Raw genomic sequence first — 68,827 nt, forward strand, 5'->3', positions numbered from 1 at the left:
TCAGGGAGAAACTCTCGTGGAGAGAAGTCGTGTCACATTGAAGTCAGATGTCCAGAATGGAGTTTCAAGAATTTCAATTGACTGAGGGTCACGGGATTGCTGGGAATCTGTTTTCAAACCTTTTTTTCCAGCCCCTTTTTTGAGACAAGGGCTCATCCTATAGCCCAAGATGGTCTTGAGCTGAAGGCAGTCATGTTGCCTCAGCTTCCCAAAGTGCTAGGGATTACAGGCAGAGCCACCATACTTGGCTATCATCATTGCCTCTTGAGATAAACTCCAGGAGGTCCCGTGACCTGGGACTCAGGCTCCTAAGATCCCTGGGTCCCTTGATGCTTCCTCTATGTCTTTACACAACACTTAACTTAGTAGATAACATCCAGAAAGATGGAATGATAACCCTCGTTTGGGAAAATGTGCTACTTGGTGAACGGGTCCATACACACTTAGTGTGTACACTGAAGAAAGCGGGCCATGGTACCAAACTATCCTTTTCTTGTTTCCTATCAATCCATTTTGCTTCCAAAATGGAGCATTAGGAACTTCCCAGATGATCAGCCCTATCACAGTGTGGCATGTGTGTAAGGGTGGGCTGGGATGTTCAATCTATTAGCACTTTCAGATCCTGATTGGAGGACTCCAGAGTGTTTCTGTGCTAGCGGAGCCTCCCTCCGGCTTGTCAAAGGCTCCCTTCTAGCAGCTCCGCTGAGGGTGGGTAAGTGCCTGCTCCAGCCAAGGGTACAGAAGGGAAAGAATCCCAGAAGTCAGAGTCAAATCAACACCCCACCCCCAGTCTGAATGACCCTGAATGTTCCTGGCTGCACAGGGCCCCCAGTGCAGTCTCCCCACGGAAGCCCTAGGCTTGGTTCGCCCACCCCAGGGGGCTGCTACTTCTCTGAAGGCGTAGAGTGGACAGGGCTACTCTTTTCCAGTACCTTCATTAGAACTGCTTTGTGCTCAGGGTTCCGTGGTCCTAATCCAGGGGACAGCACAACACAGATTCAGCCAGTGGGATCTGTTTTTTGTTTGCTTGTTTGTTTTTCTCAAGGCTGTCTGCACTCTCTTGCTCCCTGCCTGGCCAGGCCTCCCTGGCCCAACACCAAGGCCTTTTCCTGGGAACTTTAATCTTCTAAGACCCTTATTCTTCCTTCTGGGACCTCTAGGTCCCTGTATGTCCAGACAGCTCCTGTCACGTGGAAGTGGAAGAGCTCTGAGGACTGGGGACACTCTACTCAGGGCTACAGAACCCTCCACTAGGCCAGCTGGCAGGTGGCTATTATAAGTAAAAGTTTTTACATGTCCAAGACAAAGCAAGGAAAGCAGAGAGAACAGTAAACAAACCATCTTCCACAGTGGCAAATGTTATGGTTATGGAGGCCCATCCCGGGTTAGGTTAGGCAGAGTCCTCATGGAAGCTATTAGCTATTAGCACAACAGCATGCGAGGGAGCAAGTTTAGAAACTTCCTTTAACCATGTGAAGATTCTGTACCAAGGCACCCTCTGTGCAAGAGAGTGCGCCCCTCACTGGGTTATGAAAGTCAGGGCCACAGACTTGCACTTCCCAGCCTCTGGAACCGTGAGAGAGTCATTTCTGTTGTTTATCTGATGTGGTGCTGGAACATTTCACATGCTGGACGTAGTGTCCCACTCGGCGACTTCTCCAGTCCAATCCCTGTTATTTCATTGTGTTTTGTGTGTATATGTGTGTGCGTGTCCACGTGCACGTATGCATGCATGCCACAGTGCGTATGTGTTTGTCAGAGGACACCTTGGAGTGGGTTTTCTCCTTGCACCATGTGGGTTCCAGGGATTGAACTCAGGTTGTCGGACCTGGCAGCAGGCACCTTTACCCTGTGAACCATCTCACCGGCTCTCTTGAGCTTTCTTTGGCTTTGTTTTATAGCTTCCTGTTACCTTTTTTTTTTCCCTTAAGTAATCACAGCTCCTCACCCCAAAAATAAACTCTTCTTGCTAACTTTATTATCCACACACCAGCTGTATACAGCACTACATGCTTGGTACGGGACAGCTACAGGCTCAGAACAACTGTGCACAGCAGGCATTGATAATGTACCCACTCTATACCTGGGGATAAGTGATTAAATGCAGCCAAGTTATATCCCTGGGAAGTAAGTGGGAGAGGCCAGATTTGCACTCCAGAAGTTCAGTCTGTGTATCCCTCCCTCTGTCCTTCTCCTACTTCCTTAAGAGACAAAAGTGTTTGTGACCACTGAAGAGGAAGGACATCCTGAACCCAGCTAACCACGCCCCCCCCCTTTTTTTTGTTTTTCAAGACAGGGTTTCTCTGTGTTATCTCTGCTGTCCTGGAACTCCAGGCTGGCCTCAACCTCACAGAGATCTGCTAGCCTTGGGGATTAAAGGTGTGGCCACCAACTCCTGACAGTTTGAACCTTTAACCTGAAAAGTCATTGTCCAACTATGTTCCCTTTCTTCCTTTTCCTCCCTCGCTTTCCTCCCTCTCTCCTACAAGTCTGTCTTATGCTTACGTTTGAACAAAGTTACCAGTTTTTCCCATGTTGCTCTTCACTCCTCATTCGGTCTCTCGGGCTCATTTTCTTCTGCTGCTGTCCCCTTTATTTGCTTCAGAGTGGTTCTGGCGGCGAGAAGCATCTGAAGTCTTTTATTTTCACAGTTAATAAGATGTTTCTCTAAACATTGCACGTTTTTTTTTTTTCCATTTCTTCTTGCACTTTCTGTTTTTCAGAGAAATTTGATGCTATGATTCTTCTTCTCACACCTTTGTGATTTCATTTAGGACTTTTCTTTCCTCATTTGATTTTTTTTGGGGGGGGGGATCATCCTCACAACAGTGTCTAGTACCGCATCATAATACAGCTAAGTGTTAATTTTACAAACATCCTGGTTGGTCTTTGCGGGGCCCTTTCTATACAGTAGATTTTTTGGGCGGGGGGCACCAACCAGCTCCCAAATCATGACACAGAGATTTATTATTAGCTATGAATGCTCGGCCTTATCTTTTGCTTGTCCCACAAGCTCTTATAACTTAATTTAACCGGTTTTTCTTCATCTACATTTTGCCTCAGGGCCTTTTGCCTTTCTTCCCTTCCATGTGTCCTGCTTTTCCTATTTGCTCAACTGGCTGACCCCAGGTATCTCCCTCTCTCTTTGGTTCTCTCTTCTCCTGAGCCCGGATTACTCCTCCTCCTAATTCACTTTGCCTGCCAGCCCCGCCAATCCCTCTACTGCCTAGCTATTGGCTGTTCAGCTCTTTATTAGATCAATCAGGTGTTTTAAAAAGATGCGAAAACCTGATGGGCCAGCCTGCCTCCATTTTAGGCTTGAAAGCCATTTTACAGTAAAAACAAGCTACATTCATTCATGTTTATGATTAAATCTCTATTTCTCAAGGATTGGACTATGAGCCAGCCTATTCCAGGAAACGGCAGCCATGCCTTTGTCTCAAAAAGTTATTATGACCACCTCGTTATGACCACACCGTTATGACCACCTTGCAGTCATGTCTTTGCTGTTATGACCACCTCGTTATGACCACACCGTTATGACCACCTTGCAGTCATGTCTTTGCTGTTATGACCACCTTGTTATGCTTCTGTTCTGCTTCTGTAAGTCTACTTGCCTGCCAAATTCCCCATTTGGAAACCCCCTACTCCTGAACTAAAAAGATAAACAAACAAAAATCTCTTATTTTTCCCATGTCCAATGCTGATCTCTTTTACCCCACCTTAGGGGGAGAAAGCTCTTGTACATGAATAAGAAAGCTTGCTTTAATTTGGCCATTATGATGTTTGGGTCGGTGGGATTAACGTTCCACCTTCCAGGTCACACCCATTCTCAGTGTGTTCTTCAGGTCACCCTAGTGAGTGCCTATTGTTCATTACTCACACGTGTGCTTCTCAGTGAGTAACATCCTTCCTGATTATAGGACATTCTAAAGTTCTAATCTTTTGTTTTGTTTTGTTTGTTTTTTTTTGAGACAGGGTTTCTCTGTTTAGTTCTGGCTGCCCTGGAAGTAGCTCTTGTAGACTAGGCTGGCCTCAAACTCAGAGATCTACCAGCCTCGTCCTCCCGAGTGCTGGGATTAAAGACATGGGCCACCACTATTGCTTAAAGTCCTGTTTTTGTCCTATAAGCAATTTTACAAAAGTTCTTTGGTGTGTTAGCATTTTTAATCTTGTCTTTATAAACACTGTCTTTCAGGAAGTAGAGGCAGGCCAATCTCTGTTGAGTTTGAAGTTGGCTTGGACTAGCTAATGAGTTCCAGTCCAGCCAGTGCTACATAATAAGACCCATTTCAAAATCAAAACAAAAACAAAAGGTTTTACTTTCTTTTCATAGTACTTGCTGGTTGGCAGCTTCTTTGATCCGAGGTTCTCTGCATCTTTGTCTTCTCTGTATGTGCCTTGGAGCATAGCTATGAGGCACTCTTGGATGTCTGCCACAGTTCGACAAAATTGTCTTGCAAGTGTGGGCTACATATGGAGCTGGATTCTTTGGATTTCTGAAAGAGAATGTCCTCTTCTCCTCCAGGGCATCCCTAGCCACCAGGAGCACTGTGCTTCTTTCTATCCTTGATTTCGTAGCCATAGCTCTTATCTGTAGGCCAACAACACTTCAGGAGAAGGAGAGTGTGGTGTGTTTGGCATTTGGCGTGCCTGCTGTCACATCTTGAAAGCTCATTGTTCCTTCGGTGTCTGCAAGATGCCCTTTTTCCTAGTACTTCCATCCCTCGGGGTAAGGCTGTGTTTCACTCTTTTACTTCTTATCTTTTTGTGTCTGTGTGTTGAGGCTTGAACTCAGGGCCTTGTGTGTGTTGGGCAATCACTTTACTGAAGTGCTACTCCCCTAGTCCGTTTTCATTCCTTAGGGCCGTCTATTGCTAGGCAGACTTGAGACGTGTGTTTTCTTCTCTGAGCATTGTTTTTTTTTATATCTGCCATCCTGAAGAACTTTTTTTTTTTTGTAGTTTTTAATGTTCCAAGGGCTCTTTGTCCTGTCCAGCATGATTATGAACTTTTATTTTTAGATCTCTTTCTGTTAGTTTGGGATGGGTGGTGGCGGCAGCATATATCAGCGTACAGCCTTGGACTAGAACCACGTCTCATGTTTGTGGTAGACAGTGATGTCTGCATCCTGACCCTTCAGTTGCTGTAAACATGTTCCATCACATGGCAAGAAAAATCAAGATTGCAGATGTAATTCAGTTTTCTTATCAGCTGACCTTAAAATAAGGAGATTATTATACCCTGGATCAGCCAGGCAGGACCAATGTAATCACAAGGAATGTTAAAAAGGGAGGCAGGAGAATCAAGGTCAGCCCACTGTGTTGTGAAGAAGTCTCAGGCAACTGTTGCTGGCTGTGAAGAGGGAAGGGCCACAGGCCAGAGGAGCAGACGGCCACTTGAATCTGGAATCCTCCCTTGGAGTCATCACAGAGGACCTGAGCCTTGCTGACACCTAAGAATTGTCTGGGACTTTTGACCTTGTTTTAAACTCGGTAACTAAAGTTCATGTCATTTGACACAGCAGCAAGGGGAGGGTAAGAATGCTGTAAAGTGTTCGCTGAGTCTCCTCTACCAGAAAGCCTGTTCTTGGGGAAAGAGCCACACCTTTGCGTACTCTACCCAGAAACTAGCCTAGGACCTGGCCCGTAGTCAAAGGCTGAGAAAATATTAAAAGAACAAAAGAATCCTCTTGGATCTTCTGCAGGGGTGCTAGATCACCCCAAAAGCCCCTACTTGCTTCCATCTGCCAGCCCGAGTCACCAAGCCCTATGTGCTTGCTTTGTTCCAGAGTTTCCATTCCCCGTGGCCCAGGCCTCACCGTTATTCCATCTGCTGCCCCCTCCTCTGCTGTGGACCATCTCTGTCCATGGGACCCTCTATTTTATGCAGAATTACACAGGCTTGTCAGGCTGGGCGACCAGTGCTGGTCCTGGGCCACTATCATGGGAAAATCCCTATCTTGTTGCTTTCTTTTCTAACTACTCTCAGGATCCGGTTTCTGTGAGGTCCCTCTCCCCGTCCCACCTGGGATCAAACCCACGGCCTTTGACATGCCAGGCAAGTGTTGTATCATGAATTGCTTCCCCAGTCCTCAGTTCCCCGATTCACATACAGCTTGAGAGAGCCTCTACCTCTCTGGCTTTCCTCTACGTTCATCCCAGTCTCTCCAGGAACGAAGTTCAAGCTTTAATACAAGTTCTCAGCCCAGCCCTCCTCCAGGGCTCCAGCCCCCCTCCAGGGCTCCAGTCCCCCTCCAGGGCTCCAGCCCCCTTCAGGGCTCCAGCCCCCCTCCAGGGCTCCAGCCCCCCTCCAGGGCTCCAGCCCCCTCCAGGGCTCCAGCCTCCCTCCAGGGCTCCAGGCCCCCTCCAGGGCTCCAGCCCTTCTCCAGGGCTCCTGTATATTTGATTTTGACTAAAGCTGGCAGCACACTTCCTAACCCTCTTGTGACCAGGTCTGGTAGCAGAGCCAAGAGACACAATGAGGTAACTCATGGAGAAAGGGCTTCTTCTCACCACATAATCCTGTGGCTGAGTGTACTACACACGAATGTTTCTCCTTAGCATAAACTTGTTTACCAAAACTATTTGTGGAAGCCATGTTAATATTAGTACTTCTTCATTTTCTTCCATTGGTCTCCTCCCCATCCCAATCACAGGCCGGGGTGAGGGGGAACCAGTAGCTCACCCGATTTCACTTTTTCCACCACTAACCCCTCCGCGAAAATTTTATTTTTGCAAGAAGTCTTAAGTTTTGGCCTCTGATCTTCTATAGTATCAGAAGTAGGAAAATCGGGGCAATAGCATAAGTTCTAAAGATGAACCATGATTTCGTCCCTCTGTGGCAGCCTCCTGACTTTGCCATCTCCATGGTATCAGATAGAAGCAGGCCTTCGACCAGGTTCTCAGGTCTGAGTTTTCCTGGACCTGGCTCATCATTCTTGTCTGAAGGTGTACCCTGTGCCTGCAGGCTGAGCTAGTGACTGTCACACCTTCCCTTACCCCTCTTCATTAGAGGTGTTTGCAGAGGCCATTCCAGGGCACTTAGGGGAGGGAAGAAGTTACCAAAAGCGGCTCTCTCCGCCTGTAACTGGGGGAGGAACGTGAGCGACGATGTGACTTTTGAGTACCAGATCCATTGCTGTGCTGTGAAGTCTCGGTCATGTTCTCTGCAGGGCCAGCTACACCTTTCTGGTTTTAGTCAACCTGTTACTCCTGGGGACTGCGACTCAGATGTGTATGACATCACAGCATCCTTTGAGAAGCAGTTTCACTCATGGTAACAAAATCCTGGAACACTACTATTGTCCCATGCTGTTTCTGCATCTTTCAAAAGAGCCTTCTTTTGAAAAGAAAATGCAATTAGTTTATATAGTAATATCGGGGCTTTGTCTCATCTTCTTGGTGCAGCTTTCCTGCTGCAGCCTTTTGTAACAATTTCTACTTCTGTCCTGCTTTCCCCCACTCTCCTCCCTTAAGGCCCCTTTTCCTCCCATATACACAGACCTTTTTCTAGCTTCTTGGCTTTACCCATATCTAACGTCTCCTGGATACACACATTTAACTGTTAGAGGCCAAGATCTGCATATGAGAACATACAATATTTCTTTTTCTGAGCCTGGGTCTGTATCTTCCTAATAAAGCTCTGTTTTTTGTTCATTTTTCTTTTTTTTAAAGTAGTTAAGAATTTAATTCAGTGCCTCCTTCATGCTAGGCATGTGCTTTACCATCTCCAGCCCCCCACACCCGCTTTTTAATTTTTGTTTTACTCATTTTTTTTTTTTAGTTAGCATTTAAGGCTGGTCATGGTGGTGCATGCCTTTAGTCCCAGCACTCAGAAGATAGAGGCAGGAGGATCTCTTGTGAGTTGGAGGCCAGCCTGGTCTACAGCACAAGTTCCAGGACCACCAGGGCTGTTATACTGAGAAACTGTCTCGAATGCCCCCCATCAAAAGTTATATATACATACATATATGTATGTATGTATGTTTTGCTGGCAGTGTGGTGGTCAGAGGTCAACTTGCTTTTTTCTTTCCACCTTTCCACCGCGTGGGACCTGGGGTTCAAACTGGGCTTCGTGGGAAAGGCCTTTACTACTAATCCATCTTTCCAACCATGCTTTCTATTTTTAACACTTCACTTTTATTTCATGTGTGTGGTACTGTGCCTGCCTGTTTGCCTGTGCACCATTTCTGTGCTTGATACCTGGAGGGGTCAGATGTGGGCATTAGGTTCCCTAGAACTGGAGGCAGTTGTGAGCCATGCCACTCTGAATCCCCAGGAAGAGTAGCAGCTGTCCCTAACCACTGATCCATTTCTCCAGGTCCCCTATTTTTTATCTTGGAGGTAGGCCCTCTTGCTAAATTTCCTAGGTTGGCCTCAAACTGTAATCTTCCTCCTTTATCCTTTCTAGTAGCTGGGATTAAAGATGGGTACTACCGAGGTCAGCTTATTCTTTGAGAAGTAAATTTAAGTTTCAAACTTGAAGTGATCAGTTTCTGTCTTTCTCTTTTCTCCTCTCCTCTCTTCCTTTCCTTCTGCCTTCTCCCTCTCTCCTTTCTTTAAGTCTTTACTTCACTACTGTAGTCCAGGCTGGCCTGGAATTCTCAATCCTTCTGCCTCAGTCTCCTAAATGCTGGGATTACAAGGATGTGCTATCACACTTGGACTTGTTTAGTTATTTACTTTAGAAAATGTTTAGATGTTTTTTATTTCTGGAATCTCATATGCAGGATGCCAGGAAAACAACTAAGCCTTTTCCAGACAGAGAGATCGTTCTCCTGAGACTGTTGAATTACTTACTATTCTCCTCTGTGTTTTGCTGATCTGTTAATGTTTATCTCTTTGTCATTACCACATGGCCATGGTCACTGTGACTTTAGAGGACACTTTGCCGGTAGGGCAAGGCCTCTTTTTGTTTTCATTTTTTTCCTTCAAAGATTCTTGGCCCTGCACATGTGTTTAGTCTCCTGGATGAATTTTAGAATCAACTGTCAATTTCTAAAATCTCCCTGGGATTCAAATTGTACTGAGTTGATGTCATTATAACCCTGATTTTTCTCATCAGGAACGGGGTTTGTTTTCATTGGCCAGGTCACTTCCAGGGCCTTCCAGTTCTTCGTTTTCTTATGGATCTGACAACCTCTCAAAGTATGTGTGCTTCTTTTTAGTAGCTTTAGTTACATACGATTTTCTTTTCCTTTTGATTAATTTTTTTTCTAAAGTAACGATTTGCGGAAGTACATTCAAAGTAACTTAGGAGAGAGAGAGAGAGAGAGAGAGAGAGAGAGAGAGAGAGAGAATTCTTTGGAGAGCAGCCAAGGCCTTGCTTGCAAGCCAAGGACAGAAAGGGGAGTGGGCCTCACAAGGAGGATGGAGACCGGACTGTTTACTCTCCTGCTGCTGCTTCTCCTAGCATTGCTTCTCTCTCCCTAATACAGTTCCATTTTCTTTGATTTTCTCTGTCTTTTACTGTTCTGGAAGCACTGCAGTGTGGAACAAACTTGGCTATCAGGACTACCCAGACAAATGGAGGATTCTCTGACGCTAACTGTGATCTGGCGAGGCCAGGCTGAAAACAAAGGTTTTGAGGCACCACAGCAGAACATCAAAAGAATGTTCTTTTGTTTTTTGTTTGTCTAGAAGTTGAATTGATAGAGTTCCTCCTCTCCTGTAGCTAGTTTCAGGTGATCAATAAACAGGGACTGATTATTCTCATGTTCTGGACCCATAAGATTGTATCTAGGAAGTTTCTGAATGCTAGAGAAGCCTTCTACCACTGAGTTATGCCTCTTGCCCCAAATGTGACCACTTGAGATAACGATGACAAATGTTTCATGAATGAATGTTTAGCCTGAATGTATGTCTGCACACCATGTATGTGCAGAGCTCATGGAGGGTAGAAGAGGGCACTGGATCCCCTGGAACTGGAATTACAGATGGTTGCCAGCTGCCACGGAGGTGCCAGGAACCCTGGTCCTCTGGAAGAACAACCACTTAACCACTGAGCCACCTCTTCAGTCTTACAATTCATTTTAACTTTTTTTTTTGTTGTTGTTGTTGCGGAAAAAGGTGCCTCGTAAAAGACATTCCCCTTCTAAGTCCTAGCTATTCTGTCTAGAATGTTTTCCTAATGTAGTTCAGTAGCTGATGTCAACTGCCAGACCAGGAGCCAGGGTAAAAGTTACAATGGCAATTTGGAAGCTAGAAAACTTGACAGACTTGCTTTTGTTACTCATTGAATGACCTTCACAGGTAAATAATCTAACCTCTGTGAATATATTTTATTTTCAAATCCAGAAAAACTACTTTTGTTTTGGGTGTGCTGAGTTGCAAGCACAGTTAAAAAAAGGGGGGGAGGGGGAGAGAGAGAGAGAGAGAGAGAGAGAGATAGAACGAACCCGGCTCACGCGATTTATTACCCGTGTCTGGTTTTTGTTTTAGGGACAGGGTCTCACTATCTAGCCTCATTCAGATCTGCCTGCTTCTGCCTCCAGAGTGCCGAGTCAAAGACCAGGGGCCAATCTGAGACTGTGTTAAACCTTAAGGAAAAATAATAATTCTAGAGATTGAGGACTACGACAGCAAAGGGGAATCGAGAGAGGGCATCCCTGAGGGTCTCAGTCCTCCTTGGCTGATACTGAAAAACTTCCTAAGGAGGACAGGGCTGCTTAACTGGAAAACTAGTATTTGTTTTGGATGAGGTTTTTTTCCCTACTAATAAAAAAAAAAAGTCCCAAAGTTCCTCCAAACTTTGCTTCCCCGCCCAGTCTGCAAACATGGAGTCAGGTTTCGCCCTCCACTGAAGGGGCCGCCCGGAGACAAGCTGGAGCCAGGGGCCCAGCTCGGGGGCTCAACCACCATCCTCAGAATCCCGCGAACACATCAGCCAGTCCAGGGCGCGGCTTCCGGTAGAAGAGGCGGGCTTTCCGGTAGTTACTCTGCTTTCCGGGGCGGGACTTCCTGTCATTAAGGCATCTGGCAGCAAAAGTGGTTGGAGTGCCGACCACGCGAATCCATGGGCTGCCGAGGCCGTGTGTTCGTGGAAAGGGGGTCCGAGAGGACGTTCTTTATAGCGGCTCCTTGCTTTTTCCATTACGCGACAGCTCCATTTGCACGAAAACTCTGGGTTTTTGTCGCCACCGCCCACCTGAGGCTCTTCCGCTTCCCCTTTTTCCAAGGCTCCGCCCCCAGCGTCCTGTGGCTATGACGACGGCTCGGCGGGATTCAGTAGTGTGGAAGCTCGCCGGGCTGTTGCGGGATTCGGGTGAGTGAACTTCCGGCTTATCTGGGTTGGACGCTGTGCGTGTGTTCCATACCTTCCAGAAACGCCGGACTCACTGAGTCACTGCCGGCGGGGTCACGAGGTGTGAGAGACTTCTCATTTCTCTGTTCTCCTGGGTGTGTTCTTGGTGACGCTTTGGTTACAGCCCTGTCTTTGACAGTCTGAATTGTTACTAGCCATTACTAGCACCACTTACCTCCGCAGAGGGAAGGGATCATTACTAGATGAAACACTTCGAGACAAGAACGTAATCGCTTGTAGAGAAAGCCACCAAGTATAGCACCTTAAACACCTGAAATTGGGAGTGAGACCCACATAGGTGAGTCCCAACCGTCTTTCAGACGTAGCTAAGTTTTTAGAGCCTCACTCAGTATTCTTCGCAGGTAGGTTATCATAGTGGTTGTACTCAAAGATATCAACAGTTCAGTTATCTTATTTAGTGGAGTGCATGCATGCATAATAAATGTTCCAAAGAGATAGTGTTACTGCAGTTGCTTCCCCCAGTTCCTGGGCACGGTGAAGCTCACACAGTATTGGCATCAGTGATAGAAACAGGCTTTGACTTGCTATCAAAGTTGTATTAATTATCAGCTGGATGATCACATCCATGATGATTCTTGGAGGGTTGGGATATAGCTCAGCAGGGGAGCATGCGCTTAGCATGGATAAAACTTTGACTTCAGTCCTTAGCATCACAAGAAAAGGAGAGATCCTTCTTTGAGCCTCAGTATTCCTATCTGTAAGGTGGGGTTAATGGTTCTTTGGGGGAAATAATGATGAGATTTAGATATGGCAGCAGAGTCATTTGGCATGTGTTACCTCATTAACATCAGTGTCCTCTATTTCTACACTCCCATGGTGGGACTGTGGACTCTCTGATAGCACTTTCCTTTTCTAACTTGTATCAATAATAACTCCCATGCCATGCCTTTTCTAGACTTCAGAGAGACTCCTTGAATCATGTCTCTGTCTATACTCAGTTCATTGTCTAGTACATAGAAAATCTTTATGCAAGGTTGTAAGATTTATTATTCTGCAAAAATCTGACATGGCTCCCGGACTGGGAATCATAGAGTGCATGGATATGATTATGGGGCTGGAATAGTTTTGTGTCTTGGTTATGGTGTTAGTTCTCAACATCTACACAAACGGCACAGAACTGAATACTGTAACCGTGATACCAACACTGATTTTCTGGTTTTGCTCATTGTACTAGCATTATAGAAGTATAAAGGCGGGGGAAGCTGAGTAAAGCGTTTAAAAGTTCTCTCTGCTATCTCTCTGTATCCCAGGCTGGCCTTGAAATTATGACCATTCTGATTTAGTGTCTTATTTGCTGGAATTATAGACTACACCTGCAATATTCTTTGACTTCTTGATCTGTCTCTCTCTCTCTCTCTCTCTCTCTCTCTCTCTCTCTCTCTCTCACTGTGAGTCTGGGATTCACAGAGATCCACCTGCCTCTGCCTCTCAAGTTCTGGGATTAAAGATATGCACCAGCTCACCTGGTTTTAGAATATATTTTAAAACATTTCTTTACATCTAGCGTGTCACTGTCCTCTCCAGATGAAGTGATGAGTGGGCACATCTCTAGATAGTTTTATTTTGTTGGGGGCAGCCAGAGGTGTCATTCTTCGGGAGCTGTCTTCCTTGTTCTTTGTGACAGCAGCTCTCACTGAGACCTGGGCTTTCTGATTAAGCAGGCTGACTAGCATTTGGCCCCAGGGATCTTTCTACGGCTGTCTCTTCACTTTGCGCCATCAGGTGGGTGATGGGGGCCAAATTCAGGTTCTCATGCTTTCTTAGCAAGTACATGAATGACTGAGTCATCTCCCCAGCCCCCCAAGAGGTCTTACTTTGAGAAGGTTCTCTGGGTGACGTTGATCTTCAGCTTGGCAATAAAAGGGAACGTGTCAAAATGAGAGAGCTGTGGATCAAGTGGGCTGTATTTCCAATACTGTAAGTAGCCTTGGCTCTTTTGAGTGGAAAGCAAAAGAATTTGGAAAAGTCCCTTAGAGTGAAGCAGTTTCTGTATCAGGTTGAAAACTAGGATTTTGTTTGTTTTTAATATGGGGAACTATAGAAGACTTCTGAGCTGGAAGCGGGTAGAAAGTTTGATCTCGCAGTGGAATATCTTCAATACGGATGAGGGTGGGTATATTTTGGGGTCCCACAAAGAAAGACGTTTTATTTTCTCCTTCTTCATGTCTGCCCTTCTTCCTGCAGGGGACACAGTTCTCTCTGGCTGCAGCACACTGAGCCTGCTAACAGGAACACTGCAACAACTGAACAGAGTGTTTGAACTGTACCTGGGGCCATGGGGCCCTGGCCAGATGGGCTTTGTGGCTCTTCCCTCCCATCCTGCCGATTCACCCACCATCCTCCAGCTCCAGTTCCTCTTCGATGTGCTGCAGAAAACGCTTTCACTCAAGGTCCTAGGAGGAACAAGGGGACAGGATATGCAGAGAGCTGCAGGGGATGATGGTGGTAGGGGATGAATGAAGTGTGAGAAGGCTGGGAGGCTGGGATCCAGATGATGTCAGTGATGTGGGTGGTTGTGCCGAGAAAATGGTGCTGATTGGAGACTACCTTGCCTCAGTATCCTGAATGTTCCTTTTGCAGCTGGTCCACATCCCTGGTGTTGGCCTTCCAGGGCCCATCAAGATTTTCCCCTTCAAGTCTCTTCGGCAGCTGGAGGTGAGGGAGTATTGGAGCATGTGGGTGGGCAGAACTTAGTAAAAGGCAGCCTCGTGGGTGTGAGGCTGGAGACAGCCTCTTGGTGGGAGGTCAGGTCTGAATGTGCCATTGCCCTTCAGTGAGGTCTTTTCCTTTAGCATTTCCCTGATCCCTAGCTGGGCTTGGCCATCCTTTCCCTCCTTCCCATCAGAAAAGTTGGGGACGAGGCCTTTGTCTTCTTTGAAGCTTTGCTTACCTCCTCCCTTTCTTCTCTTGCACCAGCTTCGAGGAGTCCCCATCCACAGCCTGCGTGGCCTCCGTAGCATCTACTCACAGCTGGAGTCTCTGGTTTGTAGCAGGAGCATCCAGGCGCTAGAGGTAAGAGTGTGAGGGGTGGTTCCTTGTCCTGAGAAATGCAGAAGGCCAAGCATTGTGGTTTCCCCCAGTTTTCTCCCCCTGTCCTTTGTGACCCCACATGCTCTGCACCTGTCTGTGTACTTACAGTCACACCAAGCTATATAGTCTATAGAGTCTGTCTCCTTGGGGACAGTGACTTGGTCTCCAGGGAGACCTGGATGCTAGCGCATGTGTGGGGAAGAGGTTGAGAATGAAGTAGTAGGTGTGCCTGTCCCCTACCCAGGAGCTCCTGTCAGCCTGCGGTGGTGACCTGTGCTCTGCCCTTCCCTGGCTAGCTTTGCTTTCCGCGGACTTCAGCTACAACGCTCTCACCAGCTTAGACAGCTCCTTGGTGAGTGCTCCCTCTCTCCCCTCTCCCCCGCCCAGGGAAGGAGTCTTTGGGGAGGGAAAGGATGGGTCCTTCGGGAGGAATGCCAGCTGTTTGACAGGTATTCTTGTGAAGAACCTTTCTGTGCATCTTTTCCCTGTCCCCTCCAGCGTCTCCTGTCAGCTCTTCGCTTCCTCAACCTGAGCCACAATCATATCCAGGACTGCAAAGGCTTCCTGATGGTAAGTGTGAGCTGCCAGTTACTGGTGGACTTGGGCCTTGGATGGTTCTGCTCTCACTCACTCTTTACATTGCTCTCGGTCCTAGGTGGAACCACATCCTGAGAGTCAGTACTGTGTGTGGGTTTCTCCTCTAGCATACAAGGCAGTTGTGATCTCAGCTTGGAACACCTGGATGACTTGGGGCAAATCACTTAGCTTCTTGGTTTGCTCACCTGTAAAGTGGAACTCACAGGAGTTCTTGTGAAGAGTACCCTATGTCACAGCCTAGTGTGTGGCTCAGAAGTGTAGATTCTATGATGATGACAAACCTTTTCCCTGTGTCTTTTCTGACCTCCATTAAAAGTAAATAAGGCTGCCAGGTGGTGGTGGCACGCACCTTTAATCCCAGCACTTGGGAAGCAGAAGCAGATGGATCTTTGTGAGTTCAAGGTTAGCCTGGTCTACAGAGTGAGTTACAGGCAGCCAAGTATACACAGAGAAACCCTGTCTCAAAAAACCATCATCATCATCATCATCATCATAATAATAGTAATTAAGAGTAATAATAATAATAAGGCTGAGTACTTGTTAAAATGGTAAGGATGCACTTCCAATTCCTAAAATACAAAAGAGGGTTCAAAATGAACTGCTGACTGGGGAAGGAAGGAGTAGAGAAAAGCCTGGGGGTCATCTTTGCACCCAGAGACCTGGGGATTTACAAGTCAGGAAGTAGCTGTGGGTCCCCATGAACTGTACCTGGGCTTTCTTACTGACTACACTGACTGGCTAGGTCCCTCTTGTCCCCAGAGACTGACCCTTTCTTGAGGTGGTGGCTGAAACAGATCGAATCTCTTTGGTTGCCTTGAGTGCTCCTCAGAGCCTTGTCTTCTTCCAGGTGGGAACTTGGTTGGAGTTACCATCAGGGAGTAGCCTGGAACTGTTAGGAACGTGCTAGTGTCTGTCCAGCTCTTTCAGTGCAGAGCAGAGGAAATGGCTTGTGTTGAGCCTGCAGTTTCTACAGGTCAAGGTAGATTTGAGAAGATGGCACAGAAGACCCTGCCTAGAGCTTTGTTAAATCGAGATGTCTCCTCACCCACTGCCAGGATTTATCCGAGCTGTACCATTTGGACATCTCTTATAACCACCTGCACTTGGTGCCAAGAGTAGGACCTTCAGGGGCGGCCCTAGGGATTTTGATACTGCGAGCCAATGAGCTTCAGAGCCTTCAGGGTAAGCAGACAATGTGTGTAGGGTGGGGTCAGTCTGGAAAGGAATTGGACGGGTGTGGCTCAGGTTGGCCCATAGACAACCGTCATCTAGATCAGTGCTTCTCAACCTTCCCAATACTTTAATACAGTTCCTCATGCTGTGGTGACCCCCAACCATAAAATTATTTCATTGCTGCTTCATAACTGTAATTTTGCTACGGTTATGAATTGTAATAGAAATATCTGATATACAGGATATCTGATATGCAACCCCCAGGTTGAGAACTGCTGATCTAGAGCCCCGTGAAGACTTAGAGGTAGGACTGTGGTGCAGAGAATTGTCCTTCCACCTCTGTCTCCAGCGTGCCATCAAAGGCCTCTTCCTTCTCTCCTCCGCACTAGGCCTGGAACAGCTGAGGAACCTGCGGCACCTCGATGTGGCTTATAATCTTCTAGAAAGACACACAGAGCTGTCACCACTGTGGCTGCTGACTGAGCTCCGTAAGGTGAGAATGAGTTCCTTATGGGCCTGGGAGCCACCTTCAGGTCTGGGTCTCCTTGTGCGTTCAAATGGGGAGAATCTCCAGCCTATCCAGTCTCCTCTCTGCCCTGCAGCTCTATCTGGAAGGTAACCCTTTGTCGTTCCACCCAGCACACCGTGCAACCACTGCTCAGTACTTGTCACTTCGGGCCAGAGATGCTGCTCATGGCGTGAGTGATTATCTAGTGTCTGTCCTTCTGTGACTTCAGCCCTTTGCTGTCCCCGAGTGAGAGGTCAAAGACCTAGTCATCCTCTGGAGGAGTCATTGCCCATGGGCCCTGCCTCAAGCCCTGCTCTCTCCTTTCTCTTGCTCAGTTCTTGCTTGATGGCGAGGTTTTGTCACTGAAGGATCTTCAGGTTAGCCTGGTGGGGGTGGGATGAGGGAGGACTCTTGGGATGACATGAGGGAAAGGCAGTAGCTGGGGAGATGGGGTAGGAAAGGTTTTCCTGGTCAGTGGAAAGTAGGGTTCTTCTCTGGTTAGCTCAAGCAGGCAGAGGTGGCCCCTTTGTTCTGACCTCCTTTCTGTTGTCACATACCAGACTTCAGAATCTTCGGGGCTTGGTCCCGTGGCCCAACCTCCGTCCTGGCCAGTGGGGAGCACCACTGAAACCTCAGGTGGCCCTGAGTTGAGTGATAGCCTCTCCTCAGGGGGCATTGTGGCCCAGGCCCCACTTCGTAAGGTGAAGGTAAGTGGTATCTTCCACTGGTTTGTGCTTGGGCTTGGGTGGTCTCTTCACTGGCGCTGTAGGTACCTGGTAGGCTAGCAGCAGTAAGACTTGGTTCTGTTAGAACTTGGCACTTTCTGATAGGTTATGTAGGTGGCCATGGATGGTCAGGCTAAAAAGCTCCGGCTTTTATAGAACCTCATCTGTTTGTCCAAACTAGAGCCGAGTCCGTGTGAGGCGGCCTAGCATCTCTGAGCCCAGTGACACAGACCCAGAGCTCCGAACTCTGGATCCCTCCCCAGCTGGTAAGTTGACCCTTCCTGCTCACTCCCTTCCCACCTCCCTTCAGATCTCTGTAATCTTGAAATTGCCTTTTAGGTGTTAGGAGAAACTTGATTTTGGGGTGGTATGGATTATTGTGGAGAACCCCTCAGTCTGTTGTCTTTTTAGTGTAGGTCGAAGAGAAGGGCTTGCTTCCAGGCAGCGTTCACCTAAGAAATGCAGATCTCATAGGGTGCGACAGATTGTATAATAAAGAGATTTTTATGGCCAGAACCATTTGGGAAGTGTAAGGTGAAACAGGTTTTTTTCCTACACGTTATCTCAGGGTCTTACATATGCGACCGTGTTTTGTGAATCTCCACAATTGTTTGGTGTGTGGGTTTGGGTTGCTTTTGATCACAGCATCCCTTAGGACACAGCTGAGGACATACTGCGGAGGGGAGGCCTATTGAGAGTAGCCGTGGAAGAGGCTGGGGTCACCTAGGGTCGGGATAGGGCCTCAACTCTGTGTCCTCCTTCCTCCCAGGGTGGTTTGTGCAACAACACCGGGAACTTGAGCTGCTGAACAGCTTCCGGGAGCGATTTGGCTGTGACTGGCTGCAATACAGGAGCCATGTGGAGACCTTGGGGAGCCCCCCTCTTGCCATCACCAAGACTCCTGCCCTTAGCACGCCTAAGGATACCCAGAGCCTAGAGACTGCGTGCAGCCCTCCAGCCGCAGTGGAAGCTGGAGACACTAAGGAATCACCACAGATGTCAGAGGAGGACAGGGTGGAGCCAGAGCTCCATGAAGAAGAGAGGGAAGAACAAGATAAAGAAGAGGGATCAAGAGAGGACCTGGAGGAGGAAGAGGAGCAGGAACAGAAGGAAGTGGAAGGTGGGAGGCATGCACCATCAGCGATATGGGGACAAGTGCTATTGAGATGTCTGAAGGGCTGAAGGGCTGCGTGGAGGCCAGGCTGGGTAGAGCCTCTCTCAGGCGAGAGGGACCTGGACCCTTTCTTCACTCCAGTTCTCTCTTGGCCTCTCTGCAGCGGAGCTCTGCCGCCCCATGTTGGTGTGTCCCCTGCAGGGGCTTGGGGGCATGCAGGAGAAGGAATGCTTTCTCCGAGTCACTTCTGCCCACTTGTTTGAGGTGGAGCTCCGAGCAGCCCGGACTCTGGAGCGGCTGGAGCTGCAGAGCCTGGTGGCAGCTGAGCTAGAGTCGGAGACTGAGAGTCCAGGAGAACAGGTACCCGAGGTGAGTTGTGGGGTGGGGGCTTGGCAAGAGGCGCATGGTTGTGCAGACTCATCTTTGATAGCCTGTTGGTGCCTGTGTGCCAGGCGCTGGGCTGGGTACTTTTCCCTTCCCTGAGTACTTGGAGCCGAGGAGTGCTCTGGGTGTGTTGCGTGTGGCGGGGAGTGGGCTAAAGGATGGGTTCTGTCTAAGGGCTTGGTGTCAGCACCAGCATTGTAGGGCCAGAGTTACTGTTTTCCTTCATGCTCCGTTTCATCTTCTGCCCACTGCTGTGGTCTTTCCTCCTGCACAGGGCTCAGGTCCACCCCCTGGGGCTCCGGTTCTTGTCCTGCGCTTTTCCTACTTTTGTCCTGACCGGAAGTTGCGCCGCTATGCTGTGCTGGAGCCAGAGGCCCATGAGGCCATCCAGGTGCTGGATCCAGAGGCCGGTGGGAAGAGTGGAGGGAGCAGGTCCCAGGCTAGAGGGTTGGGGTCGCCATGCAGTCCCACCTGTAGCCTGCCTGCTCACAGCTAACTGCCTCTGACCCATCTCCTGTCAGGAGCTGCTTGCTGTGCTGACCCCGTTCACCAGTGTGAAAGAGCGGCAGCCTGGGGAGGCCAGGGACCCACGGAGGGGCAGATTCCAGTGTCTGCGTTGTAGCTTTGAGTTCAAGCCGGATGAACCCAGTTTGGGTCTGGAGAGTGAGGAAGGCTGGAGGCCTCTGTTTCAAGACCCAGGTACCAGCTGTGCCCTTGATCTCCCTGCCCACACAGCTCCCCACCGCAGGGAAGGTGTCTCTGAGAGGAGTATGCAGAGGGAGCCCCAGGAAAGAGGGCCTTACGGGAGTGGGCAACTGTTGGCATCCGGGAGAAACACAACTGCCTGCCTGCTGTGTTAAACAGCAGAAACGTCCCTGTCAGGGTTGGAAGTGCTGTTTTGTGAGTGTGCTTAAATGTACTCATTATTTTTTCATAGCTTGACGGCTTTTGGCTCTTTGGGGTAACATTTCAGGAATGGCACACAGCCTAACGTGCCCTCTGTGCAGTGACTGTTGAGTGAGCCGCTTTGGGGATTGGCACAAGTTGTCCTTCCCTGACCGACCTTGTGAGCTACTTGATAGGATGCAGCACCTTGTGGCATCTCTTTATATTCTGATCTCGGGATTGCTCCACCGTGGGCCAAACAATAAGGGCTTTGAAGGCCCTGCAGAAGGAAGGAAAACTCTGGCTAACAGCTGTGAACAGTGCGCAGTTCTTATCAGCCACACTTCTTGGCAGCAGACATAACAGGGCTAAGTTATTTTTTTCCAGAAAAAATGCCCCTGTGTCCTTGCCTGTTGTGAGCCTGCCCTAGCAGGCTCAGCAGTCCGAGCCATAGAAGTGCAGGAGAATATCATAGCCCTTCCTGGATCCTGGCTGTCCTCCATCAGTGCTGTGGCTTCTGCAGTTCTCCTGTGGTAGAGTTTCTCTTTGAAAGTTTTTGATGTTTTGAGACCAAGCCTCATATAGCTAGGGATAATCTCTCACTGGACCTGGCCTCAGACTCCTGTGTAGCTTAAGCTGGCCTTGAATTTGTGCTAGTCCTCCTGCCTCTGTCTCTTGAATACTGGCATTACAGGTGTGTGCTACCTTGCCCAGCTTTCTTGTCAGATTTAAATCTGACAATAAAACACCAAGTATAGCTGCCGGCATAAAGCAAAGGTCCTTCATATATGGTAGCTTCTCTTACTACCTACAGCTATGTAAGTGTGGATAGGGTGTGGAAGTTGTTTAATTTTTTTCCTTTCTTTTTTTTTTTTTTTTTAAAAAAAACCTGGTTTCCCAAGTTTCTCATTCTTCTGAGTGCCTCCTATGTAAGGCACACAGGTTCTTATTTATTTATTTATTTATTTATTTATTATACAGCATTCTGTCTGCATGGATGTCTGTGCGCCAGAAGAGGGCACCAGATCTCATTACAGATGGTTGTGAGCCACCATGTGGTTGCTGGGAATTGAACTCAGGACCTTTGGAAGAGCAGCCAGTGCTCTTAACCTCTGAGCCATCTCTCCAGCCCTAATTTTTTTCCTTTCTTATTTGCAAAATGGGTAGAAAAGTTTTGACGGGGCTGCCCATGTCTGCAGTGTTGCAGCCACTCAGCGTCTCTCGCCTCATTGTTCATCCACATCCTTCACTCTGTCTGTGTCTACTCACCCATCCTGCCAGCTCCTTAAGGCAGGCAGAGTGCCGCTGACTGGTCCACGATTACCCATCTAGTTGTGATCTAGACCTAACTGGCACGAGGGACCTCCTTGTCTTCCCCAATCTGTTGATTTTTGTCTTTGTTGTTATCATTATGATGATTGTATGTGTGCACATGTTTTATGTATGTGTTCATGTAGCTGTGTGCACGTGAAGGCCAGAGATTGACATCGGGTGTCTTCCTCAGTCACTATTTACCGGCACCACACTGCCTTTACCTGGGGCCTGGGGATCTGCGCTCAGGTCCTCCTGCGCGTGTGGGAGGTACCACTGCATCTCCCTGGATCCGGATTTTGATTTTTAAGCATTGCTGGTAAAACAGTGCTATGCTTGATGAACTCAAGGCTGCGGGAGGGACCAGAACAGGTCCTTGAAACCGAAGTGGGATGTATTGCAGGAGGCTGTTGGCCCTCACTGGGATGGGGAGGGATAGGTTAGAGACTATGCTTGGAGATGGGCCAGGGAATGGGATGTTGGGATTGGTGGCTGTGACTGGGGTTGAGGTAGACTGGAGGGTGGTGGGGAGCATTGCGAGCTCACAGGGTCTCTGTCTGTCACTCCAGAATCTCCTGTTGTATGTCCAAACTGTGGGAGTGACCATGTGGTTCTCTTGGCCGTGTCTGGGGAAATCCCTAATAGAGAGCAGAACCCGGAAGACAAGCCACCAGATCCTCCCGGGTTCCCTGGCCCTGCCTGTGACCTTGATAACCACAGTGACCATCCCAGTGGGTCTGATGACACCCCACCTCAGGCATCCGTATCTCATGGCCATAGCAGCTGGAGCCTCAGTCCGAGTGAGTATAGGTGAAACAAGGTGGAGGTGTACTGGGGGGATGGGCATGGGGGAAGGTAAGATGGAGCTGTGGCCTCCCAGAGCCAGGCTTATGGCCTGCTGATTGCTCATAGCTCCTGGACACTCTGGTCTTCGCTCAGTGGACCACCGCCTCCGGCTCTTCCTGGATGTTGAGGTGTTCAGTGACTCTGAGGAGGAGTTCCAGTGCTGTATCAAGGTCTGTGCCACCCACTGACCCCCGGCCATGGGTATCAAGTCGTGGAAAAGATGGGACAACCAGTGTTCAGGGATAGAGGCAGGTGTCCTCAGGGGAGTCTAGGAGGCAGCGTGCTGTTTCTGCTAGGGAGTCTGGATGGATCCCAGGGAGGGACTACCCAGAAGATTTGAAGGAAGGGAGTTTGTTAGTCTTGACTGAGCATGGAGGACAGGTTGGAAACACTGAGAGGACACTGGGGAGGCCTGCTAAGAGATCCTGGGGCTGGTGGGAGGGCAGACTGCATGGTCAGAAACAGTGGTGAGGGGGGACTGGTGACCATAGTAGCGACAGTGGCTGGGCTGCAGCTTTTGGTCTGGCACCTGCCTCCTTGGTTTTATTTTCTGGTTTCTCATCCCCTTTCCCTTCTCTTAGGTGCCGGTGGTGTTAGCAGGCCACACGGGGGAGTTTCTGTGCCTTGTGGTTGTGTCTGACCACAGGCTTTACCTGTTGAAGGTGACAGGGGCTATTTGGTGAGTGTGCCAGGTGTGTAGCCGGGGCAACATCAGCTCCTGCCAATGTCATCCTGTCTGCTTCTTAATCTTGGTCTCCCTGTTCTCTCCACAGTGGGCCTCCCGCTAGCTGGCTCCAGTCCACCCTGGCCATTCCTCTGCAGGATCTAAGTGGCATGGAGCTTGGCCTTGCAGGCCAGAGCCTTCGGTTGGAGTGGTCAGCTGGGACAGGCAGTTGTGTATTGCTGCCCCGAGATGCCAGGCATTGCCGTGCCTTCCTTGAGGAGCTCACTGGTGAGAGAATCTGGGAGGGATGGACTCAGAGGTCAAGCTTTCAGGGCCTGCTCCTCAGTTTGATGCTTACCGGTAGACGGAGGTCCTGGAACTCCCTGCTCCCTCAATCCCCGCAGTAGCAGTTTCTGAGGTCCCATTACGGAGAATAGCCAGGGTCAGAGCTTGGGCTAGAAGACTGCAAAGGCCTCTGAGCATTCCTGTCTCTGGCCGGCCCTCTCCAGGTGTTTTGCAGGCTTTGCCTCGTACCCAGAGGAACTGCATCAGTGCCACGGAGGAGGAGGTGACACCGCAGCATCGGCTCTGGTGAGTCAGCCGGAGGTTAGGGTTCAGTGGTGACAGACTCCAGGCATAACCCTATCCTCATGCCCACACCTCCCCACCTACTCCCACTCCCTGAAGCCCACCCTACCCTGGCTGATCCTCTTCCTGTGTCTACTGTGGTCTCCACAGGCCTTTGCTGGGAAATGAAACTTCTGCAGAGGTTCCTCAGTTCTTCTACCTTCGGGCCTTCCTGACCGAAGGTAAGTCAGTGCTGCGGATGCTTCCCTGCTTTGTGTACCCCATATTGCCCCTGGCTTGTCCCCTATTGCCTCTATAGTACCCATGTCGTAATTTTCAGCTTCTGGAATTTGGACTCCTCAACTTTGCAGGCATACCTATGTTAGGGTGGTATCTCCCACTTCTCCAGGTGGGGTCAGGGGTCCTCAGGGCTTCAGCTGCCCGGAGGCCTTAGCTGTGGCATCCAGCCTTCCTAAAGTGGGTATATTGGCTACATATGTCCCCTCATCCTGTCAAGAGGCTCTGGGCCTTTGGGTTGGCTGGTGCGGTGGCTCCCTCAGTATAGGCCTCAGTATAGGCCTTCGGGGCTTTTGGTGGTTAGGGTCCTTAGAGTTTGTGGAAGCATGGTGCTGATTTGTGGCCCACTCTTTAGTGTGGTCCATTCCTCTTCTCCAGGGCAGTGTTGGGATGCTAGACCTGGGCATCTAGGGTCTGTCATAGCCTTTCACTGTAGGCATCATCTTGCCTCTCTCTCTGCAGGCTCGTCTACCTGCCCTGTGTCCCTGTTGCTGACGCTGTCCACACTATACCTATTAGATGAAGACCCTACAGGGTCCCAGGCAGAGTCCCCCCTCCCAGCAGTGTCTGGAGAAGCCTCTGAGCAGGCCCCTCCTCGGGGACAAGGTCCTTCCATGCAGGTCAGGGAGCAGCAGCCACTCAGTAGTCTGAGCTCTGTGCAGCTGTATCGCACAAGCCCTTTGGACTTGAGGCTTATCTTCTATGACGAGGTAGGTGTGTGTGTGTGTGTGTGTGTGTGTGTGTGTACAGTGTGGAAGAACATCTCGGAAGGATGGGTATTAGTTTGGGATGGTGCTGAGGGAGGGGCAGAGTCTGGATGTGAGGGCCTGGGTTGGGTGAGCAGCATGTGTAGAAAGCAGCAGTCAGCAGTGGGAATGTCCTGGACTGCAGCCTAGCTGGTGCAAGCTGGTGTGATCAGCGCATCCACTGTATGCCACCTGTTTGACCTTCACAACTCCAGCACGAGGAGGAGGTGCCTTTCTTGGTCCTGTAGTTCAGATGGTGTAACTAAGGCTCGGATACCTGAGCAGACTTGCACAGGTCACAAGGGTAGAGTCAGGAATTGAACCTGCTCAGTTCTCGACTCTAGAGCTCACATTCCCTCCAGCAGGGAAGATTAGAGATGGGGCTATGAACGCCAGCCCTCTGGAGCCTGCGGTCAATGCTGACTGGACTGTCGTCAAGGCTCAGAATCAGCCTTTTAGTGCAGAGTCACATAGACCTAGGGAGGGGAAGAAAGGAAGAGCCTTTAAAAGCCAAGGAGGGTGGTGAGCCCTCGCCTAAGACTCCCTTGGCCTCTTGGCATGTCTTCTTCTGTGTCTCCCCCTGCCATCTGCTCGAACGACTAGGTGTCTCGACTGGAGAGTTTCTGGGCACTCCGTGTTGTGTGTGGGGAGCAGCTGACAGCCCTCTTGGCCTGGATCCGGGAGCCCTGGGAAGAGCTGTTCTCCATTGGACTACGGACTGTAACCCAGGAGGCTCTGGACCTTGACCGATGAGGCGTCTCCACTGAGCTCGCCTGACTCAGGAGTTTTACTGCAGAAGTCCCTTCTTCTGACCTCTGGGCCTGTCTTCTTGCCTGGCTGCAGACCTCCCCAGTGGCTGGCCACTGGCTTAAGATGACCCACAGCTTAAGAGAAGGACAGAGAAATGATCTGGTCCTTGGGTGATCTCCCAAGTAGAGCAGGCTCAGGGGTCAGTGAAAGCATCTCTCCAGCGCTTCTCTCAGGTATCAGTCAAGTAGTTTCCATGCCAGGTGTCCTGGGTGGTGGTACATAGTAATGTTGCCCATGAAGCCTGCCATACCCGAATCCCTTCCTGGAAGCAACCTTGTTTGCACTATGAGACCGTCTCCAGTCCTTCTCCAGCAAAGTAGGACCCATCAGGTGGCCTTGCATGGGATCACTGCCTGTCAAAAAGTTGGGTCTCTTAAGATTTTGTGTTGTTCTTTTTGAGACAGGGTCTCACTGTGTAACCTTGGGTAGCCTGGAACTTGCTATATAGACCAGGCTGGCCTTGAACTCATAAAGATCTGCCTGCCTCTGCCTTCTAAGTGCTGGGATTAATGGTGTGAGCCATCAGAGTTTACGTTTTAAATAAAGACCTGCAATAAAAAGTGAGATTCTGTCATTGCTGACTCTGTAAATTACTTATAGAACCAAGCATTGTACCATTGCGGAAATTTCAGTGCATGTATACACCTATGTATGTACATCTCCCCGAAAAAGGAGTAGTTAGTTCAGCTACTCAACCAAGACACTCACTTTTAGGGGTGGTTTCTCCCAGGCAGTGCCCTGTCTGTGGGAGGGTGAGGGGAAATGCTGAGTCTTGGGACTGGCCAGTGAGAGGTGCTCTTGGAAAACTTGTGTCCTCTGGTAACGCCTGCAGAGGACCCACACAGGCCTGTTCGGAGGCTCACAAAGTAATCTCACCTACTTTTATTTGCCTCAGAGCTGCCCTGAATTCTTAATTGAAATAAATTAAAACTTCCCAAAAATATTAGTCCACTTTCTCAGCAGTATACACGGCACCTTTCCATTCATAACTTTGTGCTGTCTGGAAGCAGGGACCGGAGGAAGGCCTCTCCAGCCTCCGGCCCAGAGTCATCGTTTCCAGAAACGGGTCCTGGTCAGATGGGACAGAAGAATCTGCCATGAGGCATTTAGGCTGATGTGCAAGGAAGTGTGAGCCTGGGGAGTCAGGGAAAGGTCTTCCAGTTTCTAGGGCGGTCTTGTTTAACAATGACAGCCTTGGCAGCCTTGTGAAAGGTGCTCTTGCTTTCTGACCCAGAAGATGCTTCTCAGGCCTGAGGCCGGCACCACTTAAGGAGGTATTTCACCCTTTAGCTTTGTGCCTCACCGGAAGGCAGGACCCCAGGTAGCTGTGCTCTGGGTAAGGGCGATGGCTTTGCTAGCTGTAGGCCTAGTTCAGGAGTCACTTGCCTCACATGCTCTGGCTGTCCCTAGAGATCAATTGGTCCATTCTGTCTGCCCTCCCCACCCCCGCCTGCCCAGCAGCAGGCCCTTATCGATTGGCTGGCCTCTGTCTGGCCTTAGGCTGCTGTGAAGAACACTCAACAGGGGCCTGGTGGCCCCTGAAAAGTGGTGCAGAGAAGATGCTGAAAGAACCACACCACTGTACTGCGTCTTCCATTGAAGGCATAAAAGGAGCAGGGAAGGGGAAAGTGGGTTTTCTTTCTTTCTTTCTTTCTTGCCTCCCTCCCTCCCTCTCCTCCCTCCCTTTCTCTCTCCCCCCCTTTCTCCCCCCCTCCTTCCTTCCTTCCTTCCTTCCTTTTTGTTTATTTTTTCATTTTTGAGGCAAGGTTCCTCTGTATAGGCTTGACTGTCCTGGAATTTGCTTTGTAGACCAAGCTGTCCTTGAACTCAGAGATCCACCTGCACCTGCCTTCCAAATGCTGGGATTAAAGGTGTGTGGCACCTCTTCTGGCTTGAGGGTTTACTTTTTTGTTCTGTTTTGTTTGAGACAGGGTTTCTCTGTGTAGCTCTGATTGTCCTGGAACTCTTTGTAGACCGGGCTGCTTCAGTGTGGTGTAGAAAGGACACGGTTGAGAACTATGCCTTAGTTTTATGATTCACTGTTTAGCTGTGGGCAAATAACTTCCCCGTGCTTGCTATCTGCAGTGTGGAACTGAGACTAACCAATAACCTACCTACTTCACAGAGGTGTAGTAGACTATACTTGGAAGTATCGTGAAAACATTAGTGTGTTCAGTGAATGCTGGATATGAAGCCCACCTGCTAAGTGTCACCCAGGTGGAGCAGCCTTTCTCTTTTTGGGCCATCAGTCAGCTCCCAAATCATGACATGGAGACTTCTTATTAGTTATGAATGCTCGGCCTAGCTTAGGCTCATTCCTTGCTAACTCTTTGAACTTAACCTGTTTTTCTTCATCTATGTTTTCTCTCAGGGCTTTTTTTCTGTGTGTCCAGCTCTGTGTCTGCTGGCTGATTGCTGCCAGGCTGGCCCCAGGCATCTCCTCTTTTTCTCTCCTCTTGTCTTTCATTCTAGCCTAGATTTTTTTCCTCCTACTTATTTTCTCTGCCCACCAACCCCACCTTTCCCTTTTCTGCCTAGCTATTAGCCGTTCAGCTTTTTATTAGACCAGTCAAGTGTCTTAGGTAGACAAATTGAAGCAGCAACACGTCTTTACATAATTGAACAAATGCAGCCTAACCAAAATAACCAAAGGCAGCATAGCCTCACATAGTTAGTATTCTGCAGCATGAACAAGTGTAACATAAAATAGTATTCCACAGCACCCAGGAGCCTAGGAATGTTCTCTGTAATTGGAAGAGTGGATGCTTGCGTCTTATTGCCCATGTGTTTATGAGTGGACATTTCCCCAGCATGCCTCGGAGAAAACTCAGACACTTCTGGAGATAGGATGAGTCAGGGCATGTCTTTTTTTTTTCTCGGCCTATCCTTTTGTCATTTGATCATTGTGGACTTGCTCTGGCTGCCACAGCAAACATTCTTTAGTTTATTAGTTACTATAATTATGTGTGCACTTGCTTTCAGCTCCACGGATATTTACTGACCTCTTCAGAGGTGCTGGCTTTGGGTGTGGGAGGGATGCAGGAAGAAACCAGATACCCTTCTCTTTCAGGGTTTGGTTATGTAACTCTGGCAGATCATGAACTTGAGATCCTCCTGTCTCAGCCTTCTGAGTACTGGGATTACAGGTCTGAACTGACATGAATTGCATAGTGACTGTGTTTAAGGACATACTTGGTGCTGGTCTGTGCACTCAGCATTCCTTTGATATTATTATGGCTGCGCTGGGGAAGATCTACATTTTGCAGGTGAGAAAGATGGGGTAGGTTACTAAAGTGATCTCATTTGGACCCTCTGTCTACAGATAGGACCTCTGCTGTCTCTCTTAACCCTGTCACCTCTTAGGCCTTATGAAATGCTTATCCTGTTCAGGCTCCAATCTTTTCATACATTGTTGGTGGCATATCCTTCAGGTTGTTGCCTAATTGTCACCTTAAAGAGGGTGGATTTAGTCCTGCCTCTTGAATCTCCTGTGTTACTGGGCCTTTCCTTCATGGTACTTGATGTAGATGCTTCATAATAAAAGGTAGTGCTTGCTTGTTGACCGCAATCAAAAGTATACACAACCCATGGCATGGAAGATAGGGAGAATGGGTGGGTTTGAACTTGGCTTCTGTCCTGTGGATTTGGCAGGATTCCCTGACCCGACTCTTCCCTTTATGCCTTAGGGGAACCTCCTTCTGTTTTGCGGACTGGAGAGGGCAAAGATCTCTTCCCCTCCCTTTTTTTCTGGCCAAGATCTCATTCTTTTGCCAGCCCACCTCTTTTTTCTTCCTATGGGAACTTCCTGTGGTGCTGCTGGTAGGTTGTTTCTGCCTTCTTTCCCACCTGTTTCCTCAAAACAAAACTCAAGCAGGCCGCTCATTCAGGGGTGACCCAAGAGCACGACAGCGCAAGGCTTCATCTCTCAGGATGTTGTCCTGACACAAACACGTCAGGAAGGCTGGTCTGGAAGGTCATCTGCTGGGAAAGATGACCCTCAGGGACAGTGGTAGTGTGCAAAGTCAAGGCCAGGTGCCTGGGATGAGATAAACCACTGCACAGTAACAACACTAGTAAATACGAATACTGAGCCCCCTGCTCCATGCCAAGGGTTGAAGTGGTATTAAATTACAACATCTCTAACTCCAGAGCCTGACGCCTTCCTCAGTGCCACCGTACCTGTAAAAGCCTGTTCACTAACCCACTCAGCAGCTGCTGGCCCTGAACACAACCCTCTGGGAAGCAATGGGATAATTCTGGTAAGAGTCTAAGTGACAATCTGGGCTCAATGAAACCATACTCACTGTCAAAATTTAGGATTAGCAATGCAAGAATTGCTTTATTGGGTTGGGGTACAGTTCAGTGGTGGGGTGCTTTCCTAGCACGTGTAAAGCTCTGGTTCACACCCCCAGGAAATTCACAGCAACAACAAAAATGTTGCTTTCAATAAAGAGTGTCAGAAACTACCTGATGGAGGTCAAAGCCATTCTGGCTCTCCCTGCCTTTGGGGGGTTTGCATGATTGGCAAATTTATTATGGCCCTAAACATAGAGCTCTTGCGTGTTAACATAAGCTAACGTGCGTTTATTTCCTGTGTGTAAACACCGTCCTTTCACATGCTTGGCCGAGGACTCTGAAGGCTCAGCAGCTTTGGACCGGCTAATGTTTCCTGAGCTCCACCATGTGTCAAAGTCACTGTTCTTTGTGCTATTCACAGACAAACCCACTTTTCCTCTCAACGACCTCGTTGTCACTGCTGGAGAAACCGGGAGCCAGGAACAGTGATAAATAACTTGCTCAAGCAGTTATCAAGTGGCCAAGGCTGGCATATGATCTCAGGTCACGTGGCCCCGGGGATCTCATTGTTAACTTCTCACCTCTGTCGTCTCTAATAGCAAAGATAGTCTTGAAAAATACACCTGGGGAGGAAGTGATGCAGTTCAGTTTTGCACCTGGCTTGGAAGGTTTAGCAGTTTCATAAGGGCATTGAGACATGTGTGTGTGGGGGTAGCATACTGTGATTTTTTAGGGCTAAATGTTAGACACTATGCCAGAGCTCTGGGGCTCCTTTGGCTGTGTTGCCTCTGGGTCTTGAATCTTGAGCAAGCTGTTTATACTTCATGAGCTTTTTTGTTTTGTTTTGCTTTGTTTTGTTTTTCAAGACAGGGTTTCTCTGTGTAGCTTTGGAGCCTGTCCTGGAACTCACTTTGTAGACCAAGCTGGCCTCGAACTCACAAAGACTCACTTGCCTTTACCTCCTAAGTGCTGGAATTAAAAGTGTGTGTGGCCCCCCCCATCTGAGCCTTCTTTCTTTCTTTCTTTCTTTCTTCTCTCTTTCTTTCTTTCTTTCTTTCTTTCTTTTTTTATACCTGTCAAGTAGAGGGTTGCTGTGCGGGACCACGAGACTATCACAGTGCTTTGTAAGTCAGAAGGTACCCCTTAAATTTTAGGGCAAAAAGTTATCTTGACTGTTTGCTTTAAGAGTAAAGGATGTGCCTTTTGTCCTGCATCATAGCGCGGTTGCAGAGGGTGCTGATACTCTTTGAGCTCCACTGTGATACCCAAGGACAGGTGACAAGAAGAAAGATGCTGGAAAGTTGGCCAAGAAAGAAAAAGGCCCAGTAAACAGGTCTGAGAGAAAAGCCAAAAGGAAGAGACCCAAAAACCAAGTTCATGGCAAGCTCAACATTCCAGCCCCATTGACAAAGCCACGGATGACAAACTGTAAGGAAGTTCCCATCTGTAAGTTTATCACTCCTGTGGTGGGCTCTGAGAGGCGGAATGTTTCTGGTTCCTTTGCCAGGACAACTCCCCTGGAGCTACTTAGTAAAGGATGTGCCAAACTCAGAGTCCAAGTAATTTACATCAGAAATACCAAAGGTGGAGCTACCCCAACTGCTGGTGAAGATGCTTGAGCAGATTCAACCAACTGCACATTTAGAAAAGTAAAACTTTATTTAAAAAAGCGTGACGTGTGTGTGTATGGCAGGGCAGGTGTGTGTGTGTAGAGATGGTCCAGTAGATAGCAGCACTTGTTGCTTTTTTTTTAATTTTCAGATTTATTGAAAATGACAGAACAGACTCAAAAGGCTCCACGTGGTGTTTTGAAATTCATCCCCACTGTAGGCTGAGTGACCTGCAGGTTGGAGAGACGGCCGAAGTCTAGAAGCTTCAGCATCTCCTTGGTGTCAGGATCTACCTCAATGATCTCCTGATCCAGGGCTGAGACCTCAGGGATGTAATTATCCCTCCTTTCTCGCTCTCCTTCCTGCAGTTTGATAGAGATACCCCTGACAGGGTCTCTCTGAATCCTCTTCATCAGATGCGTGACATAGCCGGCTATCTTGTTGCGTAGTTTCTTGCTGGGGATGATAGTGATCTCCTTGTACACGCGCTTGTTGGTGTGGAAGTCATTGCCCAGGCGCGTGTAGTACTTCTCGATGATGACCCGGGCCGCCTTCTTCATGGTCTTGGTGCAGATGCGGCCCATGTTGACGGGTCCCGGTAAAAGAGCCATTTGTTGCTTTTGCAGGTGACCTGAGTTCAGTTTCCAGCATCCACAGACTCATAACCATTCATAACACCAGTTCCAGGTGATCCAGTGCCCTCTTCTGACCTCCAAAGGCATGCACATGCTATTCATACGTACATATAAGGAATATACTTATACACACACATACAAAATCTAAATCTAAATCTTTTTTTTTTTTTTTTTTTACAGAGTAAGGGCTAGGAGCTGGTGAGATGGTAAAGGTGCTTCCCTGAACCTGACAATCTGAGTTTAATTTCTAGGACCCATACAGTGGAGGAAGAGAACCAACTTTCATAGGTTGCCTTCTGACCACTGCTCAAACACCATGTCTTGTCCCCCCACCCTCCAAATAAATGAATACAGTATAGTATAATAAAAAATTCCAAAGAGAAAGGATGGGGATGATAAGACATAGCAATAGCAATCATCACAAGAGTAGAGGGAACGCTGAGGGCCACAGCCTCACATTCTCTGCCTGTTCCCTAATGTCAGTACCATTGCTGTCTGATGATCTGCCTTTGACCTGGATTCCGAGCCTTTGTCCTGATTGTACCAGCCAGTTTGCCTAGTTGCAACCAACTGTGAATTTAAACCGGAGAGGCATTTATGAAAGAATAGTGTATATTTTATAGTATTTGGGGAGGAATAGAGAGCTAAGAACCATGACCAGCCACCATGACAGTTTCTTTTTTTTTTTTTTTTTTTTTTTTTTTTTGGTTTTTCGCGACAGGGTTTCTCTGTGGTTTTGGAGCCTGTCCTGGAACTAGCTCTTGTAGACCAGGCTGGTCTCGAACTCACAGAGATCCGCCTGCCTCTGCCTCCCGAGTGCTGGGATTAAAGGCGTGCGCCACCACCGCCCGGCCCATGACAGTTTCTGTAGCAGAAATAATGACATCATTGGTCATCAAAACCCTGATAATAATCACTCAATTCCACTCCATTCTTACTTTGAGGTGGTGTCCTCAATGCATATCACTCCCTTCTGAACTCAGAACTTGTACTCGTGAGTCTGACTGTTGGAACTCAGGTCAGTGTCTTAACCTAGCTACAAGGGAGTTGATACATGGTTTTCTAACTTCTACCTTGGCAAGAGAGGACTTAAATGACCAAAACATGGCAACAGGTTTTAAAGATTTAGGGTGTCATAGATGACAAATACATTTTTTACTGGTTTACATTCTAACATGTTGGATCCCAAGACCAAGCCATTCTAGGGAACGGTTATAAGAGAAATATAGTATAGCCTATTGAGCTACTGGGTCATGGCACTTGTACTACCTGGAACCAGGGTTGGGCAAGGGTCTGGGGATTAAAGAACACATGAGACATGGGTCACTCTTGAAGCAAGAATGCCAATTTTATTATGTTCCCAGACAGCTTATATAGTGCTCTCTTTGACTAAATGGCCAAGCCCTAGCTCTGGGGATTTTCTACTGCAAGCCCACCAGAAACCACTTCCCTGTTATCAGGAACTCATGAGGGTTCTGTGCTCAGAGCAGCTGCAAGCATAGAAACACAAGTTGTTTACTTCAGCAGGCAAAAAAGAGGTCATAGAAAGTTCAGGGTCTGGGGCTGGAGAGATAGTTCAGTGGTTAAGAGCTTTGCCTACTCTTCCTAAAGGTCCGGAGTTCAATTCCCAGCAACCACATGTGCTCACAACCATCTGTAATGAGATTTGGTGCCCTCTTCTGGCCTGTAGGGATACATGCAGGCAGAACCCTGAATACATAATAAATATTTTAAAAAATATTCATGGCCTGAAGGTCTACAGCTCCCCACTCCCCACACTGGGCCAATTGTAGGGAACTCTGAAAACAGTGTTGCTCTAGGATAATGCTCTTGTGCACTGTAAAGATTTGTCACTTGGTAAAGTGACAAAAAAAAAAGTGTAAAGATTTAGTTTAATAAAATGCTGATTGGGCTGGAGAGATGGCTCAGAGGTTAAGAGCATCACCTGCTCTTCCAAAGGTCCTGAGTTCAATTCCCAGCAACCACATGGTGGCTCACAACCATCTGTAATGAGATCTGGTGCCCTCTTCTGGCTTTCAGGCATACATGCAGACAGAATATTGTATACATAATAAATAAATATTAAAAAAAAAAATGCTGATAGACCAGTAGCCAGGCAGGAAATATAGGTGGGGCAACCAGACTTGGAGAATTCTGGGAAAAGGAAAGGCAGGGACTCAGTTGCAAGTCAGAAATGAAGCAAGATGAGAATGCCTTACTGAGAAAAGGTGCCAAGCCACATGGCTAAACATAGATAAGAATTATGGGTTAAGTGTAAGAGCTAGTTAATAATAAGCCTGAGCAATAGGCCAAACAGTTTATAATTAATATAAGTCTCTGTGTGTTTTTGGGACTGAATGGCCGCAGGACCGGGGGGGGGGGACAGAAACTTCTGTCTACACAGTGTACTTGTATCTCCAAGTCTGGATGACAAAATGGATCAAAGGACATGGTTTGTGGCTGTGTTTCATGTACCAGGAAATAATTCTGGGGCACCAGCATGCAAGTCAAAAGTTCAAATCAGACTGGATTGTGAGGGAGGGTGCGTGGGGTAGCTATTGTTTTGAACCTGTCTGTCACTGGCTTCTTCTGCCTTTGCTATCACCCAACATTTAAGCATCTACAGGCTCTGAGCTGGTAGCTGACACACACCGAAGTGGCCATCCTTGGTGCATGCATGGACCACTCTTGTCACAGTAATGAAGACCCCATCAGAACTGACAGTGTGGGACTGACGAGGACAGGAATGCTGGAGGCAGAATACCAGCTCTGCAAGCGTAATGAAAGAATCGTTATGTCAGATAGATGGAGCTGCTAGGAAAGAAGGGGTGGGTGTCAGCGTCTCCTTCTTACCCTGACTCAGAATGACAAACGAACATGGGCTCATAAAGACCCTTTTTTTTTGTGGGGCAGGGTTTACTTCATCATCCCAGAGATATAGATGATACAGGGAGATGCTTGTAGAGTTGATATTGAAGTTCTCATCTCTGGGTAGGGTGAGGGTCTCCAAAGGACCAGTTGGGTGTTTCCTCCTAGCAAGAGGAGAACCTATGTTCAGCATCAACTCAGGAGTGGGATCTGTAAGGGACATTGTGTGTTACAGAATCCAGCACCCTAGGGCTAATGGGTTGGCTGTGAGGGAGGATAGAAGGAAGATGAAAGGGGCCATCCTAGACTGTTTCCAATAAGAGATGGCTCCCTTAAGACTTTTGTTTGTTTGCTTGTTTTTTTTTTCTTTTTTCTTTTTTTGGAGACAGGGTTTCTCTGTAGCTTAGGAGCCTGTCCTGGAACTCGCTCTGTAGACCAGGCTGAAGACTGGCCTGGAACTCACAGGGATCCGCCTGCCTTTGCCTCCTGAGTGCTGGGATTAAAGACATGCACTGCTGCCACTGCGACCGCCACCACCTGGTCCCCTTGATACTTAATACCAAGTTAGCTGACTCAGAGTGATGAAGGATGCGGACAACGGATTACTTTACTGGGGCTGCTGTAATAAAGTATGACAAGGAGAGCTGCTTCATGACGTATTGTGGAGGACAGAAGTCTGAAATGGAGTCTCCAGAGCCAAGTTCTCTCCGAAGATGCTCAGGAAGGACCTGTTCCAGGCCTCTCAGTTTCTGGGATTTCCTTGGTTTGCGGCAGCATACTGCCATTCTTTACACGGTGTTCTTTCTCAGTGTGTCTGTGTCCAAAGTTCCCCTTTTTATAGACATGCTATACCGGATAAGAAAGGAGCACATGTCACTCAGGTATGGCCTTAACACCTGCGATGACTTTATTTCTAAATAAGTGCTCATTCTGAGGTCGTGGAAGTTGAGATTTTGCATATGAGTTTTGGGGAGACACAATTCAACAGCAACACGTGGGCCTCATATGCTGGCTTTGGGAAGGCAATTTGCATGTTCTGTTTGTGCACAGCTGACCAGCATTGGCTCCGTCACCTTAAATCTGCCAAGGATATGCAAATTTGTGGGTAACCTTCTTCGTAGGTGTACCCTCAGTGGGGGTAGCATGCCTTCCTGCATCTCTACATTCTCAGCTGAAATGGGAATAATAATAGTTCTCTGTGGTGTTGTTACCTTGACGGCATCTGAAATCATTTCACAGGTGGGCCTCTGGGCATGTCTGTGGGGGGAGTCTCTTTATTATCTTAATTGATATGGAAAAATGGGCTTTTTTCTTTTTGGTTTGTTTGTTTTTGATACAGGGTTTCATTACGGAGTCTTGTCTGGTCTGGAACTCAGTGTGTAGAACAGGCTGACCTTGAAGGCCTTGAACCCATACTGATAGACTAGCCTCAGCCTCCCCAGTGCTGGGATTAAAGCTGCACACCAGCACACACCACCTAGCCGTGCTCTTAATTGTGGCCTGTCCATTCTCTTACCAGGGGATTCCAAAATGTGTAAACTGGAAAAGGGGGAACTATTCATCTCTGTTGCCTGATTGCAGATGTGATGTGACCAGCTGCTTCGAGCTCTGTCTGGCAGCCTTGACTTCTCCAGCTCAAAGTTACTCTTAACAGTAAACTAGAATAAACCCTTTCTCTTTTAAATTGCTTTTGTTAGATGGAGTATTTTATCAAAACAATAGGAAAGAAATGGGGGCAATCCTTGATTTGAGCGGGGTGGGGTGCTACCGAGCACAGGGCTCTGAGCACAAAGCCAGAAGCCAGTTTTTCCTCGGTACCCCACAAGGCTATTATGTATAAGAGCTTTCCTTGGGTGGGGCTGAGATCCTGCAGGGCAGGAGGCGCAGGGATAAAGCACTTGCTCCTCTCCCCTCTCTCTTCCTTTCCACTTCTCTTGCTGAGCCAGGAGCCATTTGTTTCTCTTGCTGGAGCCTACCCGTCTCACCCTCTGCTGACCCTCTGGTCCAGCCCCTGTTCCTCCCTATTTGTTTGTTCTAAGATATAGTGGCATGGCTTAAGCCAATGTTATCCAGGGCTTTTATGGGCATGGGTTGTGCTAGGGTGCCCAGTTTCAGAGAGACCCAGAGAAGAACACACAGGGGTCCAGGTGCTCTTCCTAAGATCTTTCTGACCTTGGAAAGTGAGATAGTTCCTCAGTGGTTGGGGAAATGGGGACGGGGGCGTGGAAGCTTAGCCACAGGATTTTAGAGTGGTTGGCACAGTTGGGATGTCCCTGTTTCAGCTGCCTCTGGCTACAGATGGGTAGATAATGTGCCAAGGTCAAATGTTGGGTGGTGCCCAGATCCAGACTCCAGGCCTTTGAAGGGCATCTCAGCTGAACCGAAACTTGAGCTGTTGGTGGCAATTGCTTCCAGAGGTCTGTGATCTCGTGGTCCAGACTGGAGAGGCTTGTATGTGCAGATGGAGAGGCTTGTATGTGCAGATGGGGGTCTCTTCCAGTGCTCCTGAGGGGAAGGGAGGGGTGGCTAAAAGCAAGGTGGAGGAGCGTGTTTGAGGGATTGTGGGAATTTAGGGCCGTGCACCCGCCCCTCCTCCCCCCGCAATGCGTGGGGCGCCTGGAGAGGGGTCTTGCGGGCAGGTGGGATCCTGCGGAGACCCGAGCGCGGAGTGCGCACTGGCCCGGGTGGGGTAAGTCAGGGCTCCTCTGCTCCCATTGTGCGGCCGGGCGGACGCTGGCCGGTCGAGCCAAGCGCTAGGAGGTGGAGCTGTGGGTTGCGGGCTCCGGCGCCTGCGTCCAACCCGGCCGGGCTCTGCGAGGCGAGAGGCCGGACGGGAGCCCAGCAGCCGCGCCCCGGAGCTAGCGGGGAGGGACATGGGGCGCGGCGGCTCTCCCAGGCCCCGCAGGTTCCGGAGCCCCGAGGTACTTAAGGGCGAGGCGTGGGCCCCAGGCCGGGTAGGAACATAGGGCTGACCGGTACCGGGTTGGGCCTTGGAAGGGAGCGCGGGCTGGACACGGGGATGTAGCTCCCCGGAGGGGGCCCACCAGCCTGATTCCTGACCCCGCCTTCCTCCCCCAGGGCTCCCAAAGAGGTCTCCGCAGCGCCCCCTTCTTCTCACCCGGGGTTTGAGTCCCACAGTGATTGAGAGACTCCCAAGTCTTCAACCCTACCATGGCTAATGGGGTGATCCCGCCGCCCGGGGGCGCCTCCCCCCTACCCCAGGTGACTGATGCGTGGAGGGTGGGGTGAGGGAGGAGGGGCAGGATGGGTGGGGTGTCCTCTGGCTGACCCTGGGACCACCAGATTCAGGCATTGAGCTATACTGGTGGTGTGGAGGAATAGGGGGTCTATTAGTGTTTTACAAATCCGGGACTGGTGCACTCAAGGCCCGGAGAAGCACTCAGAGGGTGTTTTGGGGGATGTTGATTCAGGCAAAGGTGAGAGTGTTGGGAATGTTGAAGTATGAAGTTGGGGATGGTGGGGGGGGGGGCTGTTCATGAATCAGGGGTCCTTAGGAGAGGCTATTTGGCCTGCAGGTCCGGGTGCCCTTGGAGGAGCCCCCTCTGGGTCCAGACATAGAAGAGGAGGATGATGACTTGGGCAAGACCTTGGCTGTGAGCAGGTTTGGGGACCTCATCAGCAAGACCCCGGCCTGGGACCCTGAGAAGCCTAGCCGCAGCTACAGCGAGCGGGACTTTGAGTGTGGGTAGCCCGGGGACCCCTAGTTCGGCAGCCTTCACCACCATCACCTTCATCGCCACCATTACTGCGCTCACCTCCGGCTTGATCACTCAGTGCCATCCTGTGCTGGACGCTGTGCTGGGCCACCATGCTGTGTCAAGTCATCCCGCCTCCCTCGCCATCACCTGTCCACCTGTCAGGGGGACTGGGCTCCAGACCAGGGGACATGTAGAGGAGATGGGCTTGAGGCCACCCTCAGTGACCTTCATCATCCACTCTGGCCCCACGCACTCTCTGTTCTGCCATGGTCCCTGTTGTGTCTTCCCTCAGCTTCTCTTCTGTGTCACACGCCCTGTTCCCTCTCCGTCACTCTCGTCCCCACTCTGCCAGGCCTCGCCAATGACAGGCGCCTGGACACAGTAGTTGGGAGGGGTGTCCTGGCTCTAGAGGATTAGTGTGCCCTTGTTTGAGACCTTGAGCTAGAGTCAGGTGTGTACTCCTTGGTGGGGGAGCCCTACTCTGCTTCAGGGGTCTCAACCAACTCTCCTGCACCCCCAGTTCACCGGCACACATCCCACCACACCCATCACCCGCTCTCAGCCCGCCTGCCTCCACCCCACAAGCTGCGGCGACTGCCCCCCACCTCTGCTCGGCACACCAGGAGGAAGAGGAAGAAGGAGAAGACCTCTGCTCCCCCCTCAGAAGGGACGCCTCCTATCCAAGAGGAGGGGGGAGCTGGAGCAGAGGAGGAGGAGGAGGAGGAAGAGGAAGAGGAAGGAGAGTCTGAGGCAGAGCCTGCGGAGCCTCCACTCTTGGGGCCCCCACAGAAAGCAAAGGTGGGGACAACTCATTGAAGGAGGGTTGGCTGGCCAAGGGGTTGGCACGGAGAGGATGCAAGATGCCATGAAGGTGGCTGCTGGGAGTTTAGTCTGTCCATGTGTGTCCACAGTTCTCTATTGGAAGCGATGAGGACGACAGCCCGGGCCTATCGAACAAGGTCACCTGTACCAAGGCCCTGCCTTCTGTGGGCCTGCACGCTGACCAAAGCCCCCAGCGCTCCAGCAGGTACTGGTCCCAGCTCCCTGCACCCAGCCCTCATTGAGTAGAACCCACTGCAGCCCAGAGCAGTTGGCTCAAGTCTCCGACACTTACCTGATTCCTGACCCTGACTAGTGTATCCCTAGGTGTGACCGGGAAAGCAGAGAAAATGAGAGAGCTTTTTCTCCAGGTTTACAAAGTCAGAGGGAGCAAGAGGGGAGAAAAGGAAGAGTTGAGCCAGAGGTCAAGGGTCCTCTAGACCGGAAGTGCTGGTGAAGAGGCAGGGGTACAGGTAGAAGAGACGAGCCAGCGGTGGGAAGGGATGGGCATGCTGGGGAAGGGAGCCTGTGTATACACTCTGGCTCCTGAGATCAGGGAAGTTACAGGAACCCACTAGCTTAAGCCAGCTCCTTGCCTTTCTCCATCAAACCTAAAGCTCATGTTGCTTCTTCAGCTCTCCCAGCCCCCGAGCCCGGGCTTCCCGAATCTCTACAGAGAAGAGCCGGCCTTGGAGTCCGTCAGCCAGCTATGACCTGCGAGAGCGATTGTGCCCAGGCAGTGCCCTGGGCAACCCTGGGCCGGAGCAGCGGGTGCCCACCGATGAAGCTGAGGCCCAGATGCTGGGCTCTGCAGATCTGGATGACATGAAGAGTGAGTGGACCTTGAAGAGGGTCCCCCCACTTCAGGCTTGGCACTTTCTGCAGTGTCTGAGTGTCAGAAAGAGCTTAATCTCACTAAGCCACCTCTGCCAAAGCTACTTCCCTTTGTGGCACTCATGAGTGCGCTCTGAGTCACCCCTTGCATAAAGCGGCCATCTTCCTCGTGTACTCTTCGAGGGGTGTTCTCCTGAGACCTCCCTGCTCTGTAAACTCTGCTATAACTGACCTGTCTGGAGGCTGAGGGCTAAACTGCACTGCCAGGCCTGCCTGCAGCTGCCCTCACTCCTTCCTGCCACCCTTGGCCTGTTCTGGCTGTGATCTCGGCACATTCCTTCCATCTTATCAGTGCCTGGCTTTGGTGCCACCTGTCATCACCCATGGGGCTCTTTGCCCAGGCTAGGGGCATCGCTGGTCTTCCTCCTCCTCCTCCTGAGATTCACAGGGTGTGGGCGGGGGCAGAGGTGGGGGGAGTTGGGCTTTGAGCTCAATACGTCATGGAAAGTTGCCAGGGCCTGAGGACAGGGACAAGAACAATCCGATGGCAGCAGCAGCAGTGGCAGCGGGGTTTGGGAGGGCAGTCATAGGGAGGGTGTATTTACAGATCCAGGGTGGGAGTCGATAGGAGGAGCAGACTTGGGGGACCAGGAGAACTGTGAACAGGAAACCTTACCATCTCCAGCTGTGTGGACAAAGGCAGCTCCTGCTGGGGGCTCCCACCCCTTGGGACATCCGGGGCTCTGGGAAGGAACAGGGCTGAGTCCTCGGCCACCAGGGGAATGACGAGCCCATTGGACAAGGTCATGGAGCCCAATGGGGCTCTGAGTCCCTGGCCCAGGGACACTGAGGACCGGAGCCCTGGGAGGAATCCAGTTCCTGGCACTGGTGACTTGCTGGCCTCAGAGGATTTGGAAATGTTTGTATTGGACTTTGAAGACTATGGCCTGTGGGAGCCCATGAGGGGCCACCCGAGCCCCCAGGCAGGGGTAGCTGCTTGTGAGTAAACTGGGCAGCCAGCCTGTCCCCAGCTGTTGGCCTGAGCAGGGCAGGTGGGAGGATGGCTAGCCTTGCATAAGCCTGTTGGATGGGATTGGGGTGTCGTACATATGTGGAAGCTAGGTGTCTAGGGACAGGCATTGGGCCTATGGCCTCACAGGGAGGATCAGTAGTTGTGCTAGGGGCTCCAGGGTCTGGATGGGGCTGAAGACTTCAGCTGGAATCTGCTTATTGTTATGACTTGGCCAGAGGTGTAAGGTGGCTCTGTACTGTGCCTTCCTACTTCCTGAGAACCAGTCTCTGGATCTGTGAAATGGCCCCCTGGATTATGTGGTCTGTCATAACAACCCTGTGGATTTGGTGGATATAGCAGGGGCCCGGAGCATGTGGGCTGTGGCCTCAGACCCCGAGATGGATCCCTGGGTTCTTGTTCACAGGCCACCGGCTAGAAGACAACCCTGGTGTGAGGCGACACTTGGTGAAGAAATCATCCCGGATACAGGGTGGGAGAGGAAGCCCCAGTGGCCTGGCTCCCATCCTGCGCAGGAAGAAGAAGAAGAAGAAGTTGGATAGGAGACCCCATGAGGTCGCGTTGCGGGTGTTGCCCTTTGGGATCCACTTTCCCTCTAGTGACAGCCCTAACCCTGGCAGCCTCTGTTCCCTCACCTTGATATCTGCTGCAGGTGTTCGTGGAGTTGAACGAGCTGATGTTGGACCGTAGCCAGGAGCCACACTGGCGGGAGACAGCACGGTGGATCAAGTTTGAGGAGGACGTAGAGGAGGAGACTGAGCGCTGGGGAAAGCCCCACGTTGCTTCCCTCTCCTTCCGTAGCCTGCTGGAGCTCAGGAGGACCATTGCCCAGGGTAGGGCTCCTCAGTCTGGCCTGAGCCACTGAGCCGCAGTCGGGCTGCTCAGTTCCCTGGGACGACTCTGGGAGTTCTGAGGGGGCAGAGCTATGGGTCGCACCTGGGGCCTGATGGACCTTCTAGCCATCTGCACTTTGAGCCGAGCCTCCCTTCGCTTGGGCTCTTCTTGCAGTATTTTCCAGGGCTCCCCCGGCTGCCTGTGACGTGTGTACGTGCTGGAGCACGCACAGGCCTTGAGCTCACCTTGCATGTTTGCCAGCCCTTGGGGAGCGAGGCTGTGGGGTAGGGGAGTCTCCTGTCTGGCAGGATGGTGCTTCCTCTTACTGTGTCCTAGGAGCGGCTCTCCTGGACTTGGAGCAGACCACCCTGCCAGGCATCGCTCACCTTGTGGTGGAGACTATGATTGTATCTGACCAGATCCGGCCAGAGGACAGGGCTAGTGTCCTGCGGACTTTGCTCCTGAAACACAGGTGTGAGGGGCTGGGGACGAGGGCTCTGTCTTCTTCAGCTGTCCTAGAAATATTGCCTCCTCTGAGGGGGACTCAGCCTGAGCATGCAGGGAGCTTAACCCGTTTCCACTTCTGTCTTTCTGCCCCCTTAACCAATAGGAAACTCTCACATTAAGTAAAAGGTCCTCCTACTTCTCACCTCCTTGTGTTAACATAAACCTCTCCAACTTACCTCCTCCTTTAGCCATCCCAATGATGACAAGGACAGTGGCTTTTTCCCTCGAAATCCGTCAAGCTCCAGTGTGAACTCAGTCCTGGGGAATCACCACCCAACTCCTAGTCATGGCCCTGATGGTGCGGTACCCACCATTGCTGATGACCTAGGGGAGCCAGCCCCATTGTGGCCCCATGATCCTGATGCCAAGGAGGTCAGTCACCTTGTCTGACCTGGGCTTGTGAACTTAGAAGACGCCCGGTTTAGTTGAGATTGGGAAGGTCGGATGCCCGGCACTGTGCCGAGCATGCTTTGGGGTCTGTGGGTGGCATGCACGTGGATTCCCTGTGTTGCGATACAGAGTTTTGCTGTGGTGATGTGGGAGCTATTCAGCTGACAAAACCGAGGTGGGGCAGGGCATAGAGGAGGGTGCTGGACCCTTCTAAGAAGTTGGGGAGAGAGGACCCAGGGCTGGGGCAAGGTTGGGGAGGGCCTGCCATGGCCTCCAGGCTGGGTCCCAGCCCTATTCCAGTTCTGCGTCCTCAGAAGCCCCTCCACATGCCTGGAGGAGATGGTCACCGGGGGAAAAGCCTGAAACTTCTGGAGAAGATCCCTGAAGATGCTGAGGCCACCGTCGTGCTTGTGGGTAAGGAGGGCTGGGTGCTGGGGACAGGGTCTCCTGAGTGGCCTCTGCTGTTGTCTGTTCCCCTGGACCTCCAGAGGAGGCTACTCTGAGTTCTTTCTTCCTCATTCCTGGCCTGCCTGCATTCCAGTTTCCTGCCATCTTGAACTGCTGCTAGTTTTATATAGCGGAGTAAGGAAGAAAGTTATCCCTGTGTGGTAGCCTTTATTTCCACCTATTGGTAACTGTTATGTGACTGTAAACATGTAAGTGACCAGGGTACTTTTAGATCTGAGGCTTCTTTTGCAGTACCCAACTGCTCCAGTGCACAGAAGAACCTGACTCGCCCTTCCGGGGCCTGCCTCGACTGCTCCTCCTTGTCCATCCCTGCTTTTGTCTTTCTCTAGGCTGTGTGCCTTTCTTGGAGCAGCCAGCAGCAGCCTTTGTGCGGCTAAGTGAGGCTGTGCTCTTGGAGTCTGTGCTTGAGGTCCCCGTACCTGTCCGCTTCCTCTTTGTGATGCTGGGGCCCCGCCACACCAGCACCGACTATCATGAGCTAGGACGCTCCATCGCTACCCTCATGTCTGACAAGGTTAGTCCTTCCACCTGGGACCTGCTTGTTCCTTAGAAGCCTGTCTCTGGAGTGGAGCTGGCGAGCTGTTAGCCCAGGGTAGGAAACTGAACCCTGGATTGTGCTCAGAAAGGGGTGGTAACATAGAAGTAGAGCTCACACGCAATGCCTTGGATGTAAAGATGCGGGCTGGAGGGTTGATGGTGCTGACCGTGACTGGCCTCACATGGGAGAGCCTCCTAGCCGAGTTGATGTCTGGGATGCTCATTAGCCTGGAGAAGATGGGCACTGCCCAGTCAGAGATGTTCTAGACTCCCTTCCTAGACTGTCCTGGTGCATACGGTTGTCTGTCTTCCCCGCCCTACTTTTGTGACCCAATGCCACCTCTCTGAAATCTTTCTGGGCTCTCATGGCCCATCCTTGAGAGCCATACTCCCTTTCCAGCTGTTTCACGAAGCTGCCTACCAGGCAGACGACCGGCAGGACCTTTTGGGTGCCATCAGTGAGTTCTTAGATGGCAGCATTGTGATACCCCCATCGGAAGTGGAGGGCCGTGACCTACTACGCTCCGTGGCTGCCTTCCAGCGCGAGCTGCTGAGGAAGCGGCGGGAGCGGGAACAGACCAAAGTGGAGATGACCACCCGGGGCGGATATGTGGCCCCTGGCAAAGGTCAGACCCCAGCCCAGTCCTTTGTGTTCTTACCATCCCTGCCCACAATGCTGGGGGATGCAGACAGGGCTTCCAGGTGGGAGAAGGTGGCCTGTGTTCCATTGGTATCTTGCTCCCTTGCCCAGATCTGTCTTTGGAGATGGGGGGCTCCGAGGCAACCTCTGAAGATGATCCCCTGCAGCGGACGGGCTCAGTGTTTGGGGGTCTGGTGCGGGATGTGAAGCGCCGGTACCCGCACTACCCCAGTGACCTGCGGGACGCACTTCACTCCCAGTGTGTGGCTGCTGTGCTCTTCATCTACTTTGCAGCCCTCAGCCCTGCCATCACCTTTGGGGGGCTACTAGGTGAAACTTCCGGGGTCCCTGTGGGCGCCCGATGTTACCTGCAGGGTTATGTCGTTCACATCACTTAGGGGGGCAATGGAGAGCTGTGACTCCCTGCTGGGTCAGAGAACTGCAGCTATCCCTTATTGGGTGGCTATAAAATGGGGGTGCAAGGGCAGGATCCCTGTGGTCTCCTTGGGAATGTGGGCAAGGCCTTGCTGGGGAACCGGATGAGGAAGGGGTCAGGACAGAAAGAGCCAGACTTACAGCCATCCTGTTGACCCCTCTCCACTCCAGGAGAGAAGACGGAGGGGCTGATGGGCGTGTCGGAGCTGATTGTGTCCACAGCTGTGCTTGGGGTCCTCTTCTCTCTGCTGGGGGCCCAGCCACTGCTCGTGGTGGGCTTCTCCGGGCCCCTGCTGGTCTTTGAGGAAGCCTTCTTCAAGGTGAAGCCTGCTCCTTACCCCGGGTGTCCAGGAGCTGGGTCTCTATGCTCCGTCCCTTCTTCCCCTCGGCGTGTACCCTTTTTTCAATCTGCAGGCACCAACTTACGGGGTAGATGACCCCCCTGTAGCTAACCAACCCCCTTACTACCTCTAGTTCTGCCGAGCTCAGGACCTGGAGTACCTCACCGGTCGAGTATGGGTGGGCCTCTGGCTGGTGGTCTTCGTCCTGGCCCTGGTGGCTGCAGAGGGCAGTTTCCTGGTCCGCTACATCTCGCCGTTTACCCAGGAGATCTTTGCGTTCCTCATCTCGCTAATTTTCATCTATGAGACTTTTCACAAGCTCTACAAGGTGTGGCAGTTCCCCGAGGGTGGCTAAGGATAGGGGAGGTGGTGTCCTAGGGAGGCCTGGAGCTTGCTGAGAGCAAGGTATGGGAAGAGGGCTTTGTGTGTGTATGTGCGCGCGCGTGTGTGTGTGTGTGTGTGTATGCGCGCGCGTGCACGTAAAGTGGAGTTTGGGAATCAAGACTGGGTTTGCCGTCTGCCTGTGGAGGGTGAGGCATCCTCTCCTCCACACATAGGTGTTCACAGAGCATCCTCTGCTGCCATTCTACCCACCGGATGGGGCCCTGGAGGGGACCCTAGAGACGGGCTTGGAACTGAATAGTAGTGCCCTGCCCCCCACAGAGGGACCACCAGGCCCAAGGAACCAGCCCAATACAGCTCTGCTGTCTCTCATCCTCATGCTGGGGACTTTCCTCATTGCCTTCTTCCTGCGCAAGTTCAGGAACAGCCGCTTCCTGGGGGGCAAGGTACTCTGTCTCACTCGATTGCTGTTCCTTTGAGGCTCAGCTCCTGAGTCTTCTGCCTGACCCCCTCCTGGCCAATCCATTGCACCTCCCCACAACAAGACAATAGTGCCTCCCAGCTGTGGCTGGTACACAGGGGAGTCACCTAGATGGACATCCTAGGATACTTCTGGCTCAGCTTGGCCCCAGAAAGCGTTGGGGTTGTCTCCTAACCCTCATCCTCCGGGTGCACTTGGCAGGCTCGGCGCATCATTGGCGATTTTGGCATTCCCATTTCCATCTTGGTGATGGTCCTGGTGGACTACTCTATCACAGACACCTACACGCAGGTGAGTGTGCCCCACCTGAGCGGCCCAGGTTCTGGAGCAAGCTTGCAGCCCAGCTCTCCTGGTCTAGTGACAAGAAGTTGTGCCACACCAGAGGCTGCTGTGATGACGTTCAGTTCAGGGGCTCCCCAGGGTATCCGAACTGTGTATGATCCTAGTGGGAGGAATTTGGAAGTGAGCTGGTGCAGAGTACCGGGTCTCCCCATAGCTGTGGAGCCAGGGGGAAGGTTCCATTACTATGCCTTCTGCCAGTCCTGGGAGAAGCAGTGACTTTGAAAACTGAAAATTAGTTTCACCAGCTCCCTAGAGTTCTGGGGGCCTCTGTGGCTGGAACATCGCAATGTAGACCTCTTCTGTAAGAAGCCTCTGTCTCTGGCCCTGGCCTTCTTTTCTTCATGCAGAAGCTGACGGTACCTACAGGGCTCTCCGTGACTTCCCCGCATAAGCGCACGTGGTTCATCCCACCGTTGGGCAGCGCCCGTCCCTTCCCACCTTGGATGATGGTGGCTGCTGCTGTCCCTGCACTGTTGGTCCTCATCCTGATATTCATGGAGACACAGATCACCGCGTGAGAGGGCTGGAGGGGGAGGGATGATGGCTTGGCTTCAGGGTTAAGGCAGGGGTGTCTTATCTGTGCAGGGATGCCCTGTGGTAGACTGAAAGGAATTTGTTGGGCTCTCGCAGGAGTGAGGAGGAGGGGGTGGAGGCGCTAGAGCAACAGGCTGGAACAGGTGTGGGCGTGTGGGTCCAGGCATGGTTCTCCCGTGTTGGCTTGACCTGGTCCTCTCATGACCACGGCTGGCGGGATGGCACTTGGCAGTTCTCAGAATCCTGGCAGGGCGTTCTCTCACCTAGTGATGCTCACACGTTTCTCATTTTGGCTTAACCAAAATAACATGGTAGGATGGATCTGGCATCTGGATTTTGTGGTGCTTTTAAATGCTTGCAGCATGAGAATTTGGCTCCGATTTCCTGCAGTGTGAGAACTTTAATTTGGGAACGTGAAAGAGGAAGCTGACTCTTGAGTGAGAGCTCTCCTCCCTCCCCTCAAGTCTTGGGCGACTGTCATGTGCTTTTACAGGTGTGCCTGCTAACTGGCTCCTTCTCTCTCTCCCCCACAGGCTCATCGTCAGTCAGAAGGCACGAAGGCTACTCAAGGGTTCCGGCTTCCATCTTGACCTGCTTTTGATCGGCTCCCTGGGTGGCCTCTGTGGGTTGTTCGGATTGCCCTGGCTCACAGCTGCCACCGTCCGCTCTGTCACCCATGTCAATGCGTTGACGGTAATGCGCACTGCCATCGCACCTGGTGACAAGCCCCAGATCCAGGAGGTTCGGGAGCAGCGAGTCACCGGAGTGCTCATTGCCAGCCTTGTGGGTGAGCACCGAGTCTCCCCCCAGACTTGCTTTCCTGGGCCCAGTGGCTTCAAATCCTCTGATCCTGGGGTTGACCCTCCTGAATCTGCAGGTGTATTGTACTTAGCTCTCCCTCAGGACCCCAACCAGTCCACGCACACTCTGGGAGCTCTTCCCTGCTTCTTGTCCTGCTTGCTCCATCTCTGTCTGTGAGACCCAGATTGGTCCAGTGAATCTTGTTCCCTTACCAGGCCCTTTGTCCAGGCAGGACAGGGGACAGGGTTAGGCAGATCTGTGTCACCTCCTCCAGGCCTGTCTATCGTCATGGGGGCTGTGCTGCGCCGGATCCCATTGGCTGTACTCTTCGGGATTTTCCTATACATGGGGGTCACTTCGCTGTCTGGTATCCAGTTGTCCCAACGCCTGCTGCTCATTTTCATGCCAGCAAAGCACCATCCTGAGCAGCCCTACGTGACCAAGGTCAGGCCCAGATGCATGCAGCCCGGGGGGGGGGGGGAGGGGGGAGGAGAGTGCAGGATGCTGGGAGGGAGTCTGGAGGGACTCCCAGGTTAGAAATGGACGGGCGGAATACATTAAGGATAATTGGGACCTGGAGAGCCATGTTCCCAAAGGTGTGGGTGGGGGCAGAATGGCCACTGTGGAATGAGACTGAGCCTGTACCCCAGGTGAAGACATGGCGGATGCACCTGTTCACCTGCATCCAGCTGGGCTGCATTGCTCTCCTCTGGGTGGTCAAGTCAACGGCGGCCTCACTGGCCTTTCCTTTCCTGCTCTTGCTCACGGTGCCTCTGAGGCGTTGCCTTTTGCCCCGGCTCTTCCAGGACAGAGAGTTGCAGGCGGTAAGGGATGATGGCTTGGGCTGGCGGGATGAAGGTAGGCAGGCACTGGAGTTAGATACTCGGGCTCCAGGTTATAAAGTCTCAAATACCTGTTGGTTTGTGTGAACTTGGGGAAGTTGCTGAATGTTCTGGAATGCTGTTTTCACCAGTGTAATGGGCTTGTAGACTCTATCAAAGAACTGTTGAGAGATTTCTTGGTAAAGCTGTTGATAAGAGGCTTCAGAAAGAACAAGACAAGACAGGGCTCTGTGGACAGCTGTGCAGGCTGTGCCTGGACAAAATCACCTGGCCAGGGGTTGCGTGTGGGTTGGCCTAGCACCGACATTAGTCCTGAGCCCTGTTTCTTTCGGCTATAGGAAAGGATATCTCATTGCTAGTCTTTATTTTGTTTTCTTTTATATTCTTACATTTTTTAAAGATGTATTTTGTGTGTACGTGCTGAGGTCAGAGGGCAACCTTTAGGAGTTGGTTTTCTCTTTCCACCCTGTAGGTCCTGGGAATTGAACTTAGGTCATCTGACTTGGTGGCAGATGTCTTGATCTGCTGAGTCATCTCGCTGTCCCAGTTTTTCAGCTTTTGTGTGCTCAGATATGGGGTACAGAGGTGCCATGATCCTAGGAATGAGCATCCTGTATCATAGTTGCCATTGTATGGGTATGATTTGTATGTTCTAGGTGACCTGATAATGAAGGCTTTGGCCAGGGAAGTACTTCTGGAAAGGGTCCTGGAGCAGGGAGAGAAGGTGTTCAGGAGAGGCTGTGAGGAACAGAAAGGGACACACAAGTCCCCCTGACTTTCCCAACCCTGTGCTCCCCTCTGCAGCTGGACTCTGAAGATGCTGAGCCAAACTTTGATGAGGATGGCCAGGACGAGTACAATGAGCTGCACATGCCTGTGTGACCCTCGAGATGGTGCCCCTCAGAGACCCTGCCTTGGTGACTCACAGACCCTAGGAACCCAGCACCAGGGCCAGACATTCCTTAGGACCCAGGGATGTGCCCGGAGTCACTTTCCATGCCAGGCCAGTGGCCCAGTGACTTTCACAGACTAGACGACACAGGCTTTGAAGTCATTATAACACACTCCTTGTCTCGTGTCCGCCTCATTTTCTTGGTGCCACACTTCCCTATCCGAAATATTATCAGGGTCATGCAGACTAGAAGGGGTGTGAAGCAAGGAACGGAGGCCTCGAGGGTGAGGGGTAGATTCAAGACTGCACAGAGTTCAAGGTGGGCCTTTTGTTCCTTCCTTGGCTCCCTAGAGTAAAGCTGAAGAGCCGGAGGTTCAAGGTCGATCGAGGGTCACACACCCATTAATTTAGCTCTGGATTAGAAAGAAGGAGAGGACAGCAAGACATTGCTTTCCTTAAGCCACTAGGGAAATCAGGGTGACTTTTGTCCTGTGGGACTACAAAGCTAAATGGAAAATGTGCATCTAGGGAGCAGGAATAGCAGCCCAAGCCTCTAGACGCCAGGATGGTGGCGCAGGGTTTGGGGCCTCCAGGACCATTTTAGATTCTCCTGGTTTAAGAGTGAAGCAGTTCTAGGATTCCTGAAACCACTCCTTGTGCACAGTCTGTTTTTTTTTTTTTTTTTTTTTTTTTTTTTTTTTTTTTGCCAGAAATAACCTGGGAGGCCTTGGGGAGGGTGGAAACAGGACCCAGTGCTTCACGGTTGCTAGGTAACCAGCTGCCTGATGCAGCCTGCCGGCCTTGTGTAGCCCTCTAGTGGTTATTTTTGCACACTGCATGGTCTGTGAGCTGAGCAGGAGTAAGGCTGCCATCTGGCGGATCCGATTTGATCCCAAGCTTAGTTTCTTGGGTTCTGGGAGGTTCATCTGGTCTGCTCCAAGCATCCAGGGTTAATAACCCTTTGGTTTCACATGGTCCTTTCCCTCTGGAGCTTGCTCTGCAAGTCTGTGTTTCCTGTTTGACCTCCGCTTTCCTGCCACGTGTTTAGGCCTACAGCTAGTGCCCGAGGCATGGGACACAGAACAGTTGGAATGTTTGTTGTGCTCCCAAGTCGGCAGTGCTGGGCTATCATGTTTTAAGCATTTCATCCCAGCTGTCCACACACCCTTGGCCTCTGATGATGTCATGCCTTTGGCATCTCTAGCCCCCGTGAAGACAAAACCTTGCCAGATGGGCATGACGAGGTAGTGCCAAAATTCTTGGCTTAGAATCTAAACAAAGGTTTCACACACACAGAGGGCAGGACCTTCTCCTAGGCAAGTTTGACTGACAGGCTTCATGTGAAAACCCACTTCCCTTCCCAGCCTGGAGCCCTTTCTGGGTGTTGGCCGCTGACTGACTCTTCTGTTTTGGGGATTCCTATACAAGTCAGGAAGGAGTCTGCTTTTCCAGGATCCCCCTACTGCAAGCGAGAAGAAGGGGTTCTAAATGGAAATGAGCCCCAGTCAGGGATAGTAGCAGGGGACAGTGATGTTCGGTAGAGCGAGGAGACCCCGAGACCTCACAACAAAAAGTGAGAAAGTCTTGAAAGTAGAGTCAGACAGCCACGATACCTAATATTCAAAGGTTAATGCAAAGAGATGAACCATAGGGTGTGGGCTGCAGTTCAGGAGGTCAAGCCTGAACCAGGCCTGATAGAAGATGGAGTTCTGTGGTGGGTGCCTGGGCAGGGCTGGGCAGACTGATGGGGTTTTCCTAACAACCCAGAAAGTCACCAGGAAGAGTACTGTTTGACAGGAATGGAGACCAGGTTGCTTCTGTAAGAGACCAGGCATGACAAGACTCAAGCCCAGAGGTCTAGAGTGGATGTCACTTGAGGACTCTGGAATTTGTCTCAAAGCCTTGGTGGCCCCTGTGTTTCCGCTGACCTTTCTTTGACTGGGCCTTTGGCCATATCCTCTCAAGGGCCTGGGACCTTTGAGGACCCTTTTAAAGCACGGAGTGTCAATCAGGCACAGCTTAGATAGGGAGAGGTGGGTATTACGAGGCAGGTTTGTAGAATATGGTCCTCCAAACAAAACAGCCACTCTGATGAGATTAGCTGTGGCTGCTGGCAAGAGATCATAGGAGTGGCCCATGGCCTGGTGACATCTCTTCAGAAGGAGGCTTAGGGGGCATTAGACCCTCACGGAAGAGTCTAGCTTCTCATCAAAGCCATTCATTTTGACTATGGGGAAGCCATCACCCACGTTGGGTGAAGACTTTCCAGTGTGGCTGCTTTGGGATGGTCACCGCACCCCTCCAGTCAGCCCCTTGCCCATGCTCTTGGACAATAAACTCACGGGTTCCCCAGCATGAGCTTCGGTGGGGTTGCTCTTCAGTCTGTTGTTGGGGCCTTCTAAGGGGGGAGTAGAGTATATGTCTCTTCACAGAAGGAATTCTCCCACCAGGTGACGAGAGACGGTGGGAAGGCCCTGGTATATTTAACCAAGCAGACTCACTGTTGACTGTGCAAAGTGTTGGGGTGTGGGGGACGCTTCCAGTCGGGACATAGCGTCACACATTCTGACTTTCAGAGCCAGATTTTGGCCACACCTTGGGCAAGTGCCTGGGGTTTTCATTATCCTCCGACCAACTCAAGCCCACTTCCTGTCCAGGGTTCTAGCTCCTTCTTTCAGGTTGTACAAAGAAGGTGGCTGTCACTGCCCTGTTCCATGCTGAGGATTCCGCTCACTTCAGACCGCCCAGGCCCTTGTGGCAGCTGGCTGTCAGAGTTTGTGGACCATCTGCTCACATTGCCCCACACCCCGCCTTTTGGGCACAGACGCTGGCAATAAGAGGTACCATTTGGCAGGCCAGGTGACATCCCTTCTTATATCAGGTGACTCAGATAATCTTCATGGCTGTTGACACTTGGCACTCTCAGAGGGAATTCTAAGCAGCAAAATTTAGACAAAGCTCAACTCAAGGGCACCTGTACAGAGCACTACCCGCTTAGCTCTCAGTGAAGCCATTGCGGAGAACCAACAAAAACAGGTTCTGGCAGTGCCTACCAGTGGCCTGAATCCAAGGTGGCAAATTAGGAAACGCAGAGTGAGGAATTTGGTTTCCAGATAAATTATTCAATCGTTTGAATTTGATCCATCGCGTGTCTCATCCATTTTGGGGGGGGGGGGGAACTGCGGGTTCCAATATCCATAGGATTTATGTTCTGCGAGAAAGATTTACCGTTTGAGTGGCCTGCTGGGATTATTTTCAATTTCCTAGGAACTGTTCGTTAATATTGAACGATGCTTTATCAAATGCTAACTAAGTGGACAGCCACTGGGAAGCTCTCTGGGTGGCGGATGAATCACAGTGGCTGTTGGCAATGGGAAAGAGTTGCCCAGAGCTCCTTCATATCCTGTGTCCCCATAGGTGGGGCATAGCTGGTGTCAAGGTACAGTGGAGCGTGGGCTGGTGCGGAGATGGAAGGGAAGAACCCTGAAGGGGGTGCAAACCAGGCTTGCTTTTGGAGCTTGCCTAGTGTCCCCTGGCAGGCCATTGATTGTGCTTTCTGTCTAAACTTAAACCCTTTTTGTAACCTCCATGCTTTGCATGGTGCCTGGCCACAGAACACAGAAGGCACAGGGGTAGACAGATGTCAGAGTAGGAAGGACCAAGTGGTTCTGAACTCCATCTTCTTTAGGATCCAGTGATTGCCTCGTGACACCAATAAGACCTTTCCAAGAATTCCAAAAAGGTTTCAGTGCTTGTGTTTGTTTCTCTTAAAGCTGTCATTTCTCTGTGACGGATAGGAATCATGCTCCAGAGCCCAAAGGGGCAGTGTGGGTTTCCTTCTGAGAGCCAGGGAGAGAGAACTTGATGACGTCGTTGTCCTCCGCGCGGAACTGACAGGTTGATATGAGCCGTGCTGGAGAGTAAGCACCACCGTATTTTCCAGGGGCTGTGGGACAGGAAAAGGGGAGAATGTGGAGTCAGCTGGCTCTGAGATGGGCCCTGGGTCCATCTGTGCTTCCTAATCCACCAGTAGCTCCTCAGAGTACTAGAATCCAGATCATGTTTGAATGGTTTGCCAGTTCGGTTAGGTGTCTTTACATGTACATAGCGGCTCTGTAATTCTGCCCATAGCATGGTACAGGGTAAAGCTGAGGTAAAAATAAGGGAGTTGATGTAGAGCAAGAACTGGACATTTAGCAGGTGCTTGTGGCACAAATCATGACAGTAATGACAGAGGTGTCAGAAGTCATTCTTCAGCCGGAGGTCTATGTGTATGCGTTGGAACCACGTAGGAAGTTTTAACAAACTATCTGGACTTTACAGGCTCGTGTGTGTGTGTGTGTGTGTGTGTGTGTGTGTGTGTGTGTGTGTAGCAGGGATGGAACTCAGGTCTCATGTGTGATAGGTGAATGATCTGCCCTAACTCTTCCATTAGCTTTAAAGTGTGTCCCCCTCAATCTCAAAGATTCTAACATGAAGTCAGTGTTGACAGCCCCATCCTAAACTAATGGTTTTCCCCTGGATCATTTCTGACCTCGTTTCCACAACAGTTGAAAGTAATTTCCTATTACTTGCTTCGCCTTGCTATGGAAATGCAAACGCTCGGTTTGCATATTTATTTTAGAATGCTCCAGGGTAGGAACCCAGCCTATTTTTATTCTTCCGTTTACCAGGCAACAGTGAGCACACACATGTGATACTTTGCAGTGTTGGGGTTGTGAGCCAGGAGCATTCTTTGCTGGCTTTGCTGTCACTGAGGGCATTGTGATTGAGTGGCCAGAACGTCAGGACTAGAAACTGGGAGTCCTGAGTCAAAGCCTCAGTTCAGCTACCAGTTGGTGGCTTTGGTTATGCTGTCAGTTCTTACTGGGAGATACAGAATTTGGCTGCAGTGTCTCTTGAATAGACTGTGTTGTATGAAATGACCTTGACCACTGCAAGGTTTGCTTGGGAGAAGCAGGAAAGAGGCTGCCCCAGAGAATTATTAAGCTTAGCAACTCCTTAAACTTTCCTCAGCTGGAGTTGAACACAGACCCTGGGGAGCCCTTTTGGACATTTCTAAGGACATCAGAAATTCTAGGGCCACAGAAGATAAGGTAGTGTTAATCCGTTAATCCCACCGGTCGATGATAAGATCATTACCACAATTTAAAGTTAAATTTGAAGCAAGCTTTAATTAAATACTGGCCAGTTGGATGGACTATGGTCAGGTCCTTCTCTGGTTCCCCAGAAAAATGGCCTGAGTCACAGTTTTCAGTGGCTTAAGGAAGTTCAATCAGGGGCAAGCATACATCCTGATGTACCTCCGGCCTACATCCAATCAGAGGCAAGCACACATATTGACTTATTGCCTGCATGTGAACCTCCCACCCACATGTAATCAAGCACATCCAGGCGCAGATGGGTCAGACAAACCTGTTTTGGGTAATAAAAACATGTGGTTTGTTATCTCCCATAAGCCGTAGCCTCCAGCCTTTCTGTCCTTGGGCAAGGGGCTTGCAGATCAGAGGCATTTTTGTTTCATGGCTCTCTACAGCATAATAATTAAAACTTAAAATGTAATTGTCACTCTCACAGTTGGGATAGGAGACGGGATCAGCCATGATCTTAGAGAATGATCTTGGATCTCAGACATAGCTAGCTATAAGAGATGATCAGAATTTAATTACCTATTTTGGCATAAAAGCTAAATATTTTGAGATAAAACTATAACATCCAGAGTTGTACGATCTTTATAAGTAACATATAGAAATGAGGAAAAGGCAAAGCAAAAACAAAACCCTCCAAAGGGAGGAGTACCTGACAGGAACCAGAGACTCTTCTGTATGTGTGTATGGTGTGTATGCATGTATGTGGGAGGAGTACCTGACAGGAACCAGAGACTCTTCTGTATGTGTGTATGGTATGTATGTATATATACATGTGTGTGTATGGGTATTTGTACATGTGGAAGCTGGAGGTCAAAGTTGAGTGTCTCTCTTAATTATTCTTCAATGTAGTTTTTGAGAGACGATCTCTGACTGAATCTGGAGTAGAGCTCACTGGTTTGGCTAGATTGATTAGGGAGCCAGCCTATTCCTCAATCTGCCTTCCAGGCACGGGGATTCTAGACTGCATTGCTAGCTTTTTACAAGGGTATTGTCAATCCGAACGCAGGTTCTCTTGTTTGTGTTGCAAGTACTCTATCCACCGAACAATCTCCCCATTCCAAGGACAAAGATTCTCTAGAGATAAATGAACAATACATTGTTCAATGCCTTCAGAATTAAATAAACACCAGATCAGGCCCACCAGGTGGTGGGCGGGGGCTTAGAGACTGGTAGTCATTAACCTAAGGGTTGGCTTGCTCAGCAACCTGTGTCTTCTAGACTCAAAGTAGGGCTCCATGGGTCAGTCTGCAGGCTCACCTGGATTCTAGTCAGCATTTTACTTAGAACCCCTAGCTCATTAACAATCTCAATTAGCTGAGGAGGTTTCCATCTTCTCCATGGGTAGATATTTTAGTAGCCTGAAAATAATTAAAATCAAGGGAATACAAACTATGATTTCAATCTCTTGAAATTAAATATTTTTGCATATGTATTAGCTTAAATATATAGAATGCACAACTTAAAAAGAGAATTTGGCCCATTAGAATAATACGTCACACTTAGCATTCTACTTTAACATTTGTACGTTAATTGCTATGTGCGATTTTTTTTCAAGTTGAAATCTAAGTGTACATCAACTTCATAATACTTAATAGAATTTAAGTTAACTTAAAAGGCAGATTCAGGAGAAGGGTTTGCTCCTTAATCAATCTCGCCAAACCTGTGAGCTCTACTCCAGATTCACTGTTTTGTGTTTTTTAAAGGTTTATTTATATACAATGTTCTTCCTCATTGTCTGCATGCCTCAAGAAGGTACTAGATTCTATTATAGATGGTTGTGAGCCACCATGTGGTTGCTGGGAATTGAACTCAGGACCTCTGGAAGACTAATCAGTGCTCTTAACCTCTGAGCCATCTCTCCAGCTCCCCGTTTTTCATTTCTTAACTTATTAAGTCTGTTAAAATCACTTTTGTACTTTGAGAAGTTTGTCAGTCAGGTGAAGAACTCAAAATGAAATCAACAACCTACATCATTTCCCCTAATTGACAAATATCGTGAGTGTAGGAGGGCCTGGGGAACTGGGAAGTAGAGAAGGGAAACATGGACTTTAGGGGCATGAGATTGCTTTGTTTTTGAGGTTGAGCTGGTTAAGGGACTCCATCCGGTACCAACGACTTATCTCACAGGAGGAGACTGCTTCCGTTCCCTCTACCATTGGTGGTCAGCTCAGATTTACCGAGGAGAGATTTTGGTAACTGAAAAAGCAGGTTGTGGTTTTGGGCTGGGCCTTAGTCTTTCCCTGATGCTGTAGTGAACAGGATGGGAAATTCATAAAATATGATGGAGGATTTATTTCGTACGGTCCTGGAGGCCAGGAAGTTCAGTTCAGCAGACTCAGTGTCTGGTGCTGGCTTGCTGGCTCTTTCCAAGATGGCAGCTGTTGCTGCACCCTCCCATGGGAAAAGGGGAGAGGTGGGGCCAAAGGCTTTCTCAGGTCCAGGGCACGATGAAGCCAGAACCATCATAACACAGCTTTCACCTGCTGAACAGTCTCCATTACACAGGGCCTCTCTCCAACATGAATTCTGCAGGAACACATTCGTTCAGACCACTGCAGGGTCTAAGGATGACCTCTCAGCAAGCCCTCGGAGGTTGCGTTCTGCTGTGCTCTTGGCTCTCCCCTGTGTGAGAGCAAGGTAGTTTTGTGGGAGATGCTGAGATTTTCCTCCCTCCCTCAGGGGTGTCTGTGGTTGACAGCCAGGGGAAATGTGCGCCAGTTTGAATTATTCTTTGCACTCTTCTTTGTACTCCAGCTGACTTAATCACACACCACAGGACTGAGGAGAAGGATTCAACTCAGACACAGCTGGTGAGATCCACTGTTAAATCCACAACACAGAAAATATCAGGAGAGACTACTACCAGTGAGTACAGGGTGCCACAGTCTGGTCCCTGGGAAGGATGTGAACTTTGTTATTCTGTCCCTGGAATGACTACCAGGATTCTCCACCATCCTACTTCTGCACATTGCTTGCTCCTGAAGCATGCATGGTTTTTGGTGGAAGTGCCTGATGGACTCACTCAGGTTGGGTATCTTTCAGGAAGGCTGGAAAGAGAGCGACTTAGCTTCTGTGGTGGGAGGTGGGGCTGATTCTGAGATTCACAGTAGTGTTAAACTGGAACTAGCTTACAAGGGCTCCTGTCAAAATTATAGGGATTTGTGAATGGATAGTTCAATTCAGCTATCAAAGAGTAAATTACAGCTGTATAAATAGTGATATCTCTTGTAAAGTACAGCTAAACTCTCTTTTCTGTTGTGTGTAAAAGAAACAGAACCCTAAAGGGAACAATGGCAGGCACAGACAGAACCCTCAAAAAGCAAATCAACTAGCTAACCTCAAACCCAGACTAAACCCCCAAAACCAAAATGTTCAAGATGTGTCTGTTTTCTCTAGCGGAAGGAAAAGGCAACTACATCAAGGCAGAAAATGGAAAGGCAATAATTACAACTATGATAAAAAAGAAATAAATGGAACTCATTCCCACCCAGTTCAAAAAAGGGCAAGGTGTATTCTTCAACATCAAACTTTGAAGAACTGTGAAGGCCCTCAACACTTCTGTTAAAGCAGTGACATAGAGGCTAAGTGGGGAGCCCTAGTTTCTAGCTCCCTAAAACCCTCAGCAATAAAAGGTGTCCTTCCTAATATCTTTTCTGCCCTCCATGTAGATGGAGACTGTACTTTAGTTTCCCAGATGCCCAGACCAGAATAATCACACAAAAATTAATTACAACACTGGCCAATGGCTCAGGCATATCCTTAGCTCTTACATCTTAAACTATCCCATTTCTATTCATCTCTGTATTGCTATGAGGCTGTGGCTTACCAGTAAGGTTCTGGCATCTTTCTCCTTTGGCAGCTACATGGTGTCTCTCTAACTCTGCCTTCTTTCTCCCTTCATTCAGTTTAGTTTTCCTGCCTAGCTCTGTTCTGCTCTGCCACAGGTCAAAGCAGCTTTTTTTTTTTATTAACCAATGGTAATAAAACATATTTACACCATACAGAGGGGAATCCCACATCAGCTATGTTTGAATGGGGCTGGCGTTTTTCTGACATTGCACCCTGGAGGGCTGCATTAGGAAGACCTTTTGAGATTCCGATAGTATGTTGAAGGCTCAGAAACATTTGAACAGGCTTGTGTGGAAGGAGAAGGAACATCCATCATTGAAGCAGAATGTGTCAGATGGAGGGGAATGTGAACAAAGGAATCCCACACTAGCTCAGAATAGGGTATACTAAGGTGTTCTTTATTAAAAGGGAAAACTTACGGATCACAACGGGGAAACAGGAAGGAAATCCAGGTGTGGTGAGGAGGAAGAAGAAGAGCAGGAACTCCCGTGGGCTTTTTGGTACCCCAAAACCACACCCCACCTGGTCCAGCCTCTCAAAGGCCATTGGCTGAAGAGGTTCCCCATCACCTCCCCCTTTTGTCTAAATAAGAGTTTCAAACCCAATACAAAACTATATATAATAAGAACAGATATCAAGTATAAAAATTAGAATTACAACCAGTATAAACAACATTAAGCAAGAAGCATATGCTAAATGTTTCAACAATTATCCTATCCTAAGGAGTCTATCACAGATTAATAGAAATGGGTTAAGTTAAGATGTAAGAACTAACTAAGGCTATGCCTGAGCCATTGGTCAAACAGTGTTGTAGTTGATAAAGCTTTTGCGTGATTATTCAGGTCTGGGTGTCTGGAAAACTAAAGTGCAGTTTCCATCTACACCCCAGTAGATTTCTCCACCAACACAGTAAGCCAGATCAAGTCAAACTGAAAAAGTATAACAACAGGTTGATTTGAGCAAAGCCACTTCTGGATGGGTTCTCCAGTCCCAGAGATGAGGCCAGAGAAGCGGCACCCACATGAAAGCAGAGAGACTTTATAGGTTGTAGACAAGGGGTGATGACCTGTTCACTGTGAGCTGGGTTTGTGCCCAAGTGTAGTCAAAAGCTAAACCCCTTACGTAGGGACTTGGACTGTTGGCAACTTCAGGGAAGGAAGCTGCAGTATCCACCAAGAATGCAAAACTTTTTTGGCACCTCTCCTTTGTTTGGAGACTCTCTGCATGGGCAGGGTTTGGAGAAAGAGACAGGAATGGGACTTTCTGGATCATGCAGGGGCAAGCTGGAGACTGTAACCAAACACTTCTTTCCCTTCTGGATGGCATTGAGAGGCCTGGTGGATTTTCACCACCATTCAGGAGTAAGAGGTAGAGTGTGTTAATGTCTAACAGTAAAAGAGTAAATCTATCTAGGGGATAATTATCGAGAGTGTGTATGTACTGAAAGGACTCAAGTTGGCACAGGACACTCTAAGACCAAGTTCTCAGTACAAAGGAGATTTATTTTCCCCAGAGGGACAAAGGACAGAGAATAATAAACAAAGACAGGAGATGGAGGAAGAGGGAGAAGGGAAAAGGAACAAGGGTGTGTGTGTGGGGGGGGGGGGTTAGGGATATTTGCCCCAGAGGGACAAAGGACTGCCTCTGGATAGATAGGAGATAATCATGTCCCATGGGCAAATGGCAGTTTATAAAGGGAAAAGAGGAAAGCCCTGTGTTAGATGAGTTGGTTTGTTTTGATTGGGAATGTTAATTAGGATAACCGAAAGGGGGCTTTTGATTGCTGGGCTTCAATACTTTGATAGCTGAACCTTGGTAGTCAGCTTCAGGAGAAGAAAGTAGCCAAAAAAAGGATTAGACCTTGGTGGCTACCTTTAGGAATGTAATCTATTAGTTTAGCAAGAAAGGGGGAGTGGGGGAGGGCAAGACCTGATGGCGCCATACTTGGTTGCCATGCTTGGGCCTGCTAGAACCCTTCGGGTATCACACAACAAAATTGAAAAATATTTGAAGAAAAACTGGCTGACCTGAAAAGAAAAGCAGGTGAATCACAGTTATAGCTGGGGACTACAGTTCCCCTTTCTCAAGTATTGATAGAACAATTGATAGATGTAAGGATACAAAGGACTCTCCAAGTTAAGCTAGGTGTTGAGGCACATGCTGGTAAACCTAGTATTTGAAAGGAAGAGGCAGGAGGATCACTGTGAGCTCAAGATCAGCCTGGTCTACATAGTGAGTTCTAGGCCAACCAGGGAGAGATAGTCAGATCCTGTCTAGAAATAAACAAATGAAGAAAAAAATCATTAAAGTTATCACCAACCATTGGGACTGAATTGACATCTTATTACATACTCCTTTTGTGGTCTGTGTCTGTTTTGTCTCTCCTGACATTTTGTTCCATTCTTCATGGAGTATGTACTAAGAGACACGATTCTAGGCTATAAAACAACAAAAGTGCAATCAGTTTAAGAGAATCAACATAGAGCTTATTCTCAAAACCACTGTGGACTCCAACTAGAACAGCAACAAGGCCAGGCAGTGGTGGCGCACACCTTTAATCCCAGCACTTGGGAGGCAGAGGCAGGTGGATCTTTGTGAGTTCAAGGCCAGTTTGGTCTACAGAGTGAGTTCCAGGACAGCGAGTTTTGAAACCCTGTCTCAACCCCCATCTCCCCCCCCCCCAAAAAAAAATAAAAGGAAAAAGAAATTAATAACAGAAAAATAATAGGAAATTCTCCAAACATACAGGAACTAGACATGTTTTGCAAAATAACCAATGAGTCAAAAAGAAGTCTTCAGGGAAATAAAACGTTAAACTAAATGACACTAAATCTTCTATATTTCAAAATCCGTGAAACACAGCTATTGACATTTTAGAGGGAGATTCATAGATCTAAACACATACACAAGAGTGGACCATGTTGGATGTGTTGGTGTATTTCCGTAATCTAAGAACATAGGAGGCAGAAAGCAGGAGGTTTACACTGTGTAAATATATGTAACTGTGATTGGTTTAATAACAAAGCTGGACAGGATAAGGCTAGGTAGGAGAATCAGACTAAGGACACCGGGAAGAAGAAGGGAGGAGTCAAAGGAGTCTCAGTCAGATACAGAGAAGGAACAGAAGGTGCAAGATGAAAGAGAGGTAACACCATGTGGCAGAACGTAGATTGATATAAAGTGCTAATATCAAGCCTGAGCTATTGACCAAGCACTAATAATTAATAATAAATCTCTGTGCACTTATTTTGAAGATGAGGGTCCTGACAAAACTCTGCCTACAAGACACAATTTTTTTATATGACTGGAGGGATAGCTCAGTGGTTAAAAGTGCTGGCTGAACAATCATAAGGATCAGGGTTCGGATCCTAGTACCCACATAACAAGCCCCACATAATGGGTTCAAGGCCTATGCTACACAGATCATATTTCATAAAACCCAAGGACCAGGAGGTATCACAGTGGTAGAACTCCTGCCTAGTGTTGTGGTTTGAATGAGAATGGGCCCCATACGCTCATATAGTGAATGCTTGATCCCCAGGTAATGGAAATATTTGGGAAGGATTAGAAGGTGTGGCCTTCTTGGAAGTGGTATGTCATTAGGGGTGGGTTTTGTGGTTTCAAAAACTCTTGCCATTCCCAGTTAGCTCTCTCTCTCTGCCCCATGTTTATGGGTAGTGTAAGCCCTCATCTCTAGTGCCATGCCTGCCTGCTGCCATGATCACAGACTCTGACCTCTAAAGCCCTGAGCCCCAGTAATTTTTTTTTTATAAGTTGCCTTGGTCATAATGTCTTTTTGCATTAGTCAAAAGTAACTAAGACAACTACCATACTTAAGTCCCTGAGTTTGGTCTTTTGAACTGGAAATACACCCCCCCCCCTGCAAAATAAACCAAAACAATAACAAGAACAACAAAATAACAACAACAACAACAAAAAAACCAACAAAAAGCAAAAAAAAAAACCAAAAAAAAAAAAAAAACAAAAACAAAACAAAACAGCAGCATCAGCAACAAAAACCCAACAAACCCAATCGGAAAAGAAGAACACAAAAGTAGGCATGGTAGCAATCCCAGAGTCAAAGCTGACTTGAAACAGAACTTGATCCTGTTTAAGGAAAAAAGAAAAAAGGAGAAACGATCTCACACCTGTTGTCTAAGTCTTAGCTCAGAACCTAGAAAACGCCCAGCAAAGTACAACCAAAAGAAGTGGAAGCAGGGCTGGAAAGGAGCAGAAAGACAGTGCAGAGCAGGGCTCAGTGACTTACCCTGTAATCCCAGCGCTTGGGAGGTGGAGGCAGGAGGGCCAAGGGTTCAAGGCCAGTCTCAGCTACAAAAGGCCTCAAGAGACAGAGCACCCTCCCCATCCTACAAAAACAACAGCGACCAAACAAAACAAAACAAAAGAAACAATGAGGAAAATCAAATAAAAGTGTAATATCATTTGTAGCCACTCAACTACATGAAATATTTAGGTGTAATCTGACATATATGGCAAAAATTGCAAAGTTGAGGAAAGAATCAAAGAGGATGTGAATGAAGAGACATACCATGTTTGTGAGTAAAAGTTTATATCATAGAGCTATCAATTAAAAAAAGATATGTAGGTTCAATATAATTTTTATTAAGCGCTAAAATTTTTGGTAGCTATAGATAAAACTATTTTAAAATTTATATAGTAAAGCCTAGGAATCGTAGTATCTGGAACAACACGGAAAGAGAAAATAACGCAGGGTGAATTCACCTACCTGATTTCAAGATTTACTATATAGTGTCAGTAATCAAGAGAGACAGGCACATGGATTAATGGAGCAGAAATAGACGACCTGGAAATCGATCTACAGACACATGCCTAACTGACTTTTGGCAAAAGGCACAAACTTCAGGATGAAAGGACAGCTTTGTCGATAAATGACACAGTGAGAGAACATTCATAGGCAAACAAATCAAATAAATAAAATCCCGGTATAAATCTTACGTCCTGGGGGGTATGTGGTATATTCTAACTCAAAATGGATCACAGACTCAAATGTAAAACATTACATTTTTAGAGATTTATTTATTTATGCATGTGCATGTATCTGTGCGAGTGTATGTGTATAAAGGGTATGCCAGGAAGGGCCCATGTGTCTGTGTGCATTCATAGGCCAGAAGAGGGCATCAGAACTCTTGGAGTTGAAGGCCTTTGTGGGCCACTGGGCTTGTTATGTGGGTGCTGGGATCCAAACTCTGGTCCTTATGATTGTTCAACCAGCACTTTTAGTCAGTCATATAAAAGAATTGTGCCTTGTAGGCAGAGTTTTTGTTAGGACCCTCAGCTCCAAAATAAACACACATAGACTTAATATTCTTTATAAATCCTTGGTCAATAGCTCGGGCTTATTATGAGCTAACATTTAGAACTTAATTTTACCCATTTATATCAATCTACATTCTGCCACGTGGCATTATCTCTCTTTCATCATGCACCTCCCATTTTCTCTTCCTGTCTGGCTGGCAACTCCTCTCACTCTGCCCTTCTTCTTCATAGTCTGTTTCTCTGACCTAACCTTATCCTGTTCAGCTATTGGCCAGTCAGCTTCTTTATTAAACCAATCACAGTGACATATAGTGTTCATACAGTGTAAAGAAATATTCCACACTGTCTAGACTAGACAAAGAGCTTTTAGATTTGACGATGAAGACTGCTAACTTGGAGATCATAAAAATCTAAACATTTTTATTCTGAAAAAGAATTTGTTGGGGCTGCAGAAATGGCTCAGTAGTTAAGAGCACTGGTTGTTCTTCCAGAGGACCCAGGTTCAATTCCCAGCACCCACATGGCAACTCACAACTGTCTATAACTCCAGGTCTGACACCCTCACACAAGATATACATTCAGGCAAAACACTAACACAAATAAAATTACAATAAATAAATTATATATAAAAAAGATTTGTTAAGTGAACCAGGAATGGTGGCTCATGCCTTTAATCCTCTAGGTGTTGGCATATACGGTCGGTACAATAAATAACCAGACCAGCTCAAAAACAACAGATATAATTTACTAATTGAAAAAGGGGGGAACTCACGCTACAAGAGTGGGAGGTCCAAAATCCAAAATGGTCCGGTGAGCACCGTGTAGAGCGAGCGTGCACCTACCTACCCCGGTTTTTCTACCTGGGCTCCAGGCGGCCACACCCTAACCAGATGTGATTGGTTGAGCTTCCCCATCATAATCCCAGCACTTGGGCAGGTGTATCTCTGTGAGTTCCAGGCCAGCCAGGGCTACACCGTGAGACCCTGTCTTAAATACAAATCATGCTTCCCTTCCTCCACCATTGCCGCATGCACACACAAGAGAAAGAGAGCATGGAAAGGCATCTTCTAGGCCAGGAATGGTGGTAAATGCCGGCAAGCACAGAACTTGAGAGACTGAGGTGGGAAGAGCAGACCTGGGCTCTAGCAGGAGACCCTGTTACAAAAAAGAGAAAGGCAAATTACAGAAAGGAGAAAGTATTTTAAGACATACATCAAAGGAAGGATTATCAGTATCTAGTCCAATGGTTTTCAACTCGTTGGTTGTGACCCCTTTGGGGGTCACATATCAGCTATCTTGCATATTAGATACATTACTATTCATAACAATAACAGGATTACAGTTATGAAGTAGCAATGAAATGACTTTATAGATTGGGAATCACCACAACATGAGGAACTGTATTAAAGGGTCACAGCGTTAGGAAGGTTGAGAACCACTGGTCTAGATACTCAAAAAAAAAATCTAATCAAATTTATGCTCTGGCAATGCTGAAGCATGCATGGGCAGCCTGTATATGGCGGTTCTGATGAACTTGTCCATATTGTGTTTCATGGTCTAAGTTGATTAGGATGACTGATCAGGTCTCTTCCTCAAGAGGGCACCAGATCTCATTACAGATGGTTGTGAGCCACCATGTAGTTGCTGGGAATTGAACTCAGAACCTTTGGAAGAGCAGGCAGTGCAAAGTCAACATCAAAATCATAAGAATCCATTTGAGAACTGGGGAAAAGACACTATCACTGAAGACGATTGGTTAGCAATTGGGGAAGTGCAGAAGACACCTTTTCGAATGGCAAAATGCCAACCAAATCAAACCCAACCCAGGCAACAGCAGCAAGGAGAAACAACAAAAGCAAAGAGGCGACCTAAAAGGCTAGCGAGGCTGTGGAGAAACACATTGCTCAGACCCTGCTGGTGGGAAGGAGACATGTAAACAGCTACTCTGGAGGGAGTTTGCCACTCTCTTAGACACCACGTGAGCTAGTAATCACACCCTAGGCCTCATATCCCGAAGAAATGGAGATACATCTTCACACGGTCTGTAGATAGTCTATTTGGAGTATGTACAATGGAAACGGCTTCTCTGTCCTTCAGTGAGGGATAAACTGGGACACTGCGAGCAATGAGAGAGAATGAACAAGAGTAGTAACCCGCAATATCTGCAGAGAATGCTGTTGAGTAGGAGAAACCAATCCCTCAAAGTTACACAATGTATGATTCTATCCATAGAATATTTATTCATTCATTTGTGTGTGTGTGTGTGTGTGTATGTGTGTGTGTGTGTGTAAACATACATGTTTGCCATGGTATGTGTATGGACATTAGAGGAAAACGTGCAGGAACTGGCTCTCTCCTTTTATCGTTTGGGGACAGGTTGTCAGGCCTGGTGGCCAGCATCTCTACCCACTGAGTCATTTTGCCATCCCTACAGAATATTCTCAATGTGACAAAATGACAGAAGTAGAGAATAGATTAGCAGTTTCTGAGGGACAAGGGGCTGTTAGTAAACGGAAAGTGGAGACCTATACAAGGCAACGTGGGAGATTGTTACTAAGATAAAGATGTTCTATAGTTTGACTGTGTCAACGTCAGTGTTCTGGTCATGGTAGTAATTGCAAAATAAGAAACTCAGGGGGCTGGAGAGAGGGCTCAGTGGTTAAGAGCATTGCCTGCTCTTCCAAAGCTCCTGAGCTCAAATTCCAGCAACCACATGGTGGCTCAGAACCATCTGTAATGAGGTCTGGTGCCCTCTTCTGGCCTGCAGGCATATATGCAGACAGAATATTGTATAATAAATAAATAAATAAATATTTTTTAAAAATAAAAAGCTCAGTTAAGAAAAGTAAATGTAAATATATAAGCTCACAGGTAAAAACACTGCATTAAAGTAGAGCTATTCAATTGAAAAGAATTTGCTTTTTTACATTTATTGATTTGGTGTGTGCATGGGTATACCACAGCACATGTTGGCAGCTAAACATCACTGTGGTGGAAAAGAGCAGACTGTGCAAGCAAATGATGTCCTTTCTCTCTTCGTAACAGGCTGCCCAGCGTCTGCCAGCCTACCACTGTCCACAAGCTAAGAGTGTAATAACCACCGTAATAGGTGGTTTAGGTACAGACTGACCCTGGCTCCTGACCAAATAGTGAATGTTTACTAAAAAGTGGGGAAAAGCCTCAGGTCAGTTCTCAGAGGAGTCAGAACTTGGACTCTACTTCACGATCTTTCCCCTCTGTATTTTGTTTTATTCAACTGTGCTTGAGGTGGGTCTGGGGAATTGAGTCCTGGGTGTTTGTAATCTCATCTTTTGAATTTTCGGCAAAGACCTGGGAAGATAGGAGGCTACAGAAATACGGACTCTTATGAATGCTCAGCTCTGCTTGGCCTTTCCCCTAGTCAAGGTCTTTTTGTAGTCTCCCTGTCCATCAAATTCTGGCCGTTTCCTCAGCACTTTGATGTAGAGACCAAAGGCTGGGGATGCATAGATAACGGGTGCGTGAACATAGGACCTAAGGAGTCTTTATCCAGATAGCTGCCAGATTGGTACTGGCAGCGTTCATAGTCCTTACCGCAGAGAGAACGCTTCTGCGGCAGAGTAGCACTAGCAGAGGTGCGACATGGAGGGAGGGATAGACATTGTTGGGCCGAGTCACTGGGAAACCTGAGTTCCTGCTCCCCGTAGCTAAATTCTAGCTCATTCTTTCTTGTCTCTATTGCTTGTTCTTCCTAACTATGTTCTATTTTTAGCAGGCACAAACTATACTTGAGCTTTTGTTTGTTTGGGTGTTTTTTTTTTTTTTTTTTTTGACACATGCAGCTGAAAGAAAAGTTTTCCCTAGTCTTGACAGCTCCTCTTCCCTCCCGTGGCTTCCCTCTACCAGGGGATTCCACATGTGGCCTAAGACTGCCAGTAACATCCAAACGCCACAGGACGTCATCACCATCTATCCCCAGAGGGCCGGCTAACCTCAAGGTAAGTTCCAGGGGCCTTTGTGAGGCTGCATGTCTTCCGAGCATCTCTAGATGCTTCCTTCAGCCCCCGACTTGAATCAGAGGCATGGTCGCAGCACGAGCCTTCAGTTTTAGAGCCTAACAGACACATTTGGACAGAAATCCCCCACTTTTGCTCTCCCCATCAGTATAGAAGAACATTCAAAAATGAAGCCAAATGTCTCCGAGAAACATTTGTGGGGATAAACTGATTGGATGCTAAGACACCTCCATCTCAGGCTCCCATCGTCCCTGAGTCCCTGATTTATTTTGGCACTGAGATGGTTGCGGTGCCACCATTCAGCCACATGTTAATTTTTTTGTTTGTCTATGCAAGGGTGCAAACTACATATGGTTTATTTCAATTAGCTTAATTGTTTTTGGTATTTAATAGCTAATTGCCTTAATTAGCTTCCGAAGCACAACAATGCTGACAACGGTAATGACTACATCTTATCCATATGGTTACAGAAGACAGATGAGTCGGTCTCCCATCCTCGGGCTGTGTCTGTCCCAGGAGGACAGGGCAGATGCACGAGAGGAGGAAGATGGAAGTCCTCAAGAGAGCTGACCTGGCCTTGAAAGCAGAAACCTGAATATTAAGAATAAAGAGGAGGTGATGGACGTGAAAATAAAACGGGAGAATGAAGGATTTATGGAGAACCCGAGCCATCAATTCCCTTAATGCAGATACCCCAGAGTGATGCGGGGTGAATAATGATACGAACGACCACACATTTCACCGGTCCGGCAGGCTGTATTGCTCCACTCTGAAGAGGCCATGCTTGAAGAACAGACTAGAGTACCGGGGGTGAGAGATGTCCCATGGTACAATCTGTCTTAGGAACCGCTGATACCAGTCAGAGCCTGGGGGACATTTCTCTAGCCAGTCTGGCTCAGAAATAGTTCAGAGCTAGTGCCTGGCCCACAGTAGGAGCTAATGTATGTTTTAATCAGCAGCGCTCTGAAACTCTGACAGGCTTAACCTTCTAGACTGACACTCAGCATCCCTTCACTGCTGTTGTCAGTCTGATTCCCCCATCCCCCTTGATCTGGCCACCTCTGCCAGACTTAAAATTGGTCCTTTGGCATCTATCCTTACACTCTAGAGTTCATTCTTTTTTATATATGATTTTAAAGAAATTACATTTAAATCTTTATTTACCTAATGTGTATGGGGAGGGGAGCTCATGTGTCACGGGATATATGCAGTGGTAAGGGGATGACCTTTGACCCCCTTCCACCACGTGGGTCCTGGGGACCAAACTGAGGTCATCAGGCTCCGTGACAAACACTTCTACCCACTGAGCCATCTCGCTGGCCCCAGAATTCGCTTTTAACAGAGCAAGTGTCTTAA

The 68,827-nt window shown here is 48.9% G+C and overlaps 3 protein-coding genes across 9 annotated transcripts; 2 read left to right on the plus strand and 1 right to left on the minus strand.

Annotated features, from left to right (window-relative positions):
* The first annotated feature begins 10,963 nt into the window (after window positions 1-10,963).
* LOC121447534 (serine/threonine kinase 11 interacting protein) lies at window positions 10,964-25,537 on the plus strand. 5 transcript variants are annotated; one of them, XM_041650824.1, is made up of 25 exons: window positions 11,194-11,265; window positions 11,488-11,602; window positions 13,510-13,715; window positions 13,906-13,980; window positions 14,242-14,337; window positions 14,600-14,707; window positions 14,854-14,925; window positions 16,008-16,134; window positions 16,515-16,618; window positions 16,728-16,823; window positions 16,969-17,010; window positions 17,194-17,340; window positions 17,540-17,624; window positions 18,128-18,478; window positions 18,636-18,841; window positions 19,131-19,247; window positions 19,378-19,555; window positions 21,622-21,852; window positions 21,965-22,068; window positions 22,480-22,577; window positions 22,672-22,850; window positions 23,072-23,153; window positions 23,301-23,371; window positions 23,889-24,136; window positions 24,776-25,537. In XM_041650824.1, the coding sequence occupies exons 3-25, from the start codon at window positions 13,617-13,619 to the stop codon at window positions 24,923-24,925; spliced, it is 3,066 nt and encodes a 1,021-aa protein (XP_041506758.1). In that variant the 5' UTR covers window positions 11,194-11,265; window positions 11,488-11,602; window positions 13,510-13,616; the 3' UTR covers window positions 24,926-25,537. The 5 variants fall into 5 exon arrangements, with proteins under 5 accessions (XP_041506757.1, XP_041506758.1, XP_041506759.1 ...); XM_041650825.1 differs by lacking the exon at window positions 11,194-11,265 and adding an exon at window positions 11,372-11,399; XM_041650823.1 differs by lacking the exon at window positions 11,488-11,602 and having other exon boundaries at window positions 10,964-11,265.
* Window positions 25,538-31,064: 5,527 nt separating this feature from the next.
* Window positions 31,065-31,472, minus strand: LOC121446930 (40S ribosomal protein S17-like). The gene has a single exon (XM_041649832.1). The coding sequence runs from the start codon at window positions 31,470-31,472 to the stop codon at window positions 31,065-31,067; it is 408 nt and encodes a 135-aa protein (XP_041505766.1).
* Window positions 31,473-36,879: 5,407 nt separating this feature from the next.
* Window positions 36,880-49,364, plus strand: Slc4a3 (solute carrier family 4 member 3). 3 transcript variants are annotated; one of them, XM_041650218.1, is made up of 23 exons: window positions 36,880-37,080; window positions 37,470-37,613; window positions 37,928-38,093; window positions 38,631-38,908; window positions 39,022-39,137; window positions 39,565-39,761; window positions 41,200-41,348; window positions 41,446-41,626; window positions 41,964-42,099; window positions 42,323-42,506; window positions 42,839-42,938; window positions 43,322-43,506; window positions 43,930-44,155; window positions 44,281-44,499; window positions 44,776-44,924; window positions 45,079-45,273; window positions 45,503-45,733; window positions 45,970-46,059; window positions 46,458-46,624; window positions 47,178-47,431; window positions 47,720-47,889; window positions 48,096-48,269; window positions 49,092-49,364. In XM_041650218.1, the coding sequence occupies exons 2-23, from the start codon at window positions 37,563-37,565 to the stop codon at window positions 49,167-49,169; spliced, it is 3,696 nt and encodes a 1,231-aa protein (XP_041506152.1). In that variant the 5' UTR covers window positions 36,880-37,080; window positions 37,470-37,562; the 3' UTR covers window positions 49,170-49,364. The 3 variants fall into 3 exon arrangements, with proteins under 3 accessions (XP_041506152.1, XP_041506151.1, XP_041506153.1); XM_041650217.1 differs by lacking the exon at window positions 36,880-37,080 and adding an exon at window positions 37,174-37,312; XM_041650219.1 differs by lacking the exons at window positions 36,880-37,080; window positions 37,470-37,613; window positions 37,928-38,093; ... (1 more) ...; window positions 39,022-39,137; window positions 39,565-39,761 and adding an exon at window positions 40,357-40,762.
* The last annotated feature ends 19,463 nt before the right edge of the window (window positions 49,365-68,827 follow it).

Source organism: Microtus oregoni, unplaced genomic scaffold, assembly GCF_018167655.1.
Source record: "Microtus oregoni isolate MIOR12 unplaced genomic scaffold, Mior012 000004F_ref0000308, whole genome shotgun sequence".
Lineage (NCBI taxonomy): Eukaryota > Metazoa > Chordata > Mammalia > Rodentia > Cricetidae > Microtus > Microtus oregoni.

Excerpts from the sequence above, each read along its gene's own strand:
- LOC121447534 (XM_041650823.1), top strand. The coding sequence starts at position 11,205 with ATGACGACGGCTCGGCGGGATTCAGTAGTGTGGAAGCTCGCCGGGCTG. Across the intron at positions 11,266-13,509 it reads CGGGCTGTTGCGGGATTCGG|GGGACACAGTTCTCTCTGGC; the intron begins GTGAGTGAACTT and ends TTCTTCCTGCAG. Across the intron at positions 14,708-14,853 it reads CCAGCTTAGACAGCTCCTTG|CGTCTCCTGTCAGCTCTTCG; the intron begins GTGAGTGCTCCC and ends TGTCCCCTCCAG.
- LOC121446930 (XM_041649832.1), bottom strand. The coding sequence starts at position 31,472 with ATGGGCCGCATCTGCACCAAGACCATGAAGAAGGCGGCCCGGGTCATC.
- Slc4a3 (XM_041650218.1), top strand. The coding sequence starts at position 37,563 with ATGGCTAATGGGGTGATCCCGCCGCCCGGGGGCGCCTCCCCCCTACCC. Across the intron at positions 42,939-43,321 it reads GGCCACCGTCGTGCTTGTGG|GCTGTGTGCCTTTCTTGGAG; the intron begins GTAAGGAGGGCT and ends GTCTTTCTCTAG. Across the intron at positions 43,507-43,929 it reads CTACCCTCATGTCTGACAAG|CTGTTTCACGAAGCTGCCTA; the intron begins GTTAGTCCTTCC and ends CTCCCTTTCCAG.